This window comes from Protopterus annectens, chromosome 2.part1, assembly GCF_019279795.1.
Source record: "Protopterus annectens isolate FY-2018-M chromosome 2.part1, PAN1.0, whole genome shotgun sequence".
In the NCBI taxonomy this organism is placed as follows: domain Eukaryota; kingdom Metazoa; phylum Chordata; order Ceratodontiformes; family Protopteridae; genus Protopterus; species Protopterus annectens.
Window position 1 is genome coordinate 1,641,627,107 of NC_056729.1, and position 72,089 is coordinate 1,641,699,195.

The following is a 72,089-nucleotide window of genomic DNA, read 5'->3' on the forward strand; positions in this document are numbered from 1 at the left end:
GAGCCTTAAGACAGTCTGTGTAGGACAGGGTATTTATATTTTGGATTCTCCTGGTGAGGAACCTTAGAGACTATTCCAACAGTTGGAAGTGCCTGGTTAGGTACATACCAAAGGGGGCATTGTACTCAATGATGGGTCTGTTAAGGACTGAGCAGAGTGACCCTATAACTCACTTGGACTTGGATTCCAAATTCTTGCTTATGAGTTTGGTGACATAGAATTTTTTTCTTAGTATCTTGGTTATGTGTTGGTCGACGGACAGATTACTGTCTACATATGTTCCCAGATCCCTAACTACCAGGTCAATTCTTAAGGGTGTTTTATCAATGGAGTAATTAGCTTGGGTAGATGATTTCTCATAGTGCATTATAATGCATTTCTTCATGTTGAGTTTTAGTCCATGGCTATCCAACCAGTCATTTTTTTGTGTTGTTAGACCCTCTTGTAGGATGCTGGTGTCATTGGGGAGACTATGATAGCTACCAATTTATGGTAAGCTGTTTACTTGGTGAGCCAGAAGCCTCTGACATTAGCCTTGACTTCCAAGAAGTAGATGGAAAACAGGAGTGAGCCCACCATGGAGCCCTCGGGTACTCTGCCGGTGACCAGTCTCCTGGTGGAAGCAGTCTACCGATCCTGACTTCTTGGGTTCTATCTGTGAGCCAGCCAGCAATCCAGTGAGTTATATAGGGATTTATGCCTAGTTCTGAGAGTTTGTCAGTAATACCTTAGTGGAGTATTGTATCAAATGCCTTGGGCAGGTCAAGGTCGGCAGTATGTACTGTTTCCCCCTCATCCTTAGACTTGAAGACACTCTCAAAAAAGTCTACCAGGTTGAGTAGGCAAGACCTTCCTTTAACAGAGCCAAACTGGAATGGGTCCAGTGTCTGTAGGTTCAGTCCAGTGTCTGTAGGATGGGTCCAGTGTCTGTAGGCTCGGTCCAGTGTCTGTAGGATGGGTCCAGTGTCTGTAGGTTCGGTCCAGTGTCTGTAGGTTCGGTCCAGTGTCTGTAGGATGGTGCAGTGTCTGTAGGTAGGGTCCAGTGTCTGTAAGATGGGCCCAGTGTCTGTAGGATGAGTCCAGTGTCTGTAGGATGGGTCCAGTGTCTGTAGGTTGGGTCCAGTGTCTGTAGGATGGTCCAGTGTCTGTAGGATAGGTCCAGTGTCTGTAGGATGGGTCCAGTGTCTGTAGGATGGGTCCAGTGTCTGTAGGTTCGGTCCAGTGTCTGTAGGTCGGGTCCAGTGTCTGTAGGATGGGTCCAGTGTCTGTAGGTTGCTAATATCCTTGTTGATCATTTCCATGATAATTCATTCCATGTCTTTGCATATTAGGCTTGTCAGACTGATGGACCTGTAGTTCAGTTGATAGTCCACCATTATGGAGAGAGATGACCATTGTAGTCCACCATTATGGAGAGAGATGACCATTGTAGTCCACCATTATGGAGAAAGATGACCACTGAAGCCCTCCATTCATCTGGCACGTAACTTGGTTTGAGTCTTTAGTTGAAAAGTGTCCCAAGTGGTCCCACTAGGTCATGTTTTAGGCTATTTAGAAGGCAACTGGTGATTTTTTTTCAGGACCAATGAAGCAGTGTTTTTGGCCTTAGTGAGTGCCACCAGTACCTGCCCCCTGTTGATAGTGGGGGGATATGCTAGAAGGGATTTCACAGAGGGTGGTGGGGGAGTTGGGGTTGAACTTTTACTTACATTTATCAGTCATCAGATTCACCATGTCACCCTGGTAAGTCAAGGTTGTACCATTTACAACCAGTTCTGCACACAACTGATTGATACCTTAAAGGTTCCTGATATACCTGAAGAAGGCACTGTGATTATCCTTAGCCTGGGAGGTTATCCTGATGTCATATTAATAGAACAACACCATCTTCACTCCAAATTACTTCAGCAATGGGAAAAAATCCAAATGGAATATAAAGACACCAAAAATAAAGTAGCTCCACAGCAGTTTAAACTTTTATTCACTGATTCTAGTGCCTCGGTGCAACCACCTTCCAGGAATAAAAGTTTTAACTGATGTGGAACTGCTCTATTTTTGGTGCCTTTATATTCCTTTTGGATTTTTTCCCATTGTTGAAGTATCCTGACTTCATAAATGGCATTTTTTGGACTTTATTAGACCTTTTTCTTATTTAGTTGAACCAGAAATCTCTTGTCTCTGTGAGAGTTGCTATTTCTGTTATTGGCCATGTTTTTTTTTATTTTGTTATATACCCTGTTAAGTTAAGGATTCCACCAGTGGGGTTTGTTTTGGTGTTATATTAGTGCTTACTTCTGGTAGGTATGGCAGTCTCAATGCAGCCATTTACATGTTTGTATAGGCTTTCTGTGAATAATTCTGCACAGGTAGCTATGAGCTCAGAATTTTTGTGTGAAGCATGAATTTTGATAAACTATTGCTTAATAGGATGTAGTTTGCTTTAGAGTAGTTCATAACTGTTAAGGGTTTAGTTGTATTTTCCAGGTTCATTTTTATTTTATAGGGTCATAGCTTACTACAAGGCTAACTGCCCTTGTGGGCCATTTTAAGCCTAGCCGATTATTCCATTTGAGAATCAGACCTTACACCGTGTGTTTGTGTAAGGTAAACACCTTAACCATTATTCCAACCCCAATGATTATCTGTTAGAAGTGGGCAGCTTTGTGGTCTGACCTCACCAATGACGAAGCGATACAGGGGAGGATGTAATGCTGTCCCATGCTGGTGAGTACTGGGTCCAGTATGTTTGATTCTGTGGTTGGAGTGTGCACTGTCTGGCCCAGGGTGTTTGTGTTGATAAAGTCTAGGAAACGTTTTGCCTATGTGTTAGAGGTAGTGCATGTTTCCCAGTCTGTAGCGAGGCAGTTAAAGCTTTCCAAGAATAGTGTATTTGGTTGAATTTTGAGCAATTCTAGTAGGTCTAGTAAAGAGATGTGAGCACTTGGGGTTATAGAGGGTCACATGTAGCTGTCCAGGACATTGTAAAAAACCTTGTCTATGGAGACTTGAATGTGGATGTGCTGCAGGGCATCATCCTGTTTAACCAAGCTGGAGCTGTATTTGTTGGTAACGTAGATAAAGACACCTCCACCTTTATACCCTGTGTGTGATGCTGCTGGCTTAAATGTGTGGAAGATACTATAACCCTGCTCTGGTGGAGTACTTTCTGTGGCTTTAAACCAAGTCTCAGATGTCCACATTCTCCAGAGTGAGGAATGCTTGTAGGGTGTGCAGTTTCTTGTTTAGGTTCCTAGCATTGAGCAGTAACACATTAAGGTGCTTTAAGTTTTGCATTACTTTAAGAAATAGCAAAAATTGGAGTCATATCAACACAAAGAATGAAAGATCATTTTGCTATGTTGGTGGGTTTGTAATTTTGACATTAACTAAAAAAAGGCTTTAAGGGGGTGGATGAAGTTTTTTTCAGTATCCAAAACCAAGGGTGGACAGGTCATCCTTAGCAAAGCAATGTGGTAAGTTACCCATGTCCTCCCATGCTGGTACTGGATCCCCCAGGAGTGACACAAGAAGCTCGGCTAATTATTAAAACCAATCATTTTCTACTCATCCTTGGCGAAGGTAGAATGTGCTGCTCAGTATACACCACGTACTGGTCTGTGACGCGTGTCCAGAGAGATCACATGTCTCTTTTCCATTGTGGTACATCTCAGGTCATTTACCACACACATAGACTATGATAGAATCACAATGGTCTCTGTGACACAATAACTGGAGAGCTTGCATGATGTTAAGGGTCCTAGCTCCAGATAGGCCACTAACTATTACCTTCTCCTTGTCCAGCCTGGGGAGAGGGACATCTGTGTGTCATACAATAGAATTCCTTATGACAAGAGTACTAGGTAAAATGTTTGCTTGTCCCTATGATCTTTGTTATTGGGGAATTATTGGGTGTAGGCATGTGGTTGGTCTTAGGTTTTGCTTTTGGTGTGTACTTTGGTGATTGCTGACGATAGTTGTTGATGTTTGATGGCTTAGAAGATCTTTAAGGTTTCAGAAGGATAATTTTAAGGACCTCAACATAATAAGTGTGTGTGCGTGTGTGCGTGTGTGCGTGTGTGCGTGTGTGCGTGTGTGTGTGTGTGTGTGTGTGTGTGTGTGTGTGTGTGTGTGTGTGTGTGTGTGTGTGTGTGTGTGTGTGTGTGTTCTCAATCAGCCATTTGTCTCCAAGGCAATACTGTGGTAGTTTCTTTGAGGAATAAAAAGTTCTCTGAGTACATGAGACAATTGCTTATCCATGTTGCAAGGACCTGTATTAGGTTGGGCTATTTTGGTTTAGAGACTTGGTTTAATAGGGTACGCCTGAGTGGTATCTAGGGTTAACTCTAGATGTTGAGACCACTATAATCTGATATTAAAGCCGTTTGATGTGCTAACTAGCTGCCCTAAACTTACTTTTGGTGAAAGCCTTTCTGTTTTACAGGTTAAAGTCCTATAAAACAAACAAAAGAGGCAAGGCTGTTACTCCAAAAAGATTTATATAAGCGCTTTTGTTCACTTTACTAAATTAACTTTATAAGACCACAAGTTAAGTCCTAAATACTATCTTTATAGTTAAATTTTACAAACCAACCGTTGCTACTTTGCCGGGCACTGCTAACCACGGCTGTGCGGAGAGCAGCACTGCACCAATGTCCCTAATTTATACCAGACAGAAAAAGCTAAAAAGTGACTCCTGTGCCTTCTGGCTAATGAACAACTATACTGTCAGCTCCCTGGACTGCCTCCTACCTTTGAGAGACCAGATAAACACTTTTTGTCACAAAATTAATTATCCTGGAGTTTCTTAATGTAAAGCACAGCAAAAGAAGTTCTCAAATGCAGATAACACCAAGCAGATACGCTCCTAAAAAGCCTTCTGGCTGATAAAAAAAACTGACTTTAAGCCTTACTGTGTGTTCCCCAGCTCAGTCAGAAAATAAACTGAAGAAATACAGGCGAAACACAAATGAAAAGCCCAAGGAAACAAACTGCTGCAGATTAAATCCACAAGAATTTTAATCCAGTAGCCTTTTAAAATAAAACTTTAAGCATTGAAAGATAAGTGCTTTCATTGAAAACCTGCATGAACTTCATCAGATAGTGCTAGAAATACACACTCAATTTAAAGCTTTTGTGTTCAATCACATGATGGCCAAGCCTTCAGGAACTGAAACATCATCTTAAAGGAGCCACTAAAAAGAAATTCACACTGCGTTAGCATTGAGTCAATACTGTTTACAAAAAATACAACAAAGAATAAAATACAGAAAATAGAGACAGAATGCATTCCCCATAAAACTGAAAAAAAAAAAAAATAAAGGTAAAAGTATGTAAATATATGCCTTATATTTAGGGCTCATAATTCCAATGCTTTTAACTTAGGCAAACATGTTATTGAAACATATTCATTGAGTCCAGGGCAGTTACTGGGATTCAAATATGCAACTGCCAATATAATTCACATTTTTCAAGTAATAAGGTCAATGGACTTTCGTTATTAGAAGGCATTTGTTCCAAAATGCAAAATTTGCACATATGGTGTGGGTAACATTTTATGCGTTTGTAGAGGGAGTTAGTCTCTTTTCTCATTTTCATGTCACAGGAACCACCCCAGCACCATTTATTTATTATGTATTTATTGGTATCGGTTTACTGGGAAAATTCAACTTTGCAGTACCCTTTTTCAGTGGAGAACCAGGGAGAAAAGCTCTATTATATGGACATCATGGACATTATTTGCATTGTTTCATCATTTGCAGTCAATTTCACTCAAGAACAGCAGTTCCAGTTTTCAGCCATCAGTGACATCAGTGACATCAGTTACAAACATTTTTCATTAAAAATAACAGTTACAATGGTTGTATACGGATATTTGTTTAATACAGGGATGTATATGCAGGGTGATATCATCAATATGAATAGATTATCAGGTTTTATGTACGAATATTTGTTACTATAAAACCTATCAGAAATCTTTCTAATCTCACTATAAAATATCTTGAAAGACAAACTGGTAACTCTCAGGAACACACGAACCAATAAACTATCACCTGATATACTTAGAACGACCCGAAAACATGAAGAATTCTTCAGTTGAAAACTTCTCTTTATTTATGAAAGTTGAGTGCTTTAGTTCTAAATTTGTGGAACTTCTTCAGAACTAAAAACATGCACATATTTTGAATTTAAATAATAAAAAAACTAAAATCACATTACTTGCTGACCAATGAGCAATCCAGTTTAATTAAAACTATTAAAAATAATTAAATAGAACGTTGTGGACTTTTAGCCATTCAAATATTTTAGTTTAAGAATTGAATTAATCGATACCAAGTCATTCAACCCTGAAACACTTCTACCTTCAAGCCTTAATTACCATTATAATTCTCTTTTATTTAAATGTTTACCCATTACAAGACCTCTTATATCCTCTGATATACCTGATCAATAACCATAAATTCAAATTTATGTTCAGCAAACATTTGACTGTGCCTATATAAAGTGTTAGTATTTTTCTTGCTTTTTTTATATCTGCAAGATGTTCATATATTCTTGTTTTTTACTTTCTACCAGTTTTTCCTACGTAAAACGCAGGGCACTGATCACATAATGCAAAATATATAACTTGTACTGACTGACAATTAACATAGTTTTTTATTTTATATATTTTGCTTCTAACTTCAAAAACAAATGTTTTCTTTACGTGGGGGCACTAGACACAATAACCATATTTGAACATATCTTCCATTTTAATAGTTAAACTTTTATTTTCTTTTACTTTATAATACTTCAGCCGATCTTTAAAGAAGCTGTCCCTCCTGAAGACAATTGTCGGTCTTTCACCCATTCTCGAATATAGGGTCTGTTAGAACTATTACTATCATTTTCTGTTCGCTGACTATCCCCATCTAATATAGGAACATAAAAACATTTCCTATTTTGTATACACTCCACTTCTGATGTTATGTATACATTCAAGAACATAACCCCTCTTTAAAAACATATCAGACAATGTTTCTATTTCAGTTAAAGTATTTTCATCTGACACCATATGAGCCAAGCGGGCTATCTGTCCCTTGACCACTGCTTTTTACTGAGATATAGAGTGCCAACTTGGGAAGGGAAAATACATATTAAAAAGTGGGTTTCCTGTTTATGTTTGAAAAATATCTTCCATTCAACATAGCTTTAGTTAAATGAATATTTAAATATGTAATTGTATCGGAGTTATAATTCCAACTAAATTTCAAAACTTCACAAGTGCAGTTAATATACTGTAAAATTGTACATTTTTTATTCAGTGTCACACTACAAAATAAATAAATCATCTAAAAAGTGGATACAGAATGTAATGTGTTTAAATAATCATAATCTACTGGGTTTTCTATTGTATTACTTTAAGCAAAATAATTAGTGTATGCCATATAATGCTATTTGTTTTCATTGCTGCATTTACCTTAGCAAGTAACATCCAAATGTTTAACATCATGAGATTTGCTTGTATAATGCTAGTAGCATATTATACCTTGATACTTAAAGTGGAAATAGCTTTTTCTGATATTTCTGTATATTTGGAATATATGTAGTGCATTTTGCTTGGGATTACTAACCAACATGTTCGCTCTGGAATGTCACCCAGCAGGGATAGTCAAGCTAATGAAGCATAAATAAAATAAAATAAATCACCATATTAGCTGAAAAATGTGGTCAATCTACTTTTGATCTGCAATAACACTTCTTAAAACTATCACAGTATATAATCACATCTCTAGCTTATTTATTTAATTTATCATCTGCTACATTAGTCATTACTTTTGCGGGTCTGTATCACATCATTTATTTATTTATGTATTATTTATTTACATTTGTTGACCGGGAGTGTCCGATTGGATGTAGGTCCATTTTCAGCGGAGGCCCAGGGAGAAAAGCTCCACAGTTAAAAAAACAGACAGTAGTTACATTGGATTACATAGCGATTAACAATTTAACATAGCAATTACTTACAACATATTTACAGATGAAGAACATAGTACATCAGTAGACAACTAGAATCTTTATCTGCGAAGTACATAACAGACATTAACAAATGTTACAATAAGAAGTTCCTGCTGTATAATAAGTACTAGGCTTATGAGCATCTGAGCTTGCTATAATCAGGGTAGTTAGTGGAGTGGAAAGAAAGGTAGTGGTTGGAAGGGGTGGGTGATATTAGAGTGGGAGTTGCAAGGGCATAGCCAGCATGTTTTTAGGTGTGCTTTTAGTAAAGGTTTGAAGTAGGCGCATGATGGTATGGAGGTAATTGTGGGTGGAAGGGAGGTCCATAATTTGGCTATGGTGCAATAGAATAATGCTTCACCAGCAGAGTTATTTGCTTTAGTGATCTGCAAGTGATTTTTGTTGCTGGATCTTAGTGGTCTGGTGGTGCGATAGGGTTGGAGTAGATTCTGGAGGGATGGGACATTTAGTAGATGGTTTACTAGTTTGTGGGCGAGTGAGAGTTGATACCACTGAAGGAGGTGAGGGAGTTTAAGCCAGCCCAGTTCAGCAAGTGAGAGACAGTGGTGACTACGGTAGGATGCCCCTGTGGCGAATTTGGCGATTTTGTTGTAGCAGGTCTCTAGCTTGTTTAGATCGCATTGCCTTAGGTTGGTATATATTGGAGAGGCATAAAGTAGGGTGGAGATAAGGTGGGAATTTGCTATTGAAATATTTGCTGCTTTGGTGAGAAATTGCTTATTTCTGTATAACGCTCCTAGGTTTTTGTGGACTTTTTTTATGGTCATGGATATGTGAATGTCAAATTTTAGTTTATTCTCTATTTCCACTCCTAGCAATTTGGTGTGTTCACTTGGGTATATAGTGGTGTCTTTTGCTGTGATGTTAAAGTGAGAGTTGTTTTGAGTATGTTTGGTGGGTTGGAAGATGAGTAGTTTAGTTTTGTTTGGGTTGAGTATTAATTGGGCATCGGATAACCAAGTTTCAACAGAGGAAAAGGCTTCCTGTGTGACTTTTTGCAGTTTGGGCAAGGACTGGGCTGAGAAGATGATGGTTGAGTCATCTGCGTATTGTATGAGTGTGCCATGTTTGGTGGCAGAGGCTAGATTATTGGTGTAAACAAAGAAGAGTAGGGGTCCAAGGATGAATCCTTGGGGAACCCCTATGGAGACAGGTAGTTGGGGAGATATGTCATTCTGCCATACAATGGATTGTTGGCGGTCAGACAGGTAACTCTGAAACCAGTTGGTGACTGACTGAGAGAAGGATAGGTTATTGAGGACAGAGATAAGGTGTTTGTGTGGGACCATGTCAAATGCTTTATATAGGTCTAGGAAAGTAGCAGAGGAGAGATAGCCATTGTTTTTATGCTGAAGGATAGTGTTAGTAAAGGAAAGTAAGGCAGTGGTGGTTCTATGGTTTGGTTGGAAACCATGCTGAGTACTGGAAAGGAGGTTGTTAGTAAGGAGGTAGTCTGAGACCTGAGAGTGTATGCATCTCTCTAGTATTTTGGAGAGTGGAGCGAAAATAGCTATGGGGCAGTAATTGGTTAGTTCTGTGGAGGGTCCGCCTTTGTGGAGGGGAATTATATGTGATACTTTCCACAATGTGGGGATGTAACTTTCTGACAGAGATCGGTTAATCAAGATGGATACTGGGTAGGCCAGAGCATCAGCTGCGATTTGTAGGTATTCACTTGGGAAGTTGTCTGCTGCTAATTTGGTGGGTTTAAGTTTAGTTAAGAGTTTTTTTTTATGTTGGAGGTAGGTACAGGAGAAAAAGAGAAGGCAGTGGGGAGATTACTAGTTGAAGGTGTGGGTTAGAGGGGAGGGGGGTTATGTTGTTTAGCTAGTGATAATATGGTTTGGGTGAAGTGTGTGTTGAATGAGGTAGCAGTATTTTCTGAGGAGTGAGGGATGTTAGGAAGAGGGGTACTGACTTTACCTGGGTGGAGGATGGAGTTTATAGAGGACCAGAATTGTTTGGGGCTGTGTTGTGATGAGTTTAGTGCAGACTGGTAGTATTGGACTTTGTCCTGTTTTATTAGCTTTTTGACTCTATTGTGTAGTTCTAGGAATTTCTGGCTAGTTGAGGGGGTTTTGGTTTTGCACCAGTGCTCCCAGGCTTTATCCCTGTTTTTCATTTCTGAGTTAGTGGTTTTCTGTAGCCATGGGGAGGGTTGTGCTTTGGTTCTGGAAAATCTTATGGGAGCATGGTAATTAAGGATGCTCAGAAAGGTAGTATTAACAAATTCAACTGTGTCATCTAGACTGAGGTACTTTAGAGGATGCCAGTTACATTCTTTGAGGGATGAGATGAATGTGAGTGGGTTAAAGTTTAGTTTTTTACATATTTGACAGTAGATGACAGGTTTAGCTTGGTATAGGTATTCTTTGAGTAGGAATGTTGGGGAGTGATCACTGAGGCTATCTGATAAGCAGCCTGTTATATATGACTAGGGGCTCTTACTGACTAGTATCCGGTCCAGGGTAGTGTGCTTGCTGGAGGTTTTTATTTATCCTGGTTAGCGAATGGACTAGTTGGGTGAAGCCATGAAGGTTTACATGATGGGTTGGATGGTTGCCAGAACAGGATTGCCAGTCAATATTGAAGTCACCGAAAATGATAGTTTCTTGGGGGAGATGGTGGGTAGACCAGCTGAGGAGGTTTTCTAGTGGAAAACAATGGTGGTTTCATTACAATGGATTAAGTAATTTCACAATTAACTAATAAACTGGTAGGGTAACCTAGAGTCATTTAAAGGGACTCTAAATAATACACTGAATCCACATTTACGTTCCAAAAAAGCGAAGAAATGGAATACAGAAATCATTTGATAATAAAACATAACATAAAATCAAGAATAAAAAATAAACATGTTGATTAAAAATAATGTAAAAAAATATTTATCAAAATGCCAATTTTGCTTGTGCAAGAATAACAAAAGATGACATGAAAATACTTAGTTACAGGAAAAAACGTTTTTGCAGTGAGCTCAAAGTCTGGCTGCTCTCATTCTTAACACACGGTTAACAGACACATAATCATTCAAACCTGCTTTTTGAGTAGCATCCAACCTAAGTTGTGAAAGGAGTTCTTTGTATTCCAGTTTATTTTCCCACCCCCCCCGGCATCCTGTGGAACTGTTGCTAATATCCCAAAAACAAATTTCTGAAAACCTGCACAGGTCATTGAGTGTCTATATAAAGTGTTGTTTGTGTTTGCTTTCCTTATGTCATATAAATGTGTGTAAAGTCTCCTCGCTAACTTCCTTTCGGTCTTTCCTATGTAAAATGAAAGACATTGGTTACACAGTGCCATATAAACCAGACCCACTGAACTGTAATCACTTTTTTTGAAAGTTATTTTTGTTCCACTTGTGTTGCCCAGGCTAATTTCCTTCTAATCCATGATAAAACTGCAGTAATTGCACCAGCTACATTTCTTGGTACCTGATTTCAATTCTTGTGTGCCCCTCTCCAACCTTCCTTTAATATTAGGATGAACCTTGTATATAAATGTAGCTTTGTTGCCCAGGTGCGTGTAAAGTTCTTCATCAGTATTAAGTATCGCCCAACTGAAGTTAATTATTTGCATCACCCTGCAAGTTAGGTTGTCAAACGTAATGGTCATCCCCTGATAAAACTTATCTTCCCCGAAATCATAGGGTGCCCTAAGTATCGCCCAATTGTAGTTAATTATTTGCATCACCCTGCTAGTTAGTTTGTCAAATGTAATGGTCATCCCCTGATAAAAATTATCTTCCCTGAAATCATAGGGTGCCCTAAGTATCACCCAGTTGTAGTTAATTATTTGCATCCCCCTGCTAGTTAGGTTGTCAAACATAATGGTCATCCCCTGATAAATCTTATCTTCCCTGAAATCATAGGGTGCCCTCATGGTTTCCAGTAGAGCAGGTTTACCCAAAATACACTAAAATTTAATATCCATATTTTCCTCCACCTGGGTCCTTAAGGACCTCAGGAGGTCCATAGTGTACCCTCTGTTCAGGAACTTCAATAGCATTCTGTCAAGTTCCTTCTCAAGAGTTTCCCATCTGAAACCATCGTTGCCGCCCTAATGCACTGTCCTTTTACCAGATGTTTCTTACAATGTAGAGGATGGTTACTTGTATAGTATAAATAACTGTCGGAAAACTTCTCTTTCCTAAAAATCCCAGACACTAACTCACCTTTGTCAACTGAGAGTTCAACATCCAAAAAAATGTATTTTGTAGTAGTTATAGTTGTACGTAAACCTCAGGAATTCAGTAGTGTTGGTTAGATATTCCACAAATAAGTCTATCTCCTTTGGCTCTGTCCTACAGATGAAAAACATATTGTCCAATTACCAGAAGTAAAATGACCACAGGCATCTTAGATCTGAGTTGATTACAATTTTTTTCTCTTGGCTAACATGACAATATTAACAAATATAGGGACACATGCCACACCCATTGCTACCCCACTCACTTGTTTGTAATATTCCCCCTCAAAGAAAAAAAGTTGTTTTTCAATACACTTTCCATCAACTGCACTAGAAAAACAACTTCAGTACGTTTGGCGAGGGTGATGTTCCACAAATCAAGCCCTATGTCATGGAGGATACTGGAAAAAAGATCCAACACATCTATGGTAAGAAATCTTGTGTAATCTTTGATAAGGTCTTTGTTAAGTTTGACCAAAAAATCCCAGGAATCCCTTTAAGATATTAGGATAAAAGTTCAATACCATTTTCCTCCCGTTCCTCTTCATCTATCCTTATTTCTGCAGTTGTCTCTCCCTCTGCCTCCAGTTCTACTCTTTCTTCTGCTACAGTATAGGTCTCTCCCCCACCTGACTCTCTTCTCTCTTTCACTCTGGGTATCCTCTTTCCTTGGCTCACACTGGTACTATCCCTCTCACTCTGAAATCTCCTTCTCTATGCCCTATCCTTTACATAATCCTCATCCTACTTTCCTGAAGTACTACTTTTTTTGTCTCTCCTCTCCTTACAACTGTAACCTTACAAATAAGGATAGTATTTCCTGTCAGGAATCCCTCCAGTCATAGTGAGGACGTCTGAGGATACCCTGCTCCCAGGCATAACAATTACCTCCCAAAGAGAAAAGGGCTCAATTCCACTCCTACATAGACAACTCAGTTTATGTAGCTCTAAGTGCAATATTATAACAGCATTATAGTGTTATCCACCGTCCTAACCAGTGTATGCGATAGCAGCCTGCCGCAAGCCCCCTGATTCCATGGTTATCCCCCGACTGCTCCTACTAACCCCTTAAAGCATTACAAGTGTTGTGCAGACTTCTAAACTGCTGTGCATCACTCCCCCCTTCTTCGCCACCAGGTGGCAGCAGTTCACCCTAAAAAGTCCTGCTAAACCCATTTTACAAGACATTTGCAGTTTTACCAAATAGAATTTCTCCCTGCCCCCAACAGAGTATTCCACTTAATAATTCTCTTTCTCCCTAGGTTTTCTTTGTAGAAATGATAACAGTTCTTGAACATACTTTTAGTGCAGACACCACAAAGACACAACCCACTCCCTGGCTTTACCTGTAATTGAAATCCTGTCCACTGATTATTTTTTTCCTGAGCCACCTCACCTCTCTGTTCTTCCCACTCTGTTCGCTCTCCAGGCTCTCTCCGCTCCCCTACCCTACCCCCAAATTCCACCCACCCCCAGTGCAACTAAACTTATACTATACCCTGAAAACCCATCCAGTCTCCATACCAATCAGCAACTTCCTTCAATTACACCCAGCCTCCATAGTCAAAAAACTACTTTCAAAACTATAACCTACAACTCTCGCAGCTGATGGCTTACCCACTAATTTCCTAAAATTAGCCGCAGAGTCCCTAGCCTACCCTGTCTCAATTCTGATTAACTGCTCCATACAAGAAGCTTACATCCGCCAACTATGGAAAGTGTCATATATTACCCCCCTACACAACGGCAGCAACTCCTATGAGCTATCAAACTACTGCCCCATTGCTATCCTATCCCCCCTGACCAAGCTCCTTGAAAAATGTATTCACACCCAAGGGATGCATTTTCTAACCTCACATAATCTCTTCTCCTTAACTCAGCACTGCTTCTGCCCAAACCATAGTATAACTACTGCTCTTCTGTCTTTTACTAATCAGGTTAACCATCTTAGAAATAACAACAACTTTGTATCAGCCATATTCCTAGATCTCTCTAAGGCATTTGACATGGTCTCACATAACCTACTTCTAGACACTCTATCCTCCATGTCCTTTGCCCCCTCCAAAACTGCTTTGTTCAAAAACTATCTCTCTGATAGGAAACAATCAGTCAAATGGCAAGGTGTACTATCACCTCTACTATCATCCACCATAGGTGTTCCACAAGGCTCAATACTAGGCCCATTACTATTTACTATTTTCAGCAACAGACTACACACCTCCACACTGCATGCATCACTTATACAGTACGCAGATGACTCCACCTTAATCTGCTCAGCCCCATCCCTAACCACTCTTCAAAACCTTATCCAGGAATCCTTCAGCTCCATTGAAAAATGGATTACTGATATCCAACTGATTCTTAACCCCAACAAGACCAAATTACTCATATACACCCCTAACAAATCCAGATCCACACCTCTTTCCTTCACTATCACCTCCAAAAATGGCACCACAATTTCCCCCTCCCTCCATACTAAGCTCCTTGGTGTTGAAATAGATAAAGATCTTCACTTCGATGTCCATATCTCAAACCATTAAAAAAGTACATAAAAAATTAGGAACCCTATACAAACACAAACACTATCAGACCAAGCACGGGTCACCCTAGCCCAAACCCACCTACTGTCTACCCTAATGTATGCATCTCCAATCCTGACCACATTAGGAAAACAGACATGAACAAACTAGAGTCGTGTTACAATAAGATTGCTAAATTCACCAATAACTCTGCTTTTAGAAGCCATCACTGCCTTGCTCTAAAGGAGCTACAGTGGTTAGAACTTCCTCATTTAATTAGTTACCAACTAGTCCTCACCTATAACATCCTAAAGAATCCCCACAATACTCCAGCCCTAAACCACCTACTGAACTAATAGTCAGCAAACCTTCCTCTCCGCTCATCCAACAAAACCCTTTTATGTAAAACTAATGCCAACAACACTGCAGGAAAAGCTTTTTTCCCCTCATACCATAGCAAAAATGTGGAATAACCTCCCCCGGAATATTTCCTCAGCACCATCTATCTCACTCTTCAAAAAATCACTTAAATCACACCTCTTGCATTCCTGGCTCTGCCATTGCGTCACATAAATGCTTTCCTGCTCTCCTCAAATACTTCCTACCTTCCTCTCTACTCTGCTTACTATATCTATAATACAGTACTAAGAACTCCTCAAATACTGCCATACAGGGCCTACCTCTGGATACATTAAACTTGCTTAGTACAAAATATTGTCAATTTATACTGTCTTGTGTGATGTCTCTGCTGACTGTATTGTTACTGTTGAGTTTTCTTTCTCCCAAGGCATATAAAACTGCCATTTAGGGCCTAATATGTATAAATTAAGCTTGCTTGAACAAACCATTGTAAATGTGTTCTTCTTGTATGAAATATCTTGGATTGTATAAATACCACTGTACATATTGTTTAATTGTGGAGCTTTTCTCCCCGGGACACCGCTGTAAATGGACCTCATTCCAGTCGGACTTTGCCAGTCAACAAATGTAAAATAAAATAAAATAAAAATAAATAAATAAATAAATTTTCAATTTCCTAGCTATGTATACTACCAAGGGGTAAGTTTTGGAACCTTGCACTGCTATAATCAGCCTATAAGGAGGGTCCAAGACATCCTTGTGTATCTTTGGGATCCCAAACATTGCAGGTATATAAGGACTTTTGTTGTATAAAAAGTCATAGACCTCAGGTGTAATAGTACCTGGAGGAGAGCATCTTCTAAGATAAATTGATATTTCTATGTGAAATATTGATCTCATTTCCGGAGACTATCATATAATGGGAATCGTCCATGAGCATGTTATGAAGCTTACTTACATAATCAATTTGTGGGCGAATCATAACTACCCCTACCTTGTCGGGTTGCATAATATGGATTGATCTAGTTGCACTTAATTTCTCCAATAGGTCTCTCTCACTTCGGGATAAATTGTCTATGTACCAGTTTCTCCCCCTGTATAGGGAGTAAAGGTCGTTTTCACATGTTTTCTCAAAAAAATGTAATGTCTTGTGTAAGGGCAGGTTAAATGTACTATTTTTCTTTATATTAGGTATAATGTTAGGTTGAACTTTGTCCCTGTTCAAAAATGAAAGGTTTAGTTTCCTTGTAAACAGTTTTAAATCCACACTTTAGTAATATTACCTTTGTTCATTTGGGACAAACTTGAAGTCCTTTTCAAACAAGTGGAAGTAGGTTAATTCCACTGTGAGGTCAGTGTAATTAAAAATATGAAAACCATTGTGCTCCAATAATTTTCCATCAAGTAAAGCCTTAATATAATCCATAAGGGTTATCTACCACCTGTTCTGAGTTCCCCTGGGTGTGTAGCCTCTCCCTCTGGAGTTCATTTGTCTCCCCGCCCCCTGCCTAGATTCTGGGGTAATCAGGGATCTCTCTCCCACAGTTCCCTGATCCTCTCTGACCTGAGCTTTAGAGAATTGGTCCCTAAGTGGGTAACAAAAGAGATGGCTGCTTCTTCACCAGACTCAGTGTAATGCTCTACCCCAGTGTGATTCGGGCCTTCCTGCGCCCCCCCCCCTACTCTAGGGCACTGTTTCACTTATGTAGAGGGTAAGCCTTTCCCTCTTCATATTCTTTACCATCTCTTAAAATTTTTTTTATCCTTTTTCTTCTTAACTTGAACAACATGCTAATCCACAACCTTAAAATCATTGTCATAGTTTTTCTTATATCGATAAAACAATAAATCATTAGTTATAGCTTGTTCGAGCACAGTTACTTCACTGATCTAAATCTCAATCCTGTCCATGTTAAACTAAATAAGGAATTCTAACAGCTCTACACCATGTCTATTGAACATTTCTACTAAAGCAAAATATTCTTTTGAGCCATCAATAACCCCAAAAAGGAATCTGAATAACCTTAACCCCTTTGGGATCTGTCCACGTTTAATGCACTTCCTCAAATATGCATTGTCCAACTATAAAATTCTTATTTTTTAAATTTCTTTTCAAAGTCTTTTAGTCTCTGTTTTACACTAACCTGTTTTTTATTCAACACCACCATAGGGCTAGTGGAAAACACAAAGTCCTGAGTCAGCCAGTTCTTAAATACATCTAGTCCTGAGTGGGACATGCCTCCTGGACCTCCATTGGTGTAAAACCCTCTGGCATCATGAATGTCAGGATTTCCATGTTCTCTTCTTCTAGTAGAAAATGTAATTCTGTCACCATTGATCCCTTCCTGTTGCCGACCTGTTCCATTTGTAGGGGGATCAACAAGCTGACCATCGGTGATGTTGTTAAATTCCCTTTGTAGTCGCAAACCCTGCAGGGGTAACGATCTTAAAGACACATTGATTTAATTTATCTGTTGCTTCAACAGGTCTGTTAACTGGGTTAATAGGCCCACTGATTCTGCTTGTGTAAGATGTTGTGATTCCCTCTCCAAAGCTTTGTCATATTACTGTAATACTTTACCAAGCATTTGTTCACTAGCAGCCTAATACAGCCATATACTCTCCTAACTTCTCCTATCCCATTCCCTAGTCTGCCCGTCCTTGTCCTATAGCTTGCTCTTAGTCTAGCCACTAGGTGGCAGCACCCTCCCTTGCTGGCCCTTCACCAAAGTTAACATTTCTGCACCCCATTACTAGTGTATCACATAGTTCAAGCCTAACCAAAGTTAACAAATAAAAAGTACAAAGTGGTATGAGCAGACTGGGTTCCGAAACAACTAGTATTTGCAGAAAAATATAGGAAACACCAGACCACAGCAGATAGTATCAAATAAAGCTCCATAGTTTAATCCACAGTACAAAAATGGTGAGCGCGTTCCGTAGACAATTCAATAAACTCCACAGGGATTTTTAAAAACAGCAACAGCCTATCAGTGTCAGTTCCCAATAAACAATTAGCTTAATAGCCACTGATTTAAAGGAGAAGCACTAGATAGAGACATGTCAACTAATAAAACATTAAAATGAATAAAAATACATAAAAGTGCATATATAGAGACTTTATCTATGTAGTGGCTTATTAACCAAAACCGTTTTAATACATCCTTTATCATTCAGGCCTTTGCCCATGTTGGCATGCATCCTAATAATCCATTCAAGCTCTTTAGTCTCTACCAAATTCCTAATTGCACCACCTCTGCATCCTAGCTGAACTTTCTCAATTACCATGAATTGAAAGTTGTGTGTTGTCCCCGATACTAAAACATGCCTAGCCAGGGCATTAGTTCCTGCTCCCCCTTACTCCTACCAATACTACCAACCCTAAATTTCTCAAACTCTTGACCATCAATGCCAAGAGCCTAAAAAACAAAATAGCCCACTTTCATGCCTGGCTATACCATACCCTTCCTGACATAGTAAATGTCTCATAGACATGACTAAAACCCAATATTTCTGACTCTGAAGTCCTTCCCCCTGGATTTCAAGCACTCAGATATGACTGCCTAAATAGGAAAGGGGGAGGAGTAGCCTTAATCTACTCTAGCCTACTCCCCCTCACTCACTACCAAAACCACATTCCTCAATTCAACAACGCCGAACTAGTCATAGGAATACTCAAAATATATAAATAATCCATTCATGTATTTAGGAGGTTTTAAACAATTGTGGATATCATTTTAGGATATAGGAATGTTGAGTGGATTAAAGCTTTTAAAACTTTTGCTGGACGGATTTTTTTTGCCCTGAAGATAGGTGATTGTATTATAAAAGCATTTGTGTTATAGCCCTCTACATCCCCCCCCAGATATAATACTTCTACACTCAAAGACATTCTACTATGGGCCTCAACAAATATTAAGCTTAAGACATACATCCTAGGAGATGTAAACATTGACTGGAACAAAATTAATAACAATAATCCCACCATCTCAATCAACCTATTTAATTTCAGTCAACTTACAAATACCATTACCAGACCCAATAAAAACAACCCCCCAGGCTCCATACTTGACTGGATCCTAGTCTGTCACCCAAATAAAATCTCCCACAGTGGCACCTTACCAGACTCCATTAGTGACCACTTGCCAGATTTCATCCATAGAGCAACCCCCACCACTCCTCACCAACACCAATATATCCACACACGAAACCTCACAAACTTTAACCCCACAACTTTTTCTAATCCTCTCAAACTAATAAACTGGGACAATCTAAAAACTCTTCCTGTAGACCATGCCGTTAAATTCTTCAACTCAACATTCTTAGATACCCTTAACTCCCAAGCCCCTCCTAGAACAAAACATATGAAAACCAATTCAGCCCCTTGGCTTACTAAAGACACCAAAATACTTAAGCAACAAAGGGACAAGACCTGGAAAATTTACCATCACAATAAGCATCTTGACACCCTTCTTAAATATAAACAACTCTGTAACCTAACCAAAAAACATATTATACAGGATAAAAAAATCATACTATACCAAACTCCAATCAAATCATTCCAAAAACCCCAAACAATTCTGGAATTCCATCAACTCTCTTCTCAACCCAGGTACCAAAACAAATCCTTGCCCTGACACTAGTAAGAGTGACCCAGAAGTAGCCACACTGTTCAACTCCTCCTTTACTAACTCCCTAGCAGAACTCACCAAGACCTTCCCAAACAACAACTCCTCTCCACAACTCAAAACCCCTCCCCAACCAACCATCTCTATCTCTTCTCCCATCTTTCATCGCAAACCCATTTCCACCTCATATATAACTAAACTCCTCTCTAAGCTTAAGCCTTGCTCCAATGCCCCTGACAACATCCCCTCACTCTTTCTAAAACTCACAGCAGATGGCATCGCCATCCCCATTAGCCTTCTCATTAACAGATCCATACAGGAATCTTATGTCCCCAAACTGTGGCGTGCAGCCTTTATCCTACCCCTCCATAAAGGAGGCAAAAATAATATCATCTCCAACTTCCGGCCCATAGCCATTCTCTCACCTATTTCGAAGATACTTGAAAAATGCATTCACCTCCAGCTCATGCCTTTCCTTACAAATAACCAGCTCCTCACCCCAACTCAACATGGATTCCATCCTGGCCACAGCACAATAACTGCTCCTCTCTCTTTCTTAGACATAGTAAACCACGCACGTGACTCTGGAAAACTTGTATCCACAGTCCTTCTTGACCTCTCCAAGGCCTTTGATACTGTCGCCCATTCCCACCTCCTAAACCACCTTTCTAATCATAATCTCTTACACAACACCCTTACCTGGTTCAGCAGCTACCTCTCTGACCAATCTCAGGCCGTGAAATGGAAAACTGGCACCTCAACCTTCCTTCCAACCCCAACCGGAGTACCCCAGGGATCCATACTCAGCCCAATGCTCTTTAACATCTTTATTAATGAATTCCATGGAGCCATTCCTAACACTAACATAGTTCAATACGCAGATGACTCAACTCTAGTCTGCTCTACTTCTGACCTCCCCGACCTCCAAACAAAAACTCAAACTGCTTTTTCTACTACTGAGAACTGGATGCTTCAAAATCACCTCTCTCTAAATGCCACCAAATCCAAAATTCTACTGTTCTCTCCCTCTAAATCTCACCCTCTTGACAAAACCTCCTTCAATATTCTCAGTCATGCCAACTCCACTATAGAAATTGTTCCTTTTGCTAAACTTCTTGGGGTCACTATTGATGAACACCTAAACTTTGATACTCATATTCAGCTAAATATTAAGAAAACACATCAGAAACTTGGCATGCTGTATGCAAATTCCCACTTTCTCTCCCCTTCCACAAGACAGACCCTTGCCACTACTTAGTTACTGCCATCTCTGATGTATGGTGCCCCCCTACTAACCAACCTATCATCCTCTATCTCTTCTAAACTGGAAACCTGTTACAACAAAATCTCAAAGTTAGCCACCAAGTTCAAGTACTCTACCCACCACTGCATACCTCTCCACCAGCTGCAATGGCTAGAACTTCCCAACTTCCTGTACTACCTTCAACTCGTTACAGCCCACAAGCTTATTTTTAAGCCTACTAAGTGCCCTACACTAACAAATGTCTTACCACTATACACCCCTCACAGAACTCTAAGATCTGCCCACCAAAATCTCATTTCTGTACACAAACCAAACCTTCCTGCTGGTCAGCTTCTCCTATCCTTTTCCTTAGCCAAAAAATGGAATTCTCTTCCTCCATCTCTAAGAATCTCTGAAAATTTGAACACTTTAAAACCCAGCTCCATTCCTACCTCTCCAATAACAGGAAATGCAATTGCTCTCTACCTACCTAATCCTGCCTAATACATGCATACATCCATACACAAAGTATCTTTCCACCTTACCCAATAGGAGATCAGTCTTACTTACTGTTTTCTTACAAATGTGATTTTAATATAATTCTCAGATGATTTCAAACCTCAGTACTATGGTGGCTCTGTACTACCGTTCTCTAATGTATACACATGTAAATATGCATTGTATATTATACTATGTTGCTATTTTACTTTACTTATGCTTAACTTTATAATGTGTACTACTTGCTTAACTATTACTAAGTCTACTATGTTTTATGGAACTTTTCTCCCCGGGCCTCCACTGAAAACGGGCTCCTTGAGCCCAGTGGACCTCCCCGGTCATCAAACTGGAAATAAATAAATAAATACATATCTCACAACTGTGGTAAAATCCTGCAAACCGGGAGGTGTAAATCCCCAAGTAACTAGGTGTTCTCTGTATTTATAACTGCTCCCTGGGTAATGTATATAAAAATGAACAAGCAAATTCTCCAAGGGAGTGGGAAATCAAACCCGCTCTATGAGTAAAGTCTAGTAAGACACCTCACCATCAAATAAATCTTTCAGAGGAAAAAGCTCCATAGGCAAACTTGTAAAACAACACAATTTAACTCCTAAAAAAGGAGACCTGACCAACACATGTAGTGAGGTCTTAAAATATATCACAAGAGCACCAACTGCCTGACTTGAAAACAATATAAAAAATAATACCCAGCTTGTCAATCACTCCAAATCTCAGGCTGGTTTGTAGAAACGTCCAAACAGCTCAGGCTTCTTTTTTTTTAACTTTGAATCTTTTTATTTATTTATTTTTTTAAATATCATATTTTGATAAACGTTTTATGAATACAGGATATGTAGCATATATACAATTTTATAACCTATAAACTACAAAACTATACATAACTATATACAACGGTATCTATACAGAAGAAAGCAATGCATATTTTTGATCACGTTGTGAAGAATGAAATGTTTGATCAATATTTTTGTCCATTTTCTCAAATATTTCCAGAATTTTCATCCAAGAGTTGTAAGATGATGTAAGTCTGGTAGTTCTACTTTTCAATGTGGATATTTCCATATGTTCAACTGTTATAGACTTTTAAATTCCTTAAACGTGGGAGGGGTCCCACTTTTCCAGTCAATGGTGATGATTTTGCATGCTACTGCCATCAAAGACCAAAAGATTTTAAAGTCTTTTTTAAGTACACAGTCCAGAATGGGAAAATTAAATAAAATCATTGATTTTGTTAATTGATAATTATCACTGAAGACAATCTGGAAAAAATAATTAATGTTATTCCAATATAAAGTTAGACATTTACATTCATAAAATACATGTTGCCATTCTGCTCTTGTCTTAATCTGACATCTTCAGCACTGAACCTCACTAGCAAAATATTTTGGCTAATTTGTGTGGAGTATAAAAACTTCTATGCAAATATCTCCAGGTGAATAGTTGCCAGTATAATGAAAGTGTTGACTGTTTGAGGATTTTAAGATATTTTTTTCTTCTTCAGTAGGAGGATGATTGTTTATCTGTGTATAATAGTTCCAGTAAGTGTCTACAAGGTAGACTTTTCTTTTTTTAATAATTTTATAAATAATAGACAGATAACCACCTCCTTGATAAGGTTGAGTTGTGATTATAACAAAATATTCAATTAATTTTGGTACATTAACCCCCGGATTCACTAATCCTCCGTGTAAGACTAAATAAGTCTTACACAGAAACTGCAGTTGAATGGTATGACGTCAGCGTGCCATGCATATTCATGAGGGCATGCTGACTCATCCACAAGTCTAACATGGACCATGCAGGAAGGCAGGGGGTGTATCCGACTGCTGAGTAGTGCAAAGATCTATGCCCCTGCATGACTCAGAGTTGTGAAACGTCAGCACACATGAGCGAGTCCGCTCAAATGTCAACAAACACAACACTACACATCCCCACATACTAAACCCCATAAAAATTGTAAAATGTAGAATATTTTATTTTTATTATAATTCCCGATATAGCTGCCCGTATTTGCGCTTGTATGCATGGGTATGCCCATTGCTTAGCCACAGTTAGCAATTCTGACATCGAAGAGCATATAAGAACTACTTATGCAAATTAAGCCAAATAGCAATATCGTAGTGGTAGAGGCTTCACCTAAAGAGGAGGCAGTCACAGTTCATATTTTAAAGTAGTATATGACAGAATTCCAGACATATACAAATAAAATTTTACTAAACTACATTAAAATGGCCTATGTATCAGTGAACAAAAAGTATATTATTTACATATAAGAAGGAACCTGACATGTAATCGCTTGTAGCTAAGCAGCGTTAAGCCTAACGCAATAAAGTTGCCCATAGCTAGGCAGCTCTTTACCAAGGGAAATATAGTTGCCCATAGCTAAGCAGTGCTTTACTAAGAGCAATATAGTTGCCCATAGCTAAGCAGCACTTTACTAAGAGCACTATAGTTGCCCATAGCTAAGCAGCGCTTTACCAAGGGCAATATAGTTGCCCATAGCTAAGCACTGCGCTAACCAGCGCACTGCAGGGCAACGTGGATTAATGTGGAGCAGCGTGGAGCAAAGTTGGCTAAACAAAGACACACCCCCTAGCCATCTGGACAGTTGTAAATTAAAAGTAATGACAAGGTTCGAACCTGGGACACTATGTACCATAGTCAAAGCACAGAACCACTAAGCCATAACAGCTTAGGATAAGTATGCACTGTTAACATACATATAGCAATAAATGGAAGATTAACCATTGCTAAGCAGGTCTGCAGTCAGCCGAGAAATTCCAAAAACAGCCAATTACCAAAAAGTGCAGGAAATTCGGCATATATAAGCTCCATAGGCAGGAATACTCACCATAACTGATTGTAGCTGCCATCTGTATTCAGAATGTCAGGTGCTGGAGAGGGTGTACGCTTTAGAGCACAACGGTGGTGGATCGAGGAGTAGAAATACATGGTTTGGCTCCTTGTCCACCATCATGAGTCAAGACTCCTGCAAGGCCAGTTCCAAGGGACGGAGTACAAAGCAGAGGCTTGGAACTGGTTAGCTCATGATCTCACCAGTGCCTCAGGCATTCCTCGGACTGTTGAGCAGGTCCATCACCACCATGCAGACCTGAAGAGATGGAAGCAGGACCTACTGAACCGATGGATACAGGAGGCCCGTGGCATACGTGATGCCCCAACACTGAGTAAGTAGCCATGGAATGAAGTATGTTGGACATGCTAATTTAGTCTATATAATGGATAAGAATGTCTCAATATCCCTTCATTTACTCCACAGCTGCAGGTGACCGTGCTGCAAATCAGCAAGCCTGTGCAGATAGGCTGCTAAGGTGGCGCCACCAGGCAGGTTAGTAATTCTTCTGCATGTATTGTTATTTAAAATAGCTGAGAGAACCTGGAAAAAAGTGTTGTAGCTCTATAATAAAGGCATAAAATGCCCTGAAGAATGTCTCTGCATGTACTGTTATATAAAATAAGTCAGACAGCCAGAAAGAGTGTAGTAACCCATTAATAAAGGTAAAAGAAGTCCAGAATAAATATCTCTGCATGTACTGTTATATAAAATAAGTCAGACAGCCAGAAAAAGAGTGTAGTAACCCATTAATAAAGGTAAAAGAAGTCTAGAATAAATATCTCTGCATGTGCTGTTATATAAAATAAGTCAGACAGCCAGAAAAAAGAGTGTGGTAACCCATTAATAAAGGTCAAATAAGTCCTGAATAATAACCCAGCCACTGGGGATGCACAAGCCAGTGCATTTCTTTGTGCCGGTCCCAAGCCCGGATAAATGGGGAGGGTTGCGTCAGGAAGGGCATCCGGCGTAAAAATTCTGCCACATAACTTATGGTGCAAAAATTTCATATTTCCATACTGGATCGGTCGAGGCCCAGGTTAACAACGACCGCCACCAATACTGTTAGCCAGCAGGGTGCTGGTGGAAATTGGGCTACTGTTGGCCGAAGGAGAAGAGGAGGGTGAAGGCATGCCCGAAGGCAGGAAGAGAGGAGGAAGGTTAGGAGTGTAGCAGTGAGGGTAGGAACTTTGAATGTTGGCAGTATGACTGGTATAGGAAGAGAGCTAGCTGATATGATGGTGAGAAGGAAGGTTGATATATTGTGCGTGCAAGAGACCAGATGGAAGGGAAGTAAGGCCAGGTGTTTAGGAAACAGGTTCAAATTGTTCTATCATGGTGTGGATGGCAGGAGAAATGGGGTAGGGGTTATACTAAAGGAACAATATGCCAAGAGTGTTTTAGATGTGAAGAGAGTGTCTGACAGAGTGATGTTTATGAAGCTCGAAATTGATGGTGTAATGATGAATGTTGTTAGTGCATATGCTCCACAAGTTGGGTGTGCGATGGATGAGAAAGAGAAATTTTGGAGTGAGTTGGATGAAGTTGTGGTCAGTGTACACGAGGGTGAGAGACTAGTGATTGGAGCAGACTTTAATGGGCATGTTGGTGAAGTGAACAGAGGGGATGAGGAAGTGATGGGTAGGTATGGTGTTAAGGAGATAAATGCAGAAGGTCAGATGATTGTGGATTTTGTGAAAAGGATGGACATGGCTGTGGTGAATACGTATTTTAAGAAGAGGGAGGAGCATAGTGTGACATACAAGAGTGGAAGAAGATGCACACAGGTGGATTATATCCTATGTAGGAGGGTCAGTCTGAAGGAGATTGGAGACTGTAAAGTGGTGGCAGGGGAAAGTGTAGTTAAGCAGCATAGAATGGTGGTCTGTAGGATGACATTGGTGATCAAGAAGAGGAGGAGGAGTGTGAAAGCAATGCCAAGGTTTAAATGGTGGAAGTTAAAAAAGGGTGATTGTGAAGTGGAGTTTAGGGAAGAGTTAAGACAGGCACTGGGAGGCAGTGGAGAGTTACCAAATAGCTGGGTAACTACAGCTGAACTAGTAAGGGAGACTGCTAGAAATGTGCTTGGTGTGACATCTGGACAGAGGAAGGAGGACAAGGAGACCTGGTGGTGGAATGAGGAAGTACAGGAGAGTATACAGAGGAAGAGGTTGGCGAAGAAGAAGTGGGATTGCCAAAGAGATGAAGAAAGTAGACATGAGTATAAGGAGATGAGGCGCATGGCAAAGAGAGAGGTGGTGAAAGCTAAGGATAAGGCCTATGGAGAGTTCTCTTAGAGATTGGACACTAAAGAGGGAGAAAAGGACCTGTACCAATTGGCTAGACAGAGGGACAGAGTTGGGAAAGATGTGCAACAGGTAAGGGTGATAAAGGATAGTGAGGGAAAGGTACTCACAAGAGAGGAGAGTTTGTTGAGTAGATGGAAAAGTATTTTGAGAGGCTGATGAATGTTATTTCCTGGGGCGCTAATTTTCCACCTAATATAGCGGCTCTGTGGATCACTAGTGATATCTGCATATTCATATTGCTACTTATACTTATGTTTTGTTTCACTTGAAAGAAAGTTACTGTTTGTCATTTTTTACCTATAAGTTATTGCACTTAATTGCACTTGTTTTACCTGGCACTTATACCACTAAAGCATAAATATAAGCACTAAAACTAAAAAAAAAACTCACCCTCACTCCCACACCTCCCTTGTTTCAATTATAAAGGAATTCCCAATATTATTCTAATGTCAGTTGTCAGTTGTCAATCAGTCTCTCCTCTCTGTGAATCAATCCTGAATGAGGGCAATGTTACAACTGCCTCATGTATCAACCCTCTCCTCTCCCCTCCAAATTCCAACACATGTGAGAGATGAGATGCAACCATATGGCCAAACTGGAGTGGAAGCTAAGCTCTCTCCAACTGGCATAACCAGTCAGGAGGAGAAGGGACCACACTCACTCACACTACACTTCCATAGACGACCTACCAAAAACATACAAACAACAGCACAAAACAACACAAGGCTCCCACATTCTAATGGCTCTAAAGCAGAGACCTCAGAGATCTCCAAAAGCAACACCCTACCCAAAAACAAAACACAAGCAAAAACAATTATCCAACAAAAGCCATGTGCCAGTCAGTCCCCATGCCCAGTCACAGCCACACAACACCAACACACCTGATACACTGCTATGTAAATGATACACACTGATGTCCCACACACCACTCCCACCAGGCTGAACAAGGAGAGAGCACCAGGAGCAGCCTGTCGGGGTGCTAGGATCACAACCATCACACACTCCACAAGCACACAGATCACAAAAAAAAAGATGACTCAGCTTTACCTCATTCTGGTGTGTGTACCCTGAGATCTACCTGAAAAGACCTCCCTGGACTACATGAGAGAGACATAGAAGAGAGATATGAGCTGACCTTGGTGAGCATGTACCCTTACCAAGAATTATGCCACAATATGAAGACAAGATGATCAATGAAGAAAATTGACAAACAATAATTGGTTTTCATAAGTACTGGTTTCAACAAATGAATCCAATGCCTGTCATCTTGGGCGATATGATGCCCCAAAGCACGATGCTTCACTAGGGCGACAAGCAGACTGGCTTCCTGGCTCTTTCAGATATTGGCAAAGGCTCCCCTGGGCTTTCAGATATTGGCAAAAACCTCCATAGGTCCCATGAGTGCCTTTTGGTCAAGAGGACTAGAAACTCAGAGTAATGCTACTCAAACGCACAAGGGATGACGAAACCTCTGTGAAAGCTCTCCTACACATCCTTAACATCGATATCTGTGCAGTAACAGAAACCTGGCTGAGGCTTCCCAGGCTCTACTAACACCCCAGCACTACCAGGATATACCATAAACTTGGACCAAAACACCAAAAACTTGACCAAACCAGAGAAGGAGGGATATTATCGATATTCATCAAAGATACCCACACCTCCAGGTTGGTGCAGGGATCAGAGAATATTCATCAAAGATAACCCTGCAACAGGTTGGTAGCCAAACATCCCAAGCATCTGAGACCCTCCAAGACCTCCAGCCCCCTCCCCCCTTCTGGAAGGAACACTGGAAAATATGAGACCTCTATATTCCACATTCCAGAACAAAACTCAACTGATTACAACATTCTGGACAATATGAACACTTCTCAAACACCACAGAATTTAAAAACCTCTTCTACCCAAATGGACACACATAGCCACTCTCAAGAGAACAACAACAGACCAAACATTCCTACACATGGGAAACCAAAATGCAGACTAAAAGTATCCTCACTCTGGACTCAGAGCATATTCACACACTGGACTCCACACCCATAACATCCACCCACCCACCCTCCCTTGACCCCCAAATCCCCCAACTTCTCACATCAAAAGATTCACTATAAATCCAAAATTCTGTGGAAAACTTATGGGAAGACCAACCACAGTGAAAGAAAATCTTACCCAAACCACCCAACTCATAAAACCACACAGGAATCCTTTAAAGATCAAACCTCTGGAAAATCTGACCCCAGATCACAAATCAAAGGCAGATCAAGCCTAAAACTATGATTGTCTTACAAATTGCCAAATAGAAATAAGATAATAAATAAATAGAGAAAAAAAGGAACCAATCCAGAGATCACCATTGCAAAACAGCTAAAACTAATAAACCTAAAAAAAATGGGAATTTAAAATTGCAGTGGAGCAAAAACTAAAGGAACCTGGCAGGAATCACAAAGGCAACTTTAATTATCATTCAAAATTGCTAGTGAATTACCGAATATAAACAAGCAATAATCACAAGGCTATGACACAACACAAACAGAACCCCACAGACACAACTCACATCCGTCCCCCACACAAACTCCAAACTGGACAAACAGACACCCCACACACCAGATCCCACAGGCATCTGAGCTCTCAGGTGCTCAGGTAAGACCCACCAAAAACAAAGCCACCCACCAAAAAGCAAATGGACCAGGCTCTTGTCGCAGATTACCAGCCTACATGAACTCAGAAAGCTAAAACCAGCTCCAAAGCAGACGTAACCCATCAATGCCACCACTACAGGTCACAGACTTACTTCCACCCAAACATAAAACTACTGTTCCAGGTCCCTGTGCATAAGTCCACTGCCCACTGATCCTGGAGGTAAGTGCCCAACTAGTGGAAGGTGGTGCCTCAGCGGATCCAGGAAAGAGGACCCACCTAATAAAGGAAATGGCGGGAGCTTCTCACCCTGGATCCCCTGACTCACAGACCCTGGGGCCTTATATGCCTCTTAAACCTGGTTGATTTCTTTAAAAGAGTCACCAGGGTTCGGCTGGCCGGGACTACCTGGGAAGGCTCACACAGCTACCAGATCCTCACTTAGCCTAACTGCTGGCCCCCCCTCGGGCATTATAGTCACCATCACCATTGTAAAAACCCTATATCACTACCTGGATGGCCCTAAAAGCCTTGATTGCTGGATACATTCGGGCATTAAAGTGCTGGCCATGGCTCAAACTCAAACCAGTTACAAGTACCATCCCAACATGCTTGGCTCAAGGACCAGATGGCACATGGTTAGAATTGCTGGAGCCAACATGAGGACTGTGGGCTGACAAGTTCTCCATGACTCAGGACTGCTCCTACAAGCATCTCCCAAAGGACACAATAGCAACATGGAAGGGGCCTCAGAGCCAGAGATCCTTGGTGCCCAAAACATGAAATCCTGCAAAAAAGGCAAGTCACGACACACAGAAAACCAAAAAAACAAAATCCAAACAGCAAACCAGCCAAACAGATCTAGAAAAGAAGTAGACCATGGGGTCAAGTTATAAGTGTAATCCTCTATTGTGGCTTAACAAACAGAAAACATTAGAAAAACATTTTACCACATGATTGGTATCTAATTATTAAGGAGATCGCCTAATTCATCGAGCCTCCTCCTCCTTGATATGATTCCATCAGGCCCCAACCAATGCCTAGATTGGCTTTTTGAAAAGGCCTCTTACCTGCCACCCTAATCATGGACATCCTCGCACATGATCAATCAGAGATCTGATGCCTCAAACAGATGCCCCAGCTCGGAAACATAAAGAAAACAACCATGCTTACCTTGGGATGTACCCACCCACCCTGAAGCATTCGTGTAAAAAACCCCAAAGCCACACCTCAAGAACTATCACCTCAGCTGGACCTCAAAACACTCATCCTATGCTGCGGTTAAAGAAATCCGAAGAGAACATCAGTGGCACCCAGAAAAGCCAATGCCAACCCAGGAAGTATAGAAAATAGGCTCCTGGAACTCATTAATGGTCATACTGCAGCAGCATAGAGGAGGATCCCTGACTCTTGAATGGGAATCAGTACTGGAAACCTCAGCCAGGCAGAGTTAACTCATCTTCCACTGACAGAGGAAAGACAGTTAACCGTGGGTGGCCTTTACATAGAATGGAAATCCCTGTAGGTGTTGGGTGGAGAGGACAGTCACTATTCTAAAATAAGGAATCTAGCAAACAGATAGCCTAGACAGAACCTAATTACCCGGGTATCCAGAGAAGGAGAGAGAGGGAAGGTTAGATGATGTGGGGATAGTGAATCAGGAAATGAAACAGATTAGCAAGGAGGAAGTAAGGACAGCTATGAAGAGGATGAAGAATGGAAAGGCTGTTGGCCCAGATGACATCCCAATGGAAGCATGGAGGTGCTTAGGAGAAATGGCAGTTGAATTTTTAACTAGATTGTTTAATGAAATTTTGGAAAGTCAGAGGATGCCTGAGGAATGCAGAAAAAGTGTTTTGGTACATATCTTTCAGAATAAGGGTGATGTGCAGAGCTGCAGTAACTACAGAGGGATAAAATTGATCAGTCACAGCTTGAAGTTATGGGAGAGAGTAGTAGAAGCTAGGTTAAGAAGGGAGCTGATGATTAGTGTTCAGCAGTATGGTTTCATGCCAGGAAAGAGCACTACAGATGTGATGTTTGCTCTGAGAGTGTTATTGGAGAAATACAGAGAAGTTCAGAAGGAGTTGCATTGTGTCTTTGTAGACTTGGAGAAAGCATATGACAGGGTGCCTAGAGAAGAGTTGTGGTATTGTATGAGGAAGTCGGGAGTGGCAGAGAAGTATGTAAGAGTGGTACAGGATATGTACAAGGGTAGTGTGACAGTGGTGAGGACTGCAGTGGGAGTGAAAGATCAGTTTAAGGTGGAGGTGGGATTACATCAAGGATCAGCTCTGAGTCCTTTCTTATTTGCAGTGGTGATGGACAGGTTGACAGATGAGATCAGACAGGAGGCCCCGTGGACTATGATGTTTGAAGATGACATTGTGATCTGTAGTGAGAGTAGGAATCAGGTTGAGGAGACTCTGGAGAGGTGGAGATATGCTCTAGAGAGCAGAGGAATGAAGGTCAGCAGGGCTATGACAGAATATATGTGTGTAAATGAGAGGGAGGGTAGAGGAATGGTGAGGATGCAGGGAGTAGAGTTGGTAAAGGTGGACGAGTTTAAGTACTTGGGATCAACAGTTCAGAGTAATGGTGAATGTGGAAGAGAGTACAGGCAGCGTGGAATGGGTGGAGAAGAGTGTCAGGAGTGATTTGTGACAGGGTACCAGTAAGAGTGAAAGGAAGGTCTGCAAGACAGTAGTGAGACCAGCTATGTTATATGGGTTGGAGACAGTGGCATTGACAAAAAGGCAGGAGTCAGAGCTGGATGTGGCAGAGTTAAAGATGTTAAGATTTGCACTTGGTGTGACTAGGATGGATAGGATTAGGAATCAGTATATTAGAGGGTCAGCTCATGTTGGACAGTTTGGAGACAAAGCAAGAGAGATAAGATTGCGTTGGTTTGGACATGTGCTGAGGAGGGATGATGGGTATATTGGGAAAAAGATGCTAAGGATGGAGCTGCCAGGTAAGAGGAAAAGAGGAAGGCCTAAGATAAGGTTTATGGACGTGGTGAGAGAGGATATGCAGGTGGTTGGTGTGACAAAGCAAGATGCAGAGGATAGGAAGAAATGGAAAGAAATGATTCGCTGTGGCAACCCCTAACAGGAAAAGCCGAAAGATGATGATGCTGAAATAAGTCCTGAATAATATGTCTGCATGTACTGTTATATAACATAAGTGGGCGAGCCTGAAAAAGAGTGTTGTAACCTATTAATAAAGGTATAATACATCTTGAATAAGTCATCTGTATGCACTGTAACATCAAATAAATGAGAGAGAGCCTGTATAAAAGTGTGTAATGTGATTAATAAAGGTATAATACTTGGAGTGTGTCTGTGTCACTTACTTTGAAATGTTGTTGTACCCTTGCATTTTATAAATAGTACTGTTGTATTAAGTGCTGTCAACCCACAGTTGGGCAGTCCCATATAAAGTGAATGAAGGAAGTGCCAGTAATTGTGAAACATTCATACAGTCCTCAACAGTTGGTAACTGGCTGGCATGCAAAGGTAAATCTGGCACATGAGTAGCTTGTTAATGTGTACCCCAGAAATGTGATTGTGCTACATGAAATGTAGGTTTCTGTTGAAATGTAACAGCAAATGTCACGTGAACACATCCAGATATGTAGATATATAAATATATATAAAATATGTAAGTATGAAGCAGTAACATCTGCATCTTGGACAGTTAGTATGTCAGATATAGATCAGTTATATAATGAACTAGCCAAACCCATTACCCAACCTAATGCACGTTGCCAAGTGTAATAAGACATGTAGGGGATATACACCTGCAGTCAATAGGAATGTAGTGTAGACTAAAAGTACTTATAAGATGTTAATGGAGGTATCGTTTTACACCCTATTGTATGTGCATAAACAATGCAATTGCACAACTCAATGAGTATGTCTAATCTCACAACATTTGTTGGGACATATGTCCTATTCTTCTATAAATATCTGCATGAACTTTGATGCATGTGCCCTGTTCAAACACCCCAATCTTGGAGGCCTGTTGCCACCAATCATCCCTGCATGCTATTGGAATGTCCACTGTCGTTCAATATATGCATGTGTTATGCTTGCTGTTCAACTGTTGGAACCCTGGTGTGTTGGGTTAATGGGAATATTACTGCATGCTGTTACAACTAATTTGGAATTCTGTTGTCTATGTTGTAATTTAACACACCTAAACACAGAATGTACAGGAAGGCCGGTCCCAGCAGACCCACCTGTCCCTCCTCAGCTGGCAGTTGCACCTGGCACCAGCAGGTCCGGTGCCCAGCCCGGGCTCCCCTCCTCCGTTGGCCCTGTGTCACCTTCGGGTGGAAGCACTGCAGGGGATGGGGCTCATCCCCACCATGCAAGCGTGGGTGGAGAAGGGCCACCTGTCACCCTTCACTGTGGTGCGTAGGGAGATCCAGCATTCAGTCGCTGATCCCCTACACCAGCTTGAGGCAAGAGTGGCGTGACTCTTGGGTGAGCCTGCCCCTTCTACACAGCTTCCAGCACAGCTACCCCCGGGGCTGTGAAGGTGCACTGGTGACTGCCCGTGGGTGGGGATCTCAGTTCCACTGTTACCATCTGTGGGCTCATGGGCTTGCGATTTCCAAACACCCTTCCCAGTCAGTTGTGTTCACCCACCCTATGTGTCATATTCTGCCCCTGTATGCATCTTGTTTGTCTTGTCTGTTTACCTCCCCAACCTACCTCCCCAAATATACCTACAACCCCTACCTCACATTCCACTCTCACCTGAAAAAAAATTTTAAAAAAAGGCAATCTGTTCCCACAAAAAAATTACACCCCATACATAGCTGCTCATTTTGCACACATGTCCGCTGGACATGTAAACTGATAATTATAATTGGCAGTACAACATACTCTGTTGTCCTCACCCTCTCCCAGGGGTGGAAGGTTTCAAATTTCACACCAAATTTCTAACATATGCACAGCTGTTGCTGGCAAAGAAATGGGCAGCTATGGACCTGCCCTACACCCATCCTGCACATCCCGAGCTGGTTTCCCTACTGTCTTTCCCTCTTTGTGCCCCCTTTTTCACCACTTTCCTACCTCCCCATTTTCTTTTCTTTAAAAGAAATTAGCGTGGGGGTTAGCGTGAGTAAGCACTTTTAAGCAGTAGTTAGCTGGGGAGCTTGTGTACGCTTAGCTAAGCATTGCTAAGCGTCGTGCAAACTCGTGCAAACCCACTTACAACTGCTTAAAAGTGCCTTAGTCACTCTGCATGGCAGGGGCCTTGTTCTGCTGAGCAGCAAAATAAAACACCTCTATCAGTCTCAAACCCCAGATCTTGGACTCACTACACTGCATAAAATACCACTAAGCCACAGCAGATATACAATAACTTGGTGCTGAAATAAATATATCATGCATTACAATGAGGGAATGTAAAGGGAAAATAGGAATGCCATAACACAAATCCTGTTCTGTGGGTCTTTACCAGCAGGTGTTGTGGAATTGCATGACATGACTGTGAAAAGTGAATCAGCCATGCTAGTAGGGAATAAGGTTACAGTAGTACCTTACAACCCCACACAGTATCAGAGGGTAGAGGCCAGACCTCCCAACTGTGACTGATTTACAGTGATGTCCCTGATTCATAAACAAATGTTAGCTGTGCCCCTCTGACTCCCTCTGAAATGTACCAGCAGTAGGCACAAAAGTGAGGAATCACACTTAATGAATAATGTCAACAAGTGAGAGTAGACACTGCTTGAACATCAGAAAATGTGTAGTAATACATATGCTCCGCTTCCCTCGAAGTCTCAACTGAAATATGTCTTTAATATATCACAGGTGTATCTCACTTATATGTACCTTTCCCTAAGGCTCTTCAAATATATACCTGAGAGTATCCGAGGCCTGGCAGAGTCAGAAACATGCAGGCATATCAGCTTGTCTGCTGTTACACACTCTGCAAATAGCTTTGGAAGGAATTCCACAAGCATGCCCTTATGTAGGAGTACAACACAGAAATATCAAAGGATGTAGCCATGTACTGCTAGCAACCACCTGTGACAATGCCATTGTTCAGGTGCTGAAAAGACTGGAGTGGTGCACAGACAAAGAAAACTGGGCTAACCTCTGTCTACCATCTGGATATGTCCACAGGTGGGTGCTACACAGACAGACTACTCGCCCTGATAGACTATCAGGTACACAGCAACCCTGTATGTTCAGCCAGATAAACATCACACGATAATAAAAATGCTCTCTGCAGTTCTGCACCCCTGCCCAAATGTACTATATACCCGTGTATTCAGACACAACCAAGGGTGTAGGTAGGCATACTCAGTACTGAAATATGTCCAGTTGTCCTGAGCAGACTGTGCTAATATCAATACAAACAAACCACAAACTGTTCAGAAGTGAGTAACGTACTAATGACAGTATAGCAGTTCACAAACAGTGCATGTGCCTGATATTTATAATTGGTAGTACAACATACTTTGTTGTCCTCACCCCCCTCTCAGGGGTGGAAGGTTTCACATTTCACTCCTAGTTTATTGCATATGGACAGCTGTTGCTGGTAAAGAAATGGGCAGCTATGGACCTTCCCTACACCCATCCTGCACTTCCCGACCTGGTTTCCCTACTGTCTTCCCCTCTTTGTGCCCCCTTTATCACCACATTCCTATCTCCCCATTCACTTTTCTTTAAAAGAAATGAGCGCAGGGTTAGTGGGAGTAAGCACTTGTAAACAGTAGTTATCGGTTTTGCACCAGTGTGCGCATGTGTGTGCTTAGCTTAGTATTGCTAAGCATCACAGAAACCCACGCAAACCCGCTTACAACAGCTTAAAAGTGCCTTACTCACTCTGCATGGCAGGGCCCCTGTTCTGCTCAGCAGCAAAAAAAAAAAACCTGTCAGTCTCGAACCCCAGACCTTGGGCACACTAGACTGCATGAAGTACCACTAGGCCACAGAAGATATACAATAACTTTGTGCTGAAATAAATATATCATGCATTACAATGAGGGAATGTAAAGGGAAAATGGGAAAACCATAGGAATACATTGCAATAACTACTGTTGTATGGCAGTTAAATCCCTAATTCGAAAAGAAAGTACATACTCCCATGTATCCTGTGTTAGCATTTGGAGGTGTGAGTAAAATTACACACTGAGAAGAGTGTACTGGAAGCAGCAGCATTCATGTTTCAGTACAACATGCATATCACTGGCTACAACCCTAGCTTCAGATATGAGACATATACCAACCTTCTGACTGACACAACGGTGTCCAGAGCAAACAAGCATGGGCCCCACCTTGGCAAACTAAAAGGGCTACACCTACCTAACCTAGCATTTTATAGCAGTGGGTTGCAATCACAGTGAGTACTGCAATTACCACACAAAAGCAGGCTGCATGCAATTACTAAATGGTGGGCACCAATTGGTGCAGAGACCATCACATGCACATGTGCAGATACCTAGAAAAGCAGCCTGTACTTGCTGTCCACACATGCAATAATATCATTGCAGCAACAGAGAGAGAGAGAGAGAGAGAGAGAGAGAGAGAGAGACAGAGAGAGACAGAGAGAGAGACAAAGAGGCAGAAACAGACAGATACAGAAAAACAAAGACCAACCTCAACAGACAGAGGAAACCCCCCCCAAAAAACAAAAAAACAAAAACAACATTGGACACAGTAATAACAGACGGAGCTGAGGAATACAAAGGTAAGGTATGTAACACATATGTATTTGCTGGCATGTGATTGATGTGTTTATAGAGTACTCTACGTACTGTGAATCATCCATATGTGGCAGCAATACGTATCTATATGTATCTGCACATGTGCATAGGGCAAGGGACATACTGCGACTGTTAGTGAAGGGTGGACATATATATGTTGTTGAAGGCTGCTATATGCATATATCTCTGTAGTGTGTAGTGTGTGGCATAGAAAACAGCATGCAGTGCTGGTATAAGTCATGTGGTGTTTAAACGCTGTGGGACTGATTAGTCAGATCTGCTGTGTTACAGCCAGTGAGGCCTGCTACAGCTACATGGCCTGAGGACACCAAACTGCATTCTGCACAACACTGTGTACTATTATCACATAACCGTATGTCTCACAACTGTCGCATAATTGATATCCCCACCATGACAGGTGGGTCGTATATGTGCCTATATGTACATCTATATGTACAGCAATGGATGTTTAGATGCATGTGTATATATACGTGTGTGTGTATATATATATATATATATATATATATATATATATATATATGTAAATATATATATATATATATATATATATATATATATATATATAGAGAGAGAGAGAGAGAGAGAGAGAGAGAGGGAGACACGGGCTCATATGTACTGCAACAGGTGCCTGGTGACCAAGGCATGGAATGCAGACCAATGTTGATACTGCAGTGCCATACCTCCATTCCAAAACACTGTACCCATTAACTACCACATAGGTGTTAGCCTGCCTAACACTGAAGGTGTGAAAAGTGAACATGGGACACAGGTGGACAGTAGCCTCCCCTTTGATAATCCCAGTGCCACACTAGACTTGTAATCTGTCTATGTGGTACGTGTCATCACAAAAGGTGTGTAATCTAGGGAGATATAGGTCAGTGTTCCCCTCTACCCATCACAATGCCCCATGTGGTGTGTACCTCACATGACAACTACAGCAAGTGGAAAGGCCGCAGTCATACCTCACAAAGAGTAATACTGGCCTCAAACAGATGCCCTATGCAGACTGACTCACAAAGCCACAGCTACACTCTGTTGCATACCGCCCACCCAGAGGTGACCTCTGCCGGACATACAGAGGTATGTCACACCCATAGCAGTTGGACAACCAACATGTCAACATATCACAATCCCTCCATGCTACACGCTCTAGGGCCCTAATCCTCGTCAGCGCACTAAACAGCACATGCTGGAGGGATAGATTCCTATCTCACAGATATGCCATACTCTGGAATAAACCACCTAGCAATAGCAAACAAGGCTCCTCATTAGCAGTTGTCATACATACCCCTGATGATTGTTTGGGAGACAGGTAATACACCTCGGGAATCACCTCTGTGGTTCCGGTTGACAGGGGCAAGTGAAATCAAATGACATGTGTGTCAAAGGCCAGGGTAGCATATGGCTAGGCTGCTCTAGGCCCTAGGGCCAATAGCATATTACCTACCTATGACACGATGCACACAAACATGTACTCAGTGCAATACCTGCTATGTGAGATGGAATGAGTGTGACAGTGAATGTGTGCAAGGTCTGTAAAGGTGTGCTAGCTTAGTGTGAAGTTGTTTCTGTCATGGGAGTTTGTGTCCTAGGTGTGAGACCAGAGAAAGATGTGTCAGGTATTGCGATGCAGACATAGTAGGATGGCATATGTTGTGACGTAGTTCCTTGTCGATGACTGTGGTGTCCCATTGTAGGCTAAAGTAATACATGTATGCTTAGTAAGTGGTACTGCTGGTGAATCCAGCTCCCATATGAACTGTAGTACTACCTGACGCTGTAGGCCTAAACAGCACAGTATGGTGTATGTTCACAATGCTTGGAAACACTGTCTTGTGTGTTTCCTGTAATCTGCACAGATTACATACCTCAGGCATAAGGATTTGTAAGTAGTGGCACACAGTACTGTATGGTACACAGGTAAAGCTCATCTGGGTCGGCATACATTTGTGTGTGGTATGTATGTCTGATGTGTGTGTAATGATGCCTGTACCATGGCCACAATCATATGTGTGTTACAGGGTATGCGTGTGTATCTAGCAACATGTATACCCTCTTACAGCAGTATGCCATCTATGTTAACAACTGTGCACATATGTTAGGCAGGGGCATGGCATAAATGACTAGGGTGGTTTACTGGTAGTACTGTAACAGTATTTTACATTCATTGCAATGGATGACATCTTTCTTCATGCATTAGCTTGATATATACCCCTGTGGTGAGGTTGTGCATTGTGTCACAAACAGTGTGCCGAGTACTGGTGTATAGTGGTTTGATATATGGAGTGTGCCAGTCACTGTCAGCCAGTTGTGGGCTGAGCACTGATATGTGGTATTGAACATGTGTATCCTCTGACAGACAAACAGATGCTATATATGGCAGTTAAGTGATATCTGTACTGTAGAATGTTAAGTGTGTCACATGCCTTGCTCACACATATCGTTTAATTTTCTTCCAGGGTAATGGCCCATCAATGCAACCCATCCTATACAGCAGCAGAGGAACAGGAAATCCACCACAGCCTGGTGCAGCACTATTCCCTGCTGTTTTCCAGGGCCAGCCAGCACCAGCATGAGCGGACTGCACTGTGGCAAGATCTTGTTTTTCGGGTAAATGACATAGGCATGTATAACCGGACATATGAGCAGGTACGCCATCACTGCAGTGATTTAATTAGACATGTCTGGTGGCATGCGTCTGATATCCAGAGACAACATCTTGCCACAGGTGGTGGGATGGCCATTCATCCCCCCTTACCAGAGTGGAGGAGCTGCTCCTAAGCATGGTGGCTCCTGGCCAACAACAGCATCAGACATGTGTCATCATGGAGGCCGGAGCCACCCAGCATGTTTACATGGAGCATGCAGGTAACATGCCCTATCTGTAGACTACTGTTACCTGTATAGTTTTATTATGCATATGTGAGATGTGTACTGTGTGTTTAGCAGTTGTGCTGCCTATTGTTGTGCAATACTGATATTTGGAATATTATCTGTACACCTGTGACTGTCGACTGATATTCTACTGTAGTTTAGCAAACTCACAGTAGCAATGCGACAGTTGTGGCCACTGACTAACTGTGTCATATTCTTGTAGGTCCCTCTGGTGTGACAGCAGGGCAGCCGATACATGCTGGTGAGTGTGTTCTAAGTTTAATATTGGTAATGAAATGTGCATGTCATAGGTGAGGTGTAGACCATGTACATGTAACACACCTATGCATAATGCATGCTGTGCATGTTTGCTGTGAGACGTTGCACATCTCAGTAATGTCAGTAGCTGACTCAATCACATACAATACACACAGCATCAGACACAATTGTGGCAACACCATACTGCACATTGGATAGGCATAGTTGATACACATGTACACAACATAACATGTTTGTCATACGCAGTACACCTCAACATGCTACACATAGCGTAACTGGACACCCACTGTAAGGTCACACTTCAGTATCCCACATGTCATCCACACACCACACATAATATACCTGAGGGGTAAAGGCCTAGCATGGGGCTGTGCGACACTCTTCAACACATAACACAGACATGTTAGGCAATGCTCCCTATTCGGCACCTCACACACCCATGTACAACGTGGCTGTGTAATTGTGAACGTAGACACGACACTGCAGTTCAGGTACAGCATGCTAGGCGGTGGTCTGGCACACATTTAATAGCCTTGAGTGACCACATCATGCATGATGATGATGATGGCTAATGGTACTACACCCCATACAGTTACAGTGACCACAGTACTACACATAGCAGTCATAGCTTTGCACCTCAATGTTGCACACACACACAACATTGAGGTGCAAAGCTATGACCACAGTACTACGCATAGCAGTCATAGCTTTGCACCTCAATGTTGTGTGTGTGTGCACACATATGCACCTATACACAATATGCATAGCACTCGTATTCTGTACAACGTGACACATATATGTCCTGGAATGCTATTGGGTGTATAGGTCACATGACACACATTGGGTATGTGTGATGTTTACTGTTGCAGTCATGTAGGATGCCATGTCATGGCTGGCACTGGCATGTCTGGAATATGACCCACACTCACCATAACCACTGTACAATGGCCATGTCGAGCACTGGTATTCCATCATGTCTACATGCATGCTATGCTCACACACGGGATGAGTGGTGCATGTGCTACACCTGTGTCAATAATTGTCTGCTACAGACGCAGACACTGCAATCAGACATGGAAATCTATGTGACACACAGATAACATATGCAGCTATGGTATGTATACCTGTAAGTGATGGTGCACAGGACATTGCAGAGCTTATAATACTTGCACAACAATGTTGTGTCCTTGTACACATTATGTTCCAGGCTGTAGCCAATCATTGAACAACTACACACATGCATCACAGCCATGTATACTGTTATTAACTAGGGCTGTCTACACTCGCACTGCATGGACTTGAGCAACACTTAGTCTGCATGCTGACATGTGTGAGGTGACTGTTTGCCTTGTAATACTGTCACCCACCTTCAACCACTATTGAGTATGTTTTGGATTGCTGGTGTGTGTATGTATCTGCTGTAGTGAGGAGTGATTTTGTATGCATGTGTGCATGTGTGCATGTGTTCATGTGTTCATGTGTGCATGTGTGCATGTGTTCATGTGTTCATGTGTTCATGTGTGTATGTGTGCATGTGTGATAACATCATGTACAGATTGCAAAGTGTGTTTCCTGTCTTACTCTCACAGGTGCTGAGGTTGGGTTGGCTGAATGCAGCAGGGAACCTGAAATCACTGCCACAAATAGTGGTGATGATGAGACATGCATTGTGGCACAGGCAGGTTTGACAGGGTCTGTCACTGGTCCGCCAATCGACAGTACACAGCTTTCCACCCCCATCTATGCGCACACTCATACTGCCAATATATCCCTCATCACCAATGGCCTTAGCCGAGGGACAACATACAGTTGGCATTGACCAGGAGACTGTGGTATTCATGGCACATGCATCCCCTCACAGCAGTCATACCCAGATTCCTGGGATTGTACCACATAGGCAGATGTCCAGGGGTTCTCGTGGGAGCACTGCTGGCCGTATTGCCCCTGGCAGACGTGCCCCCACAGGTCTTACAACCTCAGCTATGTTCCGGGCTGTAATGCAAGCACAGGCACGTATGGAACGGTATACGAGACAGGGACTAAGGGCGCAGAGGGCCCATAACACTGCTATCAATGACAGTATCCGTGACCTTGCCGGTGCCATCCGTAATTACACCGAGGTCATTGATAGACGTTGGGAGGAGACATTAGATGCCCTCCACAATGTGTTTTCCATGAGCCAGGACCATGTGGGATGGCTGACACGTCGACGCGGACGTATTTCAGCAACATCAACAGCTGGCAGTCATCGCAGACAACCCACAGATGACAGCCGCTCCCATAGTGGCAGCACCAGCCCCAGCAATGCTGGGGCTGGCCTGTCCATTGACCATCCTAGTAGAACATGTGCACGTGGCTCCGGCCAATCCCAGCAGGGACATGGGTCCAGTCGACATACCTCTGCCTCTGATGATAATATCCAGTCAGGATTGGTACCCGATACTGTCCGTAGCACCCCTGCCAGGCACAGGTTCCATGTCTGTGGCCAGAGACAATAATCTGTACGTCCTGGCAGTTATGGTCTGTGGCTGTCCCACAACCTCCCGTATATGGCAGCCACATGGTGGAGCTGTGTGCATGCAGACACATATACACATGAACCAAACACCTAGAGCTCACACAGACACACACACATTACATCAACATTGGCCCATGCTGTACTGTTGTTCCTCACACACACACACACACACACACACACACACACACACACACACACACACACACACACACACACATGTCGATTGGATGGGTCAATGTCAGGCTCTGGCAAACCAACAACACACCCTGTGCACATGATGAAACCTGTGCCACCTCCTGTCATCTGCAACATTGATGCAGGAACAGGCTAAAATGGTGCTGATGCACAGGGTGACATTATAGCAGTGTAGCAATGTTAGCATGTTGTCAACAGGAAGGTGTAATGATATCCTTGTAGGTATATCTGAGCAGGCATGATGCATCATAGCTATGATTGTCAGTGTAGTAATGTTTACCCGAGTGTTAAGTCTGAGTATGTACTGTCCACCAATGTGCCACTTGGCTGAAGTGTGTAGTATTGCCAGCATGTGTTAGTGGATAGACAGTACGTGTGTGATGTGTGCAGTACAGATTAGTAGGTGTACATCTGGGAACATGGTGGGGGTACACTGTCTGCATGTACTTGCATAGTGGACACATGGGATATGTGACATAGCCTGTATTACACAGTTATAACGTCTGATAGTTTCTCTTGGTGGCCAGTATGCATTCTACTACAGATATGTTCTAACATGGGCACACATGTGTATGACATGGTTTGACACTATGCTGTGGGTGATACTGTTACTGTCTGTCAATGTTTTGCATTCTGGTAGTATACACAACCTCAACAGCCTGACTATAACCAATCACTCACCCACTAACAAGACTCTTCCCCCCACCTTCTCTATTACATCCTCCAATGGAATCACTATATCACCAGAAGCTCACACAAAGCTATTAGGTGTTACCATTGATAACTCCCTTAAATTTGACACCCATTTCAATCTTACCATCAAAACCGTCAATAAAAAGCTTGGCTCTCTCTATAAAGTAAAACACTTTCTCACTCCTCACGCTAAAATTACAATTGCCAGCACACACCTACTATCAACTCTTTTCTATGCCTCCCCCTCTTTACAAACCTAAACAAGACAACCCTTAACAAACTTGCTTCTTGTTACAATCACATAGCTAGATTTGCCACAAATTCCACCTTTAGAATGCACCACTGCACTAACTTGAAGCAACTAGGGTGGCTAGAGTTTTCCAGCCAACTCCATTTCAACCAACTCAAAATGGCTCACCAGATACTGTATCACCCAGAGAAAACACCAGCTCTGAAAACATCATTCACCCCTATATTAACCTGCAATCTTTACCTCCAATAAGATCTTAGCTCAAACTACCAAAGCCAATAATTCTGCTGGGGATTCTCTATTCTCAAACTTTGTAGGCAAAATGTGGAACTCCAGACAATGCTCACCTCAGAACCCTCACTCCTACAATTCAAAAAAAGCTTAAACCCCATCTCAATACTCTCTGGCAATGTCCCTGTTCCAAACCTGATTAACCACTATCATTTACCCCTCTCTTACCGCACTATCCTTAACTTTTTAACAAGGCCTTTTGTAACTGACCTATGTTTTTTTATTTGCTGCTGTTGTTTTTTTTTCCCAAGATGTGATGTATCTTTATATTGTATTTAGAACTCAACTATCTTGTTCATATGTCTGTTATGTACTTGGAGCTTTTCTCCCCGAGCCTCTGCTGAAAATGGACATGTATCCAGTCGGACTCTCCCGGTTAACAAATGTAAAATAAAATAAATAAATAAATAAATAAAATAAATAAATGTCCTGACAACTGACACACACATGTAGGGAACTCAGTAACAGTTGCATCCTTCCGGTACTATATTATAACAGTAACCAGTGGTATTGTCTGCCACCCATTCCTGGGACCACACCTGTTTGGCATATATCCCTCTTAGGTACATGCAAGCACACTAGGGATATGTCCATCCACATCTGGAAATGCATGCAGTGGCCCACAATGCATTCTCTGCATGGGACACATATCCTACACATGGGTATCATACAGACAGATACCTGTTGTCCAACCCATGCTGTATAGCTGTAAGCCAACTATAGCATAGTCATCCACATTTACTATACATAGTATCCCGACAGTACCACATAGGTGGTAGCCCCCAACATGTATGTCGGGTACCGATGTGTACATACAGCCAAGTGTTATGTCATCTGTCCTTTGGTATCCACATATCCAAGGCTATTGTGAAGTCCCTCGGTGTATCACATAAGTAATTTGGGGCCTGTATGCATATCCACAAGGCTGTTGTACACCTATAATGACTGTCCATTATCAACAGACTTTGTTGTGTATGAACATGTCTGTCATATACCCCAGGCATTTACCCTCATGCACACTAGTCTATAGGAACTGTCATGGGTGTGTGTGACACAGATGAGCTTGGCCACAGATCACTACAGTGGGCGGCCTTGTCACATACATACATATGTGACATACGATCTGAGAAGCAGCAGCACAATCTGTCAAAGGTAACAATTGTATACATGTAGTTTTTAGGCTTCACACCTATGTACTAATTGTAGTCACATGTACATATATTTATTTGCCACACAGATACCTGATGTGTGCAATGCACATACTGTTATTATCCTGCTATGTCATACCGTAGTAAAAGTGAAACCTACACCGCATACACCAACAGTCTCACACACACTCAGCAATTGCAGGTTTCCAAACCCTACCTAACTATGTTATGATACTAGAGAAGTACGCATTAACACGACGCTCTATATGCTTTCCAGGGAGTTTTCATTTCCACTGCTATATTTGTAGGATGCTGACATCATCAGACTTGCCAAAGGGGAATATACCACTTTTAAGGTGTTTTCCTAGTCTTCAAAAAAGGCACTCCTCTCAAAGAAAATCATACAGCAACACACACACACCCACACTCAGCAATTGCAGGATTCAAACCCCTACCTAACTATGTTATGATACTAGAGAAGTACGCATTAACACAACGCACTATATGCTTTACTGGGAGTTTTCATTTCCACTGCTATATTTGCAGGATGCTGACATCATCAGACTTGCCAAAGGGGAATAACCCTCTATTAAGGTGTTTCCATAGTCTCCAAAAAGGCCATTTCTATCAAAGGAAGTCACACAGACACATACACCCCCACACACACTCAGCAGTTGCAGGATTCAAACCCCTACCTAATTATGTTATGATACTAGAGAAGTACACATTAACACGACGTGTTATATGCTTTACTGGGAGTGCTTGTTTCCACTGCTATATTTGTAGGATGCTGACATCATCAGACTAGACATGGTAATGTGTGTGCACTTTGTTTTATGCAATCCCAGGACTGCACCATGGGGGACAGCAGGTGATAACAGCTTGAACAAGACACCACAATTCTTAGCTTATGTGATCTATCTGTGGACCAGTTGCCAATCCATCATATGACAATACATATTTATGCACAGACTGTTGATTTTGTGGATACGACATCTGTCTAGGATATTGGAAGAGGGATAGTCAAAGCCTATGTGGGATGTGTGTAGCTCATTTCTGTGATGTCTGTCCTGGGTGGCTGCCTTGCACACAGTCTAGTGGTTTGGGAACCATGATCTGCCCATGAACAGAGCAATGTTTGTAGGGTTGTGTGTTGGTCGGCTTCCAATAGCTCTGTTTATGACTTCATTTATGATGGGCCCCATGGCCTCGCAGATCAGACGTCATAGGCATATAAGACTTTAGTTTCCATGATGTGTTGTACACCAACACTTGTGGAGTATGCCATATGTTGCTGTAATCCATTCAATGGTTTCATAACCTGTAGAGAGGCTAAAGCTCAACAGACTGTTCAGGTGACGGGTCTGTTTGTTCTGCAGTTCACTTATGACACATATAGGGAAACAATGTAATCCAATCTATGCCATGTTCTCAGCTTTGGAAGTGGCTGTTTACACATGCTAAATGTGATATCTCCTGGTATGGTGATAGGGCCTTTTGTCAGTGGGAGGTGGCTATGTATGGATGGGCTTGTGTGACAGGATGTTGGCATTGACAGTCATTTACAGTTGGCCCTGACTCAGGACATATATGAGTGTACATTGCTATTTATGACATAGCTGAAGGAAGTGTCATAGTTCTGTCTGGACTCCTTCACAGATTATCATACAAACTGGAAATGCACATAGGCACTAAACCCATGTTATACACTTTTACACACTTAACACCCTACTGATCCTTTTTGATCAGTCAGATGAATGTTTCATCATAACATCTTGACATGTCCTAGGGTCTGTTTGGTGTGTACTCTCCAGTCCAGCTGGTGAATATGGGTGTTTTGAGGCAATGTTACAACTGCCTTATGTACGCAAACAACCCTCTCCTCTTCACAGCAAACTCAGATATTTGTGAGAGATGTAGCTACATAGACAAACCGGAGGCTGAGCTCTCTGGACCCATGACTGGCACAGTCTATCAGGAGGAGATGGTAATCACACACACCATGACTCCAGTGTCACATAGACCTATAGCAACAGCAGACCAAACACATAAACACACAAAAACGTACTCAGAGGCTGTGAATAAAAACTGCCTAAGCAGCAGGGACACCCAAAGCAGACACACAAACAACTGTTTCCACACAGCTATACCCACATATCACAAAGTACACAATGTCAGAGTGCCACACAGTCACTGCACTTCAGGCTAAATGACACACCTACTACACCTGTGTTAGGTGACTCTATTGTCAGACACACTGACGTCCCACTCACCAGGCTGAACAAGGTGAAGGTCACTGTAAGCTGTCTGTCAGGTGACAGGATACGACACATAACACATGCACTCAGGTCACTCCACAGCAGGTACAGATGTGACTCTGTCATTGTCCATGCTGGTGTGAATGTCCTGAGACAGTCCTCCCTGGGCTACATGAAAGGAGACATAGAGGAGTTCTATGATCTTGTAGCCCAGGCCAGTATGACCCTGACCTTGTGTAGCATCTTACCCTCACCACGAATGTTGTCACAGTATAATGACAACATGATCAATTTTAACAGTTGGCTACCGTTTTGGGTCATTCACAGGGGATCCAGTGTGTGTTGGCCTGGGATGACTTGCTCATCATGCCACGTTGCTTCACTAGGGACGGCTTGCACCTGTCACCCCTGGCCTTTCCAGTGCTGGCTTAGGCATTTGACACCCCCATAGTGCCGTTTTTAGGCAAGGCTCAGAAGACAAACCCAACTCCATAGACAATACAAGGTAAAAGACACTAATGGTAATGCTGCTCAATGCCAGGAGTCTACACCTGTAAATGCACACAGTCAAGGCTCTCTTCAGTATGGAGGATTCCAATATCTGTGCAGTAACAGGAACCTGGTTCACGTCACCTGAGAGCATACCAACACTACCAGGCTACACTTCATACCATGCTTTTTGGACACAATAACCGGGCCACACCACAAAAGGAGGGGGAGAATCCTTATACATCAAAGATACACAAACCTCCAGGTTAGTAGCACCACACAAAGCATCGGAGAACATCCATGTGTAACTAACAGTGGGCTAAACTGCCTTTCAGGTTGTAGCCTGCTACAGACATCACTCCCAAACTCAGGGACCACACTCAGCTTTCCTGAGAACACTGGAGAATATGTAGGTCTCTCCAAACACCATTTTATTGGGTGACGTCCACTAGCCAAACATTGACTGGGAATACTACTCAAGCCCCAACACCCTCGCACAATGGCTCCTCGGATATATAAACTCAATTGCTATGGAACAACTGGTCACCACCTACACAAGAGGGGTATACATATTGGACCTGGTCATCACCAACATGGGGACTGTATGGTCCACACAAGAGGCATACCCCTCATTGATAAGGTCAGACCATACATTTCTCTCACTGGACATCCATATCCCGTCCCCACCCCCAGCCAAGGTAGTCTCAGTGAGGAACTTCTCAAAAGCAAACATCACACTTCTCAGAACTGAGGTGGTTTCCTTCAAAGCCCCCGGGCCACTGGGAACTACGACTCATACCACAGTATCCTTTAGAAACCCATTGTATGAACACCTACAGGACAGCATGGATCATGCTATCCCACATCAATCCAAGACTCACTCCTCTAAAGGCAGGTGACCTGTCTGGTGGACCCTGTCCATAACTAAGCTATGCAACAAAAGGAGGAGGCTACTACATGATAGACCAGTATCCCACAAAGGGATGGCATGTCTGATCAGTACTAGCAAGAAGCTACAATCACTCATATAATCATCTACGGCCAGCTTCAACAGTAAAATTGCACAAAATACTAAAGACAATCACAAGGCCTTTGTTAGTTATGTCAGGAATCTGGGTGGCAACTCCCAGATATGCTCTGAGTTAGTGCATAATGACAACAAAATACGCTGAACCCACAGACATTGCCAAAATCCTGGCAGACAGGTTCAGTGCATATTTCTCCCACCCATCACACAAATGTACAAATGTCCATCCCAACAGAGTGTAGCCTCCCTGACATCACAGATGAACATGTGAGAGCTGCCCTCTCCAAAGCAATAACACAGCATCAATGGGACCAGACGGTGTCCCAGGATGCATCTTACATGAGCTTCATGAAGAACCTAACTCTCACATAATGTCACTGTTCAATATCAGACTTACTACAGGATATGTACCCAAGGACTGGCGTACAGCAACAGTGGTCCCGCTCAACAAAGGTGGTGCCACAAGGGACCCTGGAGACTATCACCCTGATAAGCCTGACTAGCCTGGTCTGCAAAGCTATGGAGCATATCATCATGGAACTCATAGATTCATAGGTTCATAGATTAGTACTAAGCTAACTGCCCTTTGCATTTTATTTGCTTAGCCAATTATCCTTGAGACTCAAACCCTGCACCTTGTGTGTGTGTGTGTGTACACCTAAACACCTTGACCCACCCCACCCTCCCACCCGGTCCTCAGTTCGACCTCTCAGGCAGGAACCCACCAAACATCGGCAACCTGCAGACACTGGATCCTAACCAATTAACCGTTAAGGGCAGATCTTGCTTCTTACACCTGGTTGACTTCTTTGAATCAGTTACCAGGCCTATATACATAGGGGAGGTAGTCCACACAGCCTACCTGGACCTCCCAAAAGCCTTTGACACAATACCCCACTCGGGCATCCTAAATACACTCACCAGCTTAGATGTCAACACATATGTCACAAGATGGATTGCAAACTGGATCAGGGATAGCACCCACATGGTCGGAATTGCAGGTGCCATGTCAGACTCTAGACCAGTTATGTGTGGCATCCCAGAAGGCTCAGTTCTGGGACCTCTCTTGTTCAGTATATATTTCTCTGAGGTACAGGCTGACACAGGAGGACTACGGCTGACCAGGTTCGCGGATGACTGCATACTGGGTGCCATAATCAACTCTCCAGCTGACACATGCATCCTCCTAAAGGGTCTCACAGAGATGGATAACTGGTGCCAGAGCCATAGCCTACAGCTACATGCCATAAAATGCATGGTCATTCCCTTTGGGAATAACAAAGTGCACACAGATTACCACATAGGTGGTAATCCATTACATACAGAAGGTGTATTTAGGGATTTGGGGACCAAAGTAGATAGTAATCTCTCATTTGGAATTCACGTTGCCAAAGTGGTTAGGTAGACCTTCTATATAGCCCACCTTATCACAAACGGTTTCACATCTCACTCAAGGGTGGTCATTGTGCAATTCTACTCCTCAGGCCCATACTTGGGTACAATGCCCCATTTGGGATGGACCTTACCCGACACCTGCAACAACTGTAATGACCCCAAAGGTACCTCACAAAGTGGAACAGGTGACTCATACAGATGCCCTACACAGTTCAGCTACTGAAACTCCAGCTGTACTCGGTTGCTTACCACCTGCCCAGATGCAATCTGTGCCTGTCATTTACAGCCATGTCCAACCCAGACTTATTGTTCATGTCCCACCTCAGGATATCAGAATCGCTTACAGCTACACGCTCCAGGAACTACTACCTCAGCACAAAATTATTAGGACATGCTGAAGGGATGCATTCATATCCCAGAAGCTCCCCTCACTCTGGAACGTGATCCCAGTCCAAGTTAGGCAGACACTGTCCCTCTTCAGGGGAAATCTTGACGAGTGCATGGGTGATCATACGTTTACCCCTGGGATCTCTTATGGGCCCCTGCTAGACAGAGGCACAATACACTGACCGTACAACAGCTATCTTGTGTGACCTACTATTCAAAGGCACAGTATACTAGTCTACAGGGTGGTGAAAGCCAAACACACTCTGGCTAGGCTTATGAATGCCCTAGGGCTGATACCTACTATCAACCTATGTACCTATGATAATGTTTGTAGTGCACATTGTTTATTGATGATAGTTTGTTTTCTTCTTTGCTTTCCCACTTTCTATGTACAACCTATGTATCTGCAGTACATATTTGATTATGACAGGGTTCCAACATGTTATATATGTGTCTGTTGTCTTATAACTGTGTGCACAAGGCAAGTTTGGTGGCTAGTGAGAGGTTCCTGCAGTAACACGTGAACTGCCAGATATGTCTGGCCCACTGCTGCAGTCAGACATGGCCTAAGTGTGTGAGCTTGCCCAGTTTGCCCTTTCAGTGTTTCGTTGCCTGACATTTGTCTCATTTATTCAAGTGTGTGAGCATGCCCAGTGTGACCTTTCAGTATGTTGATGTCTGGAGTCCACTACATTTGTTACCATGTGTGAACACGCCCAATATTAACATGTATACTATGTGTGTTGGAAATCAAGTTATATTTCTACTGCAGGGCTCACCTTTGTGTCAGAACTAGACATGAATTGTGCTGTGCCTGCAAGGTTGCCATGAAACACTTTGCATAGACCTATCAACATGTGTTCATACAGGCTGACCAGTGGAATACTGTTGTGGTTTAGTGGTTTGGTACTGTGACTATAGTGCACAGTATCCTGGGTTCGAGGCCTGTCACTGCTTTAGATTTTCATACTTGCTAGACCAGACTGATTAAGGTCCTGTAAAGCATATATGTGCATGTTTACCTGCTTTTGCTCACCTATGCCCAACTTTGACCAGACTTGCTCAACATTGCTCAACATTTCCCAACATTGATGAACGTTGGCCAATATTGCTCAACATTGGCCAAAGTTGTGCCAGTTACTGTGTATGATTATGTTTACATATACTAAGTAGTAGGCACACCTGTTTTGCACTGCTTTATATTGTTTAAAACAAGGCAATCATGCCTCAGGTGGTGCTGCAGGGCTGCCTATGTCAGATGCACATACTACACTCCCTATACATGTTTGAATCAGGTAGTGTCAAGTTAGGCATCCCTTTTACTATATGTGCGGGTCAGGGAGAGGTATAATTTCCAGGATTCCTACTGAGCCAGTGTATGTGTGATGCATTGCCTCTTTGCCAAGGCATACTGGGCACACCTCCTTCTGCCTACTGGGGCAGGCTCAGGTTGTTCCTCCTCCGAGTCACGCTCTGCCTGTGATTGACTTGGCAATGGTGGGGGGCTGTTTGGCCCAGCCCTATGCTGCTCCTGCTGCAGCTGTTTTTGCATGATCATATTATGTAGCATAGCACATACCATGACAATTTGGGTACATGTAGTTGGTGTGTACTGCAAGGCTCCACCAGATGTGTCCAGACACCGGAACCGTGACTTGAGCAGCCCAAACACACGCTCTATTACATTACGTGTTTGTGCGTGTGCCTCATTATGGCATTCCTGTTCAGGTGTGTGTGTGCATTTCTGATGGGTGTCATCAGCCACGGCTCCAGTGCATAGCCAGCATCCCCCACTAGGGGACCATGTGGAATGTCCTCATTGGCAAATGTCTGGTACAGCTGCATCAGATGCCACATATGGGAATCGTGGTAGCTTCCAGGTCAGCCAGCACACACATTCATTATTATGCCCTGGGCATCACACACGACCTGGCAGCTGATGGAGGGGAAGCCCTTGTGGTTAATTTAGGCCCTACCCCGCTCACCAGCTGGTGCTTTGATGCATATGTGCGTGCAGTCTATTGCACTCACTACCTCAGGGTATTCCGCTATTTGCTGGAAAAGACGCATATTGCTGGCCAATACCTCATGGGAATTGGGGAAATATACATGATCACCGACATGTGCTGGCATGGCATCCAGGAATTGGTGCAGTACCCTGGATTCTGATGCCTGTGAAATCCCCATCATGTCACCAGTTGGTCTCTGGAAGGTACCTGTCGCTAGTATTCTTAGGCAAACACATACCTTGGTTTCCACTGGGATGGGTTCCCCTCTGTTGGTTCTGTGTGTGAGGTGTGGCTTGCACAGCTCAACAATTTGCTGCAGGAGGTCTCTGTCCACTCTATAGAGCTCCACTATCTCCAGCTCATGTATCCCTTGGTAGGTTACCCTGGGCCTGTACACTCATCTCCGTCTCCTCACTGTGGGTTGTCCAGCATTGTCACCACCCTCAGCATGTTGCATATGTCGCCTTATAACAGCAATGGCAGCCCCTAACATTTCTTTGTCTCAGTAAAGCTTTTTCAGTTTTCACTTCTATTAGCTTCCTGCAGTGTTGCAGTGTCTCTGAGAGAAACATAGTGGAATGTTGTTTGCAGAGTTTTAAGTGCTGGGCTGGGCTAGGCTAGTGTACTGCCTGTGAAATTGCCTGATTCAGATTGTTTTCACCTGCTAGCTGTGCTGATTCTCCCTGGTTGACTTCCTACTTTTTGTTCTATTTCCTTTTCCCTTTCTGTTTCCACAAGAGGCAGCGCCGTGCACACAAGTGCAAACATGCGCACACTAGCTCACACCCGCTCACACATGCTTACACAGCCTCATACTTGCTAATTCCTGCTTAAACGCGTGCACACAGGCACAAACACGCTTACACAGATTTACACATCCTTACACATGCTTACTCGGGCTTACACGCACACACAGTCTTACTCAGGTTGCAGGGCGCACACACGCACGCGAACACGTTGCAACCACTTCAACAAGAAACTTTAGTGTTATCCATGGCATACACCTTCTATTTCTTGACTTTACCTAGGATACCTGGTGACACACCTCTTCCAGTGATGTCTAACTGACAGCAGACAACTGCGATGAATCCAATAAGTGAATATTTTCACAAATGCAGCAACTCCAATCTTTGATCTTTGACGTTTTTAGATCTCCTTAAATAGGGTCATAATTGGTTAATAAAAACCTTTTAAAAAATTCCAAACTTTGCTCCTGATGTTATCCTTTTTAAAATTTTTCCCAAACCCTAAAAAACAGTTGCTAAAACTTTTCAAAATTTTAACACCAACCTTTACTGGATCCTGGTTTTTTTAAAATTAAAAAGTTTAAATTTTTTTAGGGGCCTAAAAAAATTTTTTAGCATTTCAAAGGAAAAGTACCGGGAATTTTAAAAAGAAAAAAATTTATTTTTCAATTTTTAAAAACAAAAAAAGATTGCAATTGAAAAATAAAAATTGACCTTTTTAAATTTCCTATTAAAATTTTTTTTTAAAAATTTTAAATTTAAATAAAGTGTGTTAAAAAATGGAATGTTTAAGTTTGTTGGTTCTTAGTTATGTTTAAAATTCTTTTAAAATTAAAACCTTTTTTTCAAAATTCTCGTTATAAAATTTTCTTTCTGTTAAAAGGAAAGTTTTCAAATTTACCAAATTAATTTTAAAATTTTAAAAACCTTTTTAAAACCCCTTTTTAAAAACAAACATGAAAAACCTAAAGGTTAACATTTTTTAAACAGGGTTTAAACTGGTTGGAACAAATCTTAAAAATTCCCTTTTTCAAGTTGCACCCCTTAAGAATTTTTTAAAAAAGCAAAAAAAATTCTTAAAAACCTTTTTTGGGGGCCCCCTTTCCAAAAATTTCCTTTTTAAAGGTTTGCCATCCTCCAGATTTTAATTTTTTTAAAAAGCAAAATTTTACTTTTTAAAATGGAAGTTTGATTTTCCTCCTTCCTGGATTGTACAAATTTCAAAAGCAAGGTTTTTTCCCCAAATAAAACCCAAAAATTGAGTTACAAAAACCAGTTTAAACAATAAAATTTCCAAAACTTATTTTTTTAAAAACACGTTATCCTTTTAAATTTTACAACAACCAACGGGTATTTTTTCTTTAAAATTTTTTTTTTTTTAAATTTCGGAAAACCCCTTTTTGGGTTTACTTTAAGCGCAGATGTTTTTGTTTTAAAAATCCCCCAATTTTTTTTAGAATTTTTTAAAAGATGATAATAAACTCTAAAAAAAAAATATATTAATTTTTAAGTGTTATTACCTAAAAACCCTATTTTGGGTTAAAAAAGGGAATCCTTTTATTAAAATTTAAAAAATTTTTTTTAATTATTTTTTTTAACTTTAATATAGGGACCCATAATTTTTGTAACTTTAAATTAAATTTCCCAAAATTTTCCTTTTAAAAAACCCCAATTTCCCTTTATTTTTTTTTTTTGGGGGGGGGAAAAAAAAAGTAAAAAAATTAAAGGAAGGGGGTTTATCTATTTTCTTAAATTAGTTAAATTTTTATTTAAATTTTTATTCAAAAATAATTTCTTTATTATTACTAACCCAAAACTAGTGAGTATTTTTAATAAATTTACCTTAAAGGCCCTCCTAAAAAAATTTTTTCCCATTTCCAGGAATGTTTTTAAATAGATTTAAAATGTTTTTTTTTCCCTTGGGCCAACACTTAAAAGCCATGGGCCCCGGGATCCTATTGTTTTAAAACCAAAAAAAAATTATTTTTCAAAGTCCAATAGATTTTAATTTGTTTTGTTTAATTTCAATTTTAAAAAAAAACCCCCTTCCTCCTTTTTGGGGGAAGACTTATCAAGTTTTACCCCTGAACATTTAAAAAAAATTTTTTTTTTTAAAAACTAATCCTCTTTGGGTTTTTGATAAAGGTTTTAAAATTGTCTTTTCCCAAAAAAGGGGGTTTTTCCCTTACGGGGGAAAATTTTGAAAAAGAGAAAGGGAAAAAAATTTTTTTATCTTTTTTTAAAAAAATCTTGAAGTTTTATTTTTCCATTTAAAATTTTTAATTTTTTCCAAAAAAATTTAAAAAAAATTTTTTTAAAAATATTTTTTATTTTTCATTTTAAAAAAAAAGGGGTTTTTTTCTTTTTTTTTTTTCAAAACCCAATTTTTTTTAAAGGGTTTTTTTTTGAAAATTAAATTTTTAAAAAAATAAGAAACCAATAAGAAAAGTTTTTTTAAAAATTTTTTAAAAATTTTCCTTTTTTTAAAAAAAGGGGGGGGTTTTTTTTCAAGAAAGGGAAAAAAAATTTTCCTTAAAAAAAAAAATTTTTTTCTTTCTTTTTTTTTGGGTTTTTGCTTTGAAAGTTTTTTCCCCAAAAATTCTTTTCCCCCGGGTTTTTTTTTTGGTTTTTTTTTTTTTCCCTTTTAATTTTTTATAAAAATTTTTTGGGGGGGGGGTAAATTAAAAAATTTCAATTCTTGTTAATGGTTTTTCTGTTTTTTTTTAAAAAAAAAAAAGGCATTTTTTGGGTTTTTAATGGGTTTTTTAAATATTTTGGAATTATTTTTTTTATTTTTTTGGGAAAAAATTTAAAAATTTAAAAAAAAATTTTTTTTTAATTTTTTAAATTTTTTTGATAATTTAAATTAAAACAAAAACCATTTTTAAACTGTCCTTAAAAAAAAAACCCTTTACCCTTTTTTAATTTCCTTTTTTAAAAATTTAATTTTTTTAAAAAAAAAAACCCTTTTTTTTTTCAAAAATTTTTCCTTCCCAAAATTTTTTTTAAAAATGGGGGTTTAGGGGTACAAATTTTTAAAAAGGGTTTTTTTTAATTATAATTTAGGGATTTTCTAATAGATAACCGGGAAGGGCTTATAACCCTTTTCTTTGAACCCTTGTTTTTTCTTTTTGACCCCAGTTCCCCTTTTAGGGCCTTTTTCCCCTTTTGGTTAATTTTTTAAGCAAAAAATTGTTTTTTTGGGGGCGTTATAAAACTCTAATTAGGGTTTGGCCACCCCCAGCCATAAAATCTTGGGAAATTTTGGGGCCCCTTAAAAAAATAAGGGGGTCTGGCCAAAAAACTTGAATAAAAAAAACAGTTGGGGCTTTGCCAAAAGTGAAAATCCCCAAATTATCCAATGGTTTTCCCAAATAAAACCTTTCTTTGGTTAAATTTAAATTTATCCATTTTAAAATTTGATTTTTCCCTAGAAAAATTTTTAAAAAAAATTTTTAAATGGGGTCTTTGGGTTTAATTTGAATAAAAAAAAAACATTTTAAAAAAACAGTTTTTAACAAAAAGCATGTTTTTTTAAAAAAAACCTTCAAAATAAAACTTATTTTTTCATTTCCCAATTATTTAAAACCCTAAAAAAAATTTGAACAAAAATTTTTTAACAAATTTTTAATCCCTAAAATTTTATAGATAAAACGGGTTTTTTAAATCCCAAAAGCTTTCTTCATTTTTGGGGCCTGTAAAATTTTTTAGAAGTAAAGGACAATCAAGTAATGTTAATCCCCTTATAAAAAAAAAAATTTTTTCCGTGTTTAAAAAATAATAAAAGATAGAAATAATCTAAAGAAAAATTTTTTTACCCCTTTTAAAATTTTAAAACCTTTAAAAATTAATTTTTTTTAAACATTTTTAAAAAAAATGTTTTAAATTTAAAAAATTATTATTTTTTTTTAAAAAAATTTTTTTTTTTTTTTTCCCAAAAATTAAAAAAGTTTTTCCTTAAACTCATTATAAAATTAATAACTTTAAAAAAAATGTTTTTTGAAGAAATGTATTCTTTTTTTCTTAAAAATTTTTTTTTTTTAAAAATTTTTAAAAAATTTTTTAACATTTTTTAAAAAAAACATTTTTAAAAAACCCAAAAGGGTATATAATATATTTAACATGAGAACAAATTTTGGGTTAAACTTTTTTTAAACCCTTTAATTTTTTTTTTAACTTTTTTAAAAAAAAAAAATTTTTTTTAAAAAAATTTTTTTTGCTCACGAAAACAGTTCCCTTTTTTAACAAAAATTTTGCTAATTTTTTTTTTTAAAAAAAAAAAAAAATTTTAACCCATTTCCCTTTTTAATTTAAAAATTTTACTTTCCCAAATAAAAATTTAATGATTTTTTTAAAAATATTATTTTTAAAATTTTAAAATTTTTTTTAATTTTAAAGGGGTTTTTTTAAAATTTTCAAAAGGAAAATTTAAAGAAAATTTTAATTTTAAAAAAAATTTCCCTTTTTTTTCATTAAATACAATTGTTTTAAAATGTTTTTCTTTATTATAAAAAAAAATTTTTTAAATTTATAACTTTTTTTTGGGGAAAAATAAAAGAAAATTTTTTAAAAATTTAAAAAAGATTAAAAATTTATTTTAAAAATTTAAAAATTTCTATTTTTATTAAAATTTGTTTTTTTTTTTCTTTATCTTTTTTTTTTAATTTGTTAAAATTTTTCTTTTTTTTTTTAAAAACCCAACATGGAAAAGGGAAAATTTTTTGATAAAAAGAATTTAAAACAATGTTTTTGGGGGAAAAAATAAAATTTTATCTGAAAAAAAATTAAAAAAAAAAGAAAGAAATGCCATTTAAACTAATAACCGGTAAAATTGCACATTTCAAAGATAAGGGGCTAAACCCAAACCCCAATTGTTACGGGGAAAAACATTTAAAGTCCGAAGGTCTGAAAGTGGTAACATTTTTTTTCCCCAGGAACCCTCCTTTTAAAAAGAAAAACTTTTTTTAAGGTAAGGGGCTACATAAAAATTTTTATTAATTAAAAAAATTGAAGTTTTGGGGGTTTTTTTTTTTTTGGGGAAAAACTAATTTAAAGGATCCCTAAGTAATCCAAAAAAAGATTTTTTAAAAATTTTTTGGTTTTGGAATTTTAAAAACCCTTTTTAAAAAAGGGTTTATTAAAAAATTTTGCCAAGAAAATCAGCTAAAAAAAGTTTTTTAAAAAAAATTAAAAAATTTTAAATTTTTTATAAAAAAATTTTTTGCTTTTTTAAAGAAAAATTTAAAAAATTAGTGAAAAAAAAAGGGTGCCCAAAAAAAAAAATTACCAAAACCCCCCCCCCTTTGGCCCCCAAAAAACCAAGGTGTTTTTCAACCAAGAAGGTTTGTAATAAACCAACAAACATTAGATTTTTTTTTTAAAAGGTTAAAACAAACCCAAAGTTTTGATGCCCTGAAATGTAAAGCAAGGAAGTAAAATAAAAAAGGAAAACCGGGAAAAAAACCCCAAAAGAAAAAAAGGGGGGGACACCAGAATAAAAAGGGTTGGGAAAAAGTTGCCCCAAAGAACAAAAGTAAAGGAAGAAATGAAATAAAAACACCTTTTGTTTAAGACAATTTTTAAGTTTTAACAACCCAAATATTTTTAAGGGGTTTTTTAAAATCTTTTTTAAAAAACATATTTGGTAAATTTTGACCAAAATTGGTTTAAAAATTTTTCAAGGTAAAACTTTCAATTTAATTTTAAATGGTTTCCCTTTCAACAAAAACCTTTGAGAAATCAAAAGACTAATTTTTGGGATTTAAAGGGCTAAAGTAAAACAACTCAAATAAACTCAATTTTTTTTAAAATTTACGCGGTTTAACTTTGTAAAAAAGGGGGGGCAATTTTGAAAAAATAAAAAATAAAATTTTTTGGAAAGGGTCCTAGAAAGATTATTTAATGAAACCCAAAAAAGGATTAACCAGATTAATTTTTCTTAAAAAATTTTAATAAAAAAAAAACCGGGAATGATTTTTCTAAAAATTCACAAGTCTATTAACAACCTGTTAGAAAAATCTATACATGCTGCTTAGAAAAATATATTTACATACATGCTGCTTAGAAAAATATATTTACAATGTGTGCTGCTTAGGAAGATGTGTATTTAAACATTCAAACACATATAAGTTGTGTGATCAAATATATAGAGAAATGTGTGCCTTAGTTAGGAATAAATGTACTTAAATCCATAATAGAGAACAAAGTTTATGTAATGCATTTAATTCTGTAATAGTAGAAATAAACTTGCATATTATTGCTTGAAGCACAAGCTGCAGTGTAATCAGAAATTTGACCTTGGCAGCTTGCACACAGCCTGGCTCATGTCTTTCAAGTAAAGATTATTTTGCAAAGTTAGAAAATAATAAATCTGTTCGCATGTGTGTCCTCTTCCTGCCTCCACCAGGAGAGTAGCCTTGTGCACACTATCTCTGATAGTGCGCAGCTGGGAACGAGGAAGACAAAGAAAGGCATTAAGGAAGACATACATCTATTGTATTCGAACTAATCAGAGAACCTTGAATTGGCTACATCCTCAGGAGGTCATCGTGACTGACCAGGTGTTTGCAAGGCTGTAATATTCTCATGGGAAAAAGACTTTTGAAAAACACAAATTCAGCACTTTTACTAAGTTACTATGATGTAAAGACCCTGTCACTGACCACGTCAGTGAGGTGGGCAAAAGCTGATTGTAAATGCTATAAAATGGCAAACACTGTACTTAATAAACTAGTCAAAATTCTATACAAACTTTGTGTATGGTTTTTTGCCTCCTAATGTACATTAGAGAATAAGATATCTGAGTTCTCCTGCATTATTGTTTGTTATTGATTGACGTTGTTTTGAATAACTCAATGATTTTTACAGTCTGACTCTAACAAATTTATTTAACATTTTGGTCCTAATCGTGCCGGAATTCCCTTGGTAAGCTGCAGGTCACAGAGTGCATAAGTGCTAATAAATCTCACGCAGAGAAGCTGCCGAAAAGAATGGTTCTTCTTAAAGTGAAAAAGACCTCCGACTGAATTGTTGTATGTAAAGAGGCTGTCCACTTTCTGATCTGTGGCTGAAAAGCGGAAGACTGGGCCCCAAGGAGAAACAATAAGAGCAGGAGGCTCAGGTAAGAAGAATTTCCCTCTTTGTCTTTGTTTTAGATCAGGGACCAGGTTACACTGTGCTATTGCTAAGGTTTGTGATAGCAGGGAGAGAGAGAGTCAAGTATTGTATCTTGAGTCATAGATCAGGGAATAACAAAGCAAAGTAAACAGTCATTCTAGACACTACTGTGGATATGGGGAAATAAGATACCACGTGGTACAAGAGAAGGGTTACGTAACAGTCTTTTTTAAGACATGGGAAATCAGTGCACTAAGAGATCACGAGATCCGCCCCTAACGGATAATGTGAAGCATATGCAATTACAGTAAGCAAATAATGTGAGATATTTTGCAAAATGTGTTAACAACTATAAATTTGATAGTAAACTAGATAAACTTTCACTAGTTAAACTCCTTAAACAAGCTTTAATCTGATGCAGGGCGTCAGGCAAAAGAAAAACAGAAGCTTACAAAATTCTGAAACATTTTTAGACAACAGAGTGAAAGGTCTAACAGACAGAATCTCTGAAAAATGGAAACTTAGAGCAGACTGGACTTGCATTAATTAATGCATACAGCAGGAAATGAGACAGTAGATGGATATTATGCTAGATTATTAAAATGCTTAAAATAACAATTAAAAAAATATATATATATACATTTTTAAAAGGTTGCATTGCCTCTGTTAGTAGTTTTATTACAAGGCATATGATAAATCACTGAACAAGCAGGCTGCAAGCCTTACTTGAGTATGCTAGACGTACTGAAAGACACCTTAATAGTAAAAAAGAGAAAAAAAGGGCACAAGTCTTCACTGTTGAAGACGGAGCTGAAGTATTTGTATTACAGTCAGGTAAAAAGGGCATCTAGCTAGGGACTATAAACAAAATAAGAAAGCAATAACAGAAGATAAAGGAGATGTGGACTGACTATATAATAGTGATAATAACCAAAAATCATCAGGAAAGGTTAATAAACAAAAAGAAAATGTGAATGTAGTAGAGGGAATAGAGGAAGTACAAACAGATGTAAAGAATAAAAATGAAAATAAAATTTTAGATTTAGCATTGTTGAGCCTGGAGCTCTACCTAGCAAATACAAAACCAGAAGTAACACTTCTGGTGGAGGGAAGAAAGGTCAAATTCCTGTGTGACTCAGGAGCGTCCACGGACTTTGATATACCCTCCAAGTTACCAAAACATTCTAAATCACCTGATTATATATTAGTAAAAGCAGCAAATGGACAGCTATACAGGGAACCACTTTCCCATAATATAGCAATAACTGACCCTGTTTCAGGTATGACTCAGAAAAGTAAAATTATAGTTTCTGCAAAAATATCCAGTAAACTTACTGGGAAAAGACCTTGTGCAGATATTTGGCATAGCAGTAGTTCCTACCATGCAGGGTATGGAAGCACAAAGACAAATGAATACTCTTGTGGTGTGATCAGAGGGTGAAGCCTATTATTGGTACAGCCAGGACCTAGTTATGATTGGTCCAGGGGCAGTAACCAAAGAACTGATAAACGTAGCCATCAGTAAGGTACCCTCCCTTGACACTGATCAGCAGCACTTGTTACATTGTACTCCATACTACTGTAGCACACCAGGACCTGATAAGAAATATAAGTAAAAATCCTGCTGACAAATTAATATTACAAACTTTATGCTGGGATACTGAGGGAAACAGTGTAGTAAGCTGTTCATTACCTCAGGAGTTCATGAGATTGTATAAGCCCAATAGACTGCCACATGTCAGCTTGACAAAAGAACAAAAGTGTTAAATGGGCAGACTTAGAAAAAAAAGGTAACAAAATGGGAAAACAGACTGATTTAAAAATGTCAGGACAAGGGATATAAAAACAAAACTGAATTGGTTGACACAGACACATACAGCTGTACACTTGCAATCTAGTAAGGACAGCTGATTAGCATTTTTATTAAAAAAAAAAGAAAAGGCCTTGTGTAAAATTCCAACAACTCTGTGGTCAACAGGCAAGTTAAATGTAGGGCTTATTCAAGCAGCAGGACCAGTTACAATTACCCCAAAGTCAGCTTTTAGACCACAGAAAAAAACAATACATTTTGGGAAAGAATGCAAAAGTAAAAATTAAGCCTATAATAAGCAGCATTACTCAAAAAAGGAGTACTGGTAGAATCTCCTGATTCACCATGTGATACACCCCTATTTCCTGTTAAAGAAAGCGAACGGGGAATGGCAGATGGTACAAGATTTATAAGCTGTAAATAATGCAGTAATACCTAAAGCACCCACGGTGCCAGACCCACATACCTTGTTAAATGATTTAAAGCCACAACAAAAGTATTTTACTGTGGTAGATATAAGCAATGCTTTCTTTTCAATACCTATACATCCTGATAGTCAATATTGGTTTGCATTTACATTTCAGGGTAAAAGGTATACATATACTCGACTACCACAGGGATATTGTGAGAGCCCAATAATATTTGCACAAAAAATGGCTAGCAATCTGGCAGGGTCTACCCCACCAGAAAGTAGTTAAATTTTACTTTATGTAAATGACATCTTGCTAACAGCACCCAGCAGCAGTGCAGGGTGAATACAGTAGCATTGTTAAAATTTTTAGTAATACAAGGACACAAAGTAAACAAAAGTAAGTTACAAACTTTGGGAAGAAAACACAGGTTAGATACCTGGGATATGTGATATTCAATAAAGATAAAATACTAGATAAGGGGAAAGAAAAAAGGGAAAAAAAAAAACAGCAATTTTGCAAGCACCCAAACCAACAACTAAAAAAGAAATGATGTCTTTTCTTAGGTACAACTAATTTTTGTTGGAACTGGGTACCAAATTATTTTACAATGGAAAACAAAAGCAGAAATGGCTTTCTGCAGGTTAAAGCAGTTAATAGCTTCTTCATTAGTTTTAAGACTTCCAAGTTATCACAAACGTTTTTTTTTTTTTAGACCATAGATTGTAAGCAATGGTACATGACATCAGTATTAAAGCAACAACATGGGGATAAGCAATGCCCCATAGCTTACTATTCATTACAGTTAGACCCAGTGGTGCAATCTTTGCCTCACTGTGTACAAGCAGTAGTTGCAGCAGCAATGGCAGTACAGGCTTCAGCCTCAATGGTGTTATTCCACCCTCTCACATTGAGAATGCCTCATGCAGTTGCAATAATTCTGCCACAAGAAAAAGTTGCATACCTTTCTCCTGCTAGACATCTTTCATGTATGACCATACTGCTGAGTCAACCTCATATAAACAGTTAGCTTTACCTAGACAAGATCTTACAGATATGCCCTTGGATAATGCTGAGGTGACATATTACGTGAATGGCTCATGCAGAAGGGGTCCTACAGGGAAAAATCTGGTGGGGTATGCAGTAGTTACAGACACTGAAAATTTAGAAGCACAAACTTTGCCACACAACTTGTATGCTCAAGCAGCAAAACTGGTAATCTTGACAGAAGCATGTATTTTAGTAAAAGGCAAAAAGTAAACATATATACTGATAATCAGTATGCTTTTCTACAGTGCATGTGTTTGCACAATAATAAAGAAAATAGAGGGATGATTACATCCAGTGAAAAACCTATTAATCATGCGCAATTTATTTTGGAGCTATTAGAATCTATTCAGTTGCCTACCAAAGTAGCTATTTGTAAATGTGTAGCTCATACAAAACAACAGGATAAGATTTCAAAAGGTAATGCACGAGCTGATGCAGCTGCAAAGCAAGCAGCCTCAGACTCAGGAACTTTATTTTTTTTAATGAAAAATTACAGCCCTTTGAGATTTTAGATTTAAACATGTTAAAATCAATGCAAATGCTTACTACAACAGCAAAAAAAACAAAACTGGGTAAAACAAGGTGCAATTTTTAAAAATGGACTGTACATTTCCAAAGGAAAAAAACAATATTACCGTCTAATTTATTTAGAGATGCAGCTTTGTTGAGCCATGGGCAGAGCCATGTCTCAACAGGGGGGATGGTACAGTTAGTAAATAAAATATTCCAAACATATGGATACATAAATTATACAATAAAATTTTGTGCAGCTTGTCATACTTGTAACAAGCACCATGCACAAGGAGCATTTAAAAACAAGCAAGGGAGTTTCCCTACACCACCATATCCATTCCATACTATTTGTATGGACTTCATAGAGTTGAATAAATGTGAAGGAAAAAAATACTGTTTAGTGATCATAGATATGTTTTCAAAATGGGTAGAAGCTTTTCCTTAAGGAATCACTGTGCTTACCACCCACAGTCAGCAGGACTGGTGGAGAGGTACAATGGGATTTTAAAAACAAGTTAAGAAAGTTGATGAGTAAGACTCAGAAGAATTGGATTTGCTGTTTACCTCTAGCATTGCTGAGCATGAAAACAGTAACAAATGTGAAGGGTTTAATCCCCTTTAAAGTAGTATTTGGAAGGGCATATTATGTGCCTCAGTAAAAAGCTCTCATGCCTGCAGGGCTGGAGGCTGACAGTTCACTAGCTAATTAAATAAAGAAACTGTTATGAATAAATCTGTTTTGCAGTTTAACTCTTTTTCAGACAAAAGAACTTTCAGCTGAATAAAACTTTGTGACTGATACACAAGGGCAAAATGGCCAAGAGTAAAGAAGACAAAAAAGCAGAGCAACCCAAGAACTATTGCATAATTATTTTAACTATGTATTTGTTAACTATAAGTGTGACAATTTTTCTCTTATTGTGGTTTTTCCCTGCACTCAACCACACAAGTGAAAGTGAGAAGACGTGATGAACTGTTTATAGACTGGCATCCAAATTTTAACACGTACCTGGCCATGAAGCAAGTGTATACAGAAACTATGCACATTTCAAATTGCTGAGTTTGTACAGCTATACCAACAAAATATAATAGACTTTAACGTCCTCTGTCCCTCTGGGGATAAAATAAGACTTTGGAAAGTTTTTTTATACAGAAACTGTGAGATCACAGGACAAAATTGCTTTATTTTTACCTGTTCACACAAAAAGGAGTTGTATGTCTCTACAAGAGTAATACCCTCCAGGTGGGCTGGAGTAATGGTAATATAACAATGTCTTATAAATGTTACATTAAAGTCAAAAGTGGGGTACTGTTTGTAATACTAACCATGATTCATATCTGAGTTCAATGAAAACTACATTAAATGCAGTATGTGACAATCCAGTCTTAACTAAGCAATTGTCTATTAAGAACAGAAAAATGTTTCATGCAGGGATAACACGTATCAGTACCAAAGTAATGATTTTATTTGTGGGAAAAAGGCATATAAATGGTTACCTGAGAATTGGTCCGGCAGTTGTTTTTTGGGTTATCTGGTTTTAGCAATAAGACATACTGCAGAATTACCTTTGGGTAAAATACGAAACGTAAGGAAAACAGCTCGAGAATCTGAAGGTCCAGTGAGAAAAAACCTGTGAATCCAGTTGGTAAAATCGAAGCTGGTTGAAAAGGCCATAATTCAGTGAAAGACAAAAGTAAATTGACTCATATGAACTTGGGCAACAGTGTTATATCCAGGGCAGGAATACCACCAGCCTATGGAGCAGTCAAATCGATCTGGGAGCTGAGAAAGCTGTCAAAAGTCATAAGCAATGCAACTTTTCCACCCTAGAATTGGTGACTAATGAACTGAATGCAATAAAAACTGTTGTGCTACAAAATCGAATGGCTCTTTACTTCACCCTAGCGGCAAGAGGTGGTACACGAAGAAGAATGCTGTGCGTACATTCCAGACAACCAACATGAAATCAATGACCACCTAGAGGTAATTCAGCAAGTATCAGCAATGACTAAACCAGGCCCAAACCCACTGACGGACTTTTCCAGAATCTGTTTGGGGGTGGGGTTCCATCCTATTAAACATTTAATTGCTATTTGTGTGGGTATACTCCTAATAGGAACATGTGTTTACTGTGAAATTCCTGCATGAAAAGATTAATCAAAAATTTGTTGATATATCTGCTACTAAAACTTTTACCAAAGTGTTGAAATTAAAAGATTAATTTCAAATGATGCTTTTCTGAAATATAAAACCAATGACTTACTTAGCTGAAAGCCCTTGAAAGGAAAGGCTGAGGAATGAAATAATATTGTTTATGTTTTAAACAGAATAAAATGCATTAACAGGAGGGAGAATGTTAGAAAAATCTATACATGCTGCTTAGAAAATATATTTACATACATGCTGCTTAGAAAATATATTTACAATGTGTGCTGCTTAGGAAGATGTGTATTTAAACATTCAAACACATATAAGTTGTGTGATCAAATATATAGAGAAATGTGTGCCTTAGTTAGGAATAAATGTACTTAAATCCATAATAGAGAACAAAGTTTATGTAATGCATTTAATTCTGTAATAGTAGAAATAAACTTGCATATTATTGCTTGAAGCACAAGCTGCAGTGTAATCAGAAATTTGACCTTGGCAGCTTGCACACAGCCTGGCTCATGTCTTTCAAGTAAAGATTATTTTGCAAAGTTAGAAAATAATAAATCTGTTAGCATGTGTGTCCTCTTTCCTGCCTCCACCAGGAGAGTAGCCTTGTGCACACTATCTCTGATAGTGCGCAGCTGGGAACGAGGAAGACAAAGAAAGGCATTAAGGAAGACATACATCTATTGTATTCGAACTAATCAGAGAACCTTGAATTGGCTACATCCTCAGGAGGTCATCGTGACTGACCAGGTGTTTGCAAGGCTGTAATATTCTCATGGGAAAAGACTTTTGAAAAACACAAATTCAGCACTTTTACTAAGTTACTATGATGTAAAGACCCTGTCACTGACCACGTCAGTGAGGTGGGCAAAAGCTGATTGTAAATGCTATAAAATGGCAAACACTGTACGAATAAACTAGTCAAAATTCTATACAAACTTTGTGTATGGTTTTTTGCCTCCTAATGTACATTAGAGAATAAGATATCTGAGTTCTCCTGCATTATTGTTTGTTATTGATTGACGTTGTTTTTGAATAACTCAATGATTTTTACAGTCTGACTCTAACAAATTTATTTAACACAACCCCCCATATAGACCCATTGTAGATGGTAGAGGGTCCATCCTAGTAGCTTGTGCTAAATATGTAGACACAATTTTAAAGCCATTTATCGCAAAAGAAAGCCAGATATGCAGAGACTCATGGAGTTTCCTTGAAAATATTAACAAGATACCTTTTGACCCCAGTTTAACACTGTTGACTGTAGACGTGAAGGACTTGTATACAGTCATTCCACAACAACTAGGACTGGAATGGGTCAGGGATTTCTTGAAATTAGAAAAGTTGAACAAAACATCATTTATATAACAGAAACTCTATTGGAGCTTGTGTTAAAATATAACTTCTTTGCCTTTAATGGTTTAATATACAGGCAGACCTCAGGAGTCGCTATGGGATCTCCATGTGGGGGGGCATTTGCTAATTGTGTCATGGCCCAATGGGAAAACACACTGTTATTTAAGAATGCCCTATTTAAAAAACATGTCGCCTGGTATACTAGGTACCAGGACGACATGTTTTTGTTATGGAGAGGGCCTTTGGACATGGTAACACCCTTTATTGAAGACATGAAAACACTCACTAGGTTTTTGGACTTCACATACGAGGTACATAATAATGAAATTAGTTTTCTAGACATAAAGTTAAGTAAAGACATTGTAGAGTCCAGATTTATTAGTAAAATCCACCGTAAACCCACTTACTCTAATGGTTTTCTTCACTTTAGTAGCTGTCACCCTTACCATCAAAAAAGAGCAGTAGTCAAAGGACAGATGGTAAGGGCAGCTCGTATGATTACCAAAGAGGAAGATTTTTTGGATGAATGTAATAACTTGAGTAATATGTTCACAAATAGAGGTTACCCTGGGTCCCTGATATTAGAAGTTAAAACTGAAGTGACATTCAAGAGGCAATCAGGACATTTTAAACCTATTTTAAGTAAACAGGCATTGCCTTCTGTTCTAACCCAAGATGAGGTTATGATGGAGGATAATAACACTAATATTATTAATATGGGCATTAGATTTTTATGCACGTTTTCAGTTGATCATCGCTTCATAAGAAACATTCTACAAAAGAATTGGGCTATTATTGTAGAAGACAAACATTTACATCAGCTGTTCGGATCTTCACCAAGAATAACTTACAGAAAAGGATTTAGCCTGAAATCCTTGTTAGAAAGGAATAAGAAAATTGCCTTCCAAAGCACAAAAGGGATGACCAAGTGTGGATCCTGCCATCAATGTAAATCTATACAAGAAGGGGATAACGTGTTTATAAATAGACAGAAATATAAGATTCTTGGAAATTGTAGTTGTGCTTCCAAAGCGGTGGTTTATGTAGCTAACTGCAATAAGTGCCCGGCTTTCTATATAGGAAAGACCGAGAGGGCCTTGCGAAAGCGAATATACGAACATTTGTATGCAATAACCAGGAAGGATGTGAATAATGCATTAGCTTGCCATATTATGGAATACCAAGATCATATTTTTAATTTTGCTGTTTTAAAACAAATTAAGGACGACTCTAGGTCAGGCCCATGGCAAATCCTGTTAGAAAAAGAGGAACTGTTTTGGCAGATAAGGACGGCAGCACACATAAATCCAGGTTTAAATGAATCTATTTCCTTGACTTGTATATTAAAACACTTAGCATTAAGGAGGTAGCAATCTCAATAAGAATAAGGAGAATTTATAATGGTATTAGTATACACATACACATTTGTTAACATCATAGTTACAGATATATGTATATACCATTTATGGTTACTATTAAACATGTTTGATTTTTAAAAAGTGATGTTAAAAAGTGATTTTAATAATTTTTAAAAACTAATAATTTGAAGAATAAATTTAGAATACATAATTCTTGCATAACTTTTTAACATTTTTTGTTAATATGATTATTCAATTTTTATAACTGTTATGAATTTAAGAAGAAAAACTTTGGTTTTTAATTTTTAGAAAGTAGATTTAGATATCATAATTCTAATTTTGTTTATACCATACAACACTAATATATATGCATTCCTTTATATATATTTAATCACATCATTTATTAAGTATAATAGATTTAAAACAAATATATTTCAATAGGTTATAATTTAAAGGGATAAACAATATTTTAGCTTTAGCATTATTGTCATATCTTTCATTATGTTTAATAAACACTTGAGTATAAATATTTTATTTTTATTTTTATTAAGACGTTATTAACATTCACGTCGATGACTTGTCCTTTCGGACAGTGTCTGAAGAAAATTTGTCACTAGGTTCCCCTTTTAACATCGAAATGAAGACTATCGTACGTCTTTAGTATGTGAAACATAACCTAGTTTGATACGAGTATATAGGTTGAGTGCATTAAACATTATGTTAAAAGTTTTAGTTCAACATGTTTAGTAGGGTTGTAGGTAAATACTTAATACAGTGTATAACTAGTGGCTTAGAGAGCATAAGTTATGGATATTTCTGAATGAGTTTATATAAACAACACTTATGCATTTTCTAGTTAACATACAATGTGTTTTTAAGACTGATTTTATCTGTGATGTCATTAATTAACCAATTATGACCCTATTTAAGGGAGAGATGTTTTGTAACCGAGTGTTTTGTCTGAGGAAGGAAGGATACAAAGCCTTCCGAAAGTGCTTGTTTATAAATTAAAGTTCTAACGTCAAAGATTAGAGTTGCTGCATTTGTGAAAATATTCACTTATTGGATACATCGCAGTTGTGGGATTATTGGACACTGTGTGGGTGCTTTCTTCACATTTTTTGTCTTTCACAGTCTGTCTGGCGATTTTGTAGTTTAACTGACAGCAGACACATGCCACTCAGCTCCAATGAGCTTACATTCTTTCATACATACCCCCTCATGATGTCACCTATCTTCTACTCTGTTACTCCCCTTATCCTACTCTTACACTCCACTGACTGTGCTCATTTGCTATGTAAACTTGGGATTCAGTATCCTTACCCTCATTTGCATAGGATTGCCTACTAATGCTTAGTTACATCTCTTGGACTTGGTTTCTCCCTTAGCAACCTCTACTCAGTTGCCATGTTGTGTTCAGCCTGCCATTCACTTGCATTGTATACTATGTTATTCTCTAATTTCCCTATTTGTGCCTTTTAATTTATGGTTTTCTGGTTTTTAGAGCGCAGCACATTTGTGCGGCACTGCGCTACGCTTAAACCTCGGAGATCGAGGAAAAAAAATATTAATTTTTCAATTTTGCATCAGGGAACTTTGCCAATGGCCATATATTTGGCCATTGGCATGCTTCCTGAACTACATGCAGCCTTTATTTGGAGCTGTCATGGCTCCATTTTGCTATTTGCAGAACGGTACTCAGTTGTCAACTGAGTACATTTCTGCAAATAACACTGCTCTTACTCGGACAGGTTCGGGTTTCCTGGATCGCAGATTTACCTCATTTGCATGCCTTTCAGCAGCAAATGAGGTAATTTGCATATCCTAACACTGTCCGTGTAAGAGCCGTTTTAGGAGTTCTCTTGCACGCCCCTGCCGGCTGTTCCTGGATTGCTCGTCAGACATGTTGACTGCATGGAGTCTTACTCTACTCTTAGACTCCGTGCAAGCCTTCGTGAATCCGGCCCTATGTCTGACTGATGGATACATTTGTTCAGTTTTGTTTATAAGATATTTTCTTAAATTTTGGAGTAGTAGCCAGGAATCATTATAGTATATTTGCTAATTATTTGTTCATAAGTTAATGTTTTCCCTTGTTCTGTCAACTAGTGCCAAAAGCTTATGGAGGCTTTTTTTTTAAATTAATTTTCTGAATTTGGAATGTATCAAAGATAGTGGGTGTAAAGGCTATGGGAAAAGTAAAAAAAAAACACGATTTTTTTATATTTGGAACTTTGTTTATGAATGTTTTAAATGTTATTATTGTAGTACTCATGTAATTTGATAACAATTTGTTGGTATTATTCTTTCCCATTAAGTGATCTTTTATCATTCAGACTAGGAGCTCAGGCATCTTAATAGCATTGAACAACAGCCTCGAGTTGCTTCAAAATAAGTCCCTTGTCTGCCTCAGTGGAAACAAGATGTTAAAACCCAGAACTGTAACTCTTGATAGGGAGACCCCACCAACATGTCTCTGCAGTCTTGAACTTGTGTCAGATAACTCTGAATGATATGTTTCTGACCAATATTTAGAAAAGTGGATTGCAAGATGAATAGTCCATGTAGCTTCACAAAAAAGCAAACACTGAAGTTTACTCTACCAGCTGTAACTCAAAGTTGAAGTAATAAGACTCCATTGAACTAAATGGTCCACACCACAGTCGGAATCAGGGCAGGCACACTCCCAAAGACCAAAACCGAGAATAAAGTATACCAAAACGTAGAATAGAACTCAAA